This window comes from Azolla caroliniana, unplaced genomic scaffold, assembly GCF_043228905.1.
Source record: "Azolla caroliniana isolate FFs.n. ecotype wild unplaced genomic scaffold, voAzoCaro1.0.p SCAF_7, whole genome shotgun sequence".
Taxonomy (NCBI): Eukaryota; Viridiplantae; Streptophyta; class Polypodiopsida; order Salviniales; family Salviniaceae; genus Azolla; species Azolla caroliniana.
In genome coordinates, this window is record NW_028230442.1 from 9534663 (window position 1) to 9606751 (window position 72089).

General features: G+C 40.1%; 4 protein-coding genes across 6 annotated transcripts; 2 read left to right on the forward strand and 2 right to left on the reverse strand.

The window, feature by feature from the left end:
* Window positions 1-12522: 12522 nt before the first annotated feature.
* Window positions 12523-18354, forward strand: LOC147861892 (uncharacterized). Of its 2 annotated transcripts, none has more exons than XM_087322616.1 (7): window positions 12523-12539; window positions 14127-14215; window positions 14981-15115; window positions 15203-15322; window positions 15423-15770; window positions 15963-16127; window positions 17588-18354. In XM_087322616.1, exons 2-7 carry the CDS (start codon window positions 14171-14173, stop codon window positions 17903-17905), a joined length of 1131 nt encoding a protein of 376 aa, XP_087178742.1. In that variant the 5' UTR covers window positions 12523-12539; window positions 14127-14170; the 3' UTR covers window positions 17906-18354. The 2 variants fall into 2 exon arrangements, with proteins under 2 accessions (XP_087178742.1, XP_087178743.1); XM_087322617.1 differs by lacking the exon at window positions 12523-12539 and adding an exon at window positions 13250-13266.
* A 5358-nt stretch (window positions 18355-23712) lies between these two features.
* On the forward strand, window positions 23713-27379 carry LOC147861893 (microtubule-associated protein RP/EB family member 1A-like). Its single transcript, XM_087322618.1, has 8 exons — window positions 23713-24035; window positions 24305-24373; window positions 24933-25019; window positions 25158-25264; window positions 25613-25761; window positions 26429-26529; window positions 26750-26863; window positions 26959-27379. The coding sequence occupies exons 1-8, from the start codon at window positions 23925-23927 to the stop codon at window positions 27208-27210; spliced, it is 990 nt and encodes a 329-aa protein (XP_087178744.1). The 5' UTR covers window positions 23713-23924; the 3' UTR covers window positions 27211-27379.
* A 786-nt stretch (window positions 27380-28165) lies between these two features.
* Window positions 28166-34452, reverse strand: LOC147861894 (uncharacterized). 2 transcript variants are annotated; one of them, XM_087322614.1, is made up of 9 exons: window positions 32894-34452; window positions 31774-31965; window positions 31425-31506; window positions 30495-30686; window positions 30280-30393; window positions 30091-30184; window positions 29818-29975; window positions 28881-29315; window positions 28166-28530 (listed from the first exon to the last, which is right to left on the reverse strand). In XM_087322614.1, exons 1-9 carry the CDS (start codon window positions 34435-34437, stop codon window positions 28273-28275), a joined length of 3069 nt encoding a protein of 1022 aa, XP_087178740.1. In that variant the 5' UTR covers window positions 34438-34452; the 3' UTR covers window positions 28166-28272. The 2 variants fall into 2 exon arrangements, with proteins under 2 accessions (XP_087178740.1, XP_087178741.1); XM_087322615.1 differs by lacking the exon at window positions 28166-28530 and having other exon boundaries at window positions 29182-29320.
* Window positions 34453-36464: 2012 nt separating this feature from the next.
* On the reverse strand, window positions 36465-48523 carry LOC147861895 (uncharacterized). The gene is made up of 15 exons (XM_087322613.1): window positions 48440-48523; window positions 47419-48152; window positions 46918-47172; window positions 44935-45673; window positions 44757-44865; window positions 44397-44459; window positions 44016-44292; window positions 40015-40166; window positions 39804-39922; window positions 39160-39309; window positions 38857-39082; window positions 38614-38774; window positions 37816-37905; window positions 37597-37695; window positions 36465-36974 (listed from the first exon to the last, which is right to left on the reverse strand). Exons 2-15 carry the CDS (start codon window positions 48143-48145, stop codon window positions 36734-36736), a joined length of 3408 nt encoding a protein of 1135 aa, XP_087178739.1. The 5' UTR covers window positions 48146-48152; window positions 48440-48523; the 3' UTR covers window positions 36465-36733.
* Window positions 48524-72089: the final 23566 nt, after the last annotated feature.

A 72089-nucleotide genomic window follows, 5' to 3' on the forward strand; every position in this document is an offset into this window, starting at 1 on the left:
AGCATCCGAGCAACATTGTTGTTGTTCGCCTTGTCAACCGACTCCTTTGCTGCTTTGCGCATCACTTCCTGTATATCCCACTCTAATTGTTTAGCCACCAAGAAAGTTTCCTTCACATCCTCTTCTAGAAGAGTCCTGTCCAATTGTCACTGAAGGTTTTGAAACTGAATAATGAATTGTGGCATGGTTTCATGGGCTTCTTGGTAAGCTGCGTAAAACTAGCTCATTAATTCCCTCTTTGGAACTTGTCGACTCATGCTGGGAGTACCAATTCACCGACTGAGCGTTGAGCGATAATCCAAACTCTGCAATCTTTGATTTGTCAGCATCCGATTCCGACAATCTTTGCGATACATCATTCGCTTGCCATGTCATGAGAAAAGTGTGCACATGCGCTTTTGCGTCGGCTTCATCATTATACTAAGGGTAGGGATACGACATTGTATCCTCTTCACAAAATTGAACTACGTACCTTTGGTCGGACGACTCCTCGTCCAAACTACTGTCGGTAGTTAAATCTGGAAGTGCTCTCTGTTCCCCTTCAGCTGCCTATCGGACTTGTTCGGCAACCTCCGAACTATCGGAAATACCACCTTCTGCACGTCGGCTCTCCGGTCACATGCGTCGTCTTCTGCTTTCTGCAGGTTGATCTATATTCGGTCGACTAGAAGACATCCATTCTCCCTTGTTCTCCGCATATAGTAGATGTAATCGGGCATACCAAAATATTTTGTTGATCTATCGACATTTGACCGTTGTAACCGACATACACAATAGGTCGAACGTTAGACTCTAAACGTTCGGTCAAGATGATTGTGGTGGAGAGATGGATAGATTGACGCTAGTCTTACGCCCAGACCCGATATACAAAACTCTAAGTTACTATGATATACTTATGGTCAACTATTAGATGTAATATAGCTTGTGCAATAGAGACCATATTCGAACCTTTGACACAGAGATAGTTAGAAAACTTACGACACAATGTAGTCAACACAGTAGATACTCTAACTACTAAACTGATATTACTCAAAATAGACTAATACAATTATAGTGCTCTCGTTCCCTTTTTATAGGTGACCCGAGAGTCTCTCTACCAAGATTACACTTGCCTTATTCGGCAAGAGCTACAACAAAACTATCCTAACTAACTTACTATATTTTATACTTGACAAAATACATTATATTAATTTCCGTCCTTTTCATATTCTGATTCTATCTTTGTCCTTTCAACCTTCCGAGTACTATTCACATTGTCGACTCTAAGTATTGTCGACTCTGACTCCGACCATTCGACTCTAGGTAGCCAATCGGCTAACACTCTCGAGGGAGTTATATGAAACGATGCACGGTGCTCGCAAATGAACAGAAATTCTTCTTCACTTGTAGTCACGACGGAAGTGCCCTTCTCATCAGGTATCTTCCTGGGTTCGACATCACTCGAAGCACCTTTGTCTTTCTTAAGGTGTCAACAGTCATTCTGGAAGTGTTCAGGCTTTCCGCAATAAAAGCATGTGAGATTTCCTCTAGACTTGGACCTAGGATGAGACTTGCCTCTCCTCTGTGGACTTCTCTGCTTGCTTCTACCTCTACTGGGATTTTGAGCCATATTTGCCTCCGACTGGGACAGGACACCCTTGTCCTTCCTTCTTGTCTCCTCATTTAGGATACTTGTCTTTACCACTTGCAAAGACAAGTTTTCTTCTTGGCATGGGGTACTGAGAGACACCACCAGGTTCTCCCAACTGTCTCGCAGAGTGCATAGCAGTAACAAGGCCTGAATAACATCATCTAGTGGGAATTTTGTAGCTGCAAGTTGATTTACCAACCCCATGAACGTGTTAATGTGTACGACAATGCTTTCACCATCTTTGTACTTCAGTCTCACGATCTTTCTCATCAGAGAGGTTTTGTTGAGGGCACTCCCCCTCTCGTACAACCCTGACAGTTTGTGCCACATTTCATAGGTGTTTGTGTCATAAGCCACATGTTGCAGAACACTCGCGTCTACACATTGTGTGATGGTGGCCATTGCTTCTTGTTTAGGAGTTTCCATTCAGACTCCAATACCCCTGTGGGTATTTCACTTCTGTCTATGGGTTCGTACAGATCTTTGACTATCAAAAGATCCTCCATCTTGATCTTCCAATCATAGTAGTTTTCTGAGTTTAGGACTACCATACCTAGGAAACCGTTCACACCTCCTTCCATTCTTGCACCTCAAAGCTCTGAAACTAATTTGATAGGATGGGACCGTAAATATGTGAGAGCGATAGATTGAAATGTACACAATGCGGAAATAGACAACAGAGAAACAACAAAATAAACAAGATATGCACAGTACACAAGTTTTACGGGGATAAACAAGATATGCACGGGGGAAAACCATGGGGAACAGATATTCCACTATGTGAACAGGAGTACAGGGAGAAAATAACAGATTACAACTCTCTACTAACTCAGATAATACCCACTTAGGGTTCTTGGCAAGTTCCACTAAATTGTGCCGCCACACACACACTCTCTTCCACGCCCCTTCCTACTCTCTGTCACGCTCTCACTTCTGCACTCTACTACAGAACGCTAACTTGCATCCATATCATAATGGTTGCCCTAGGTGTATTTATACTTGTTGAGAGATCAAGCTCAACTTAGTTTAATTATTTAGTCACCCATATAACTTCGTAGTTACCTAGATAGAATCTAGTTAGGATTGTTTACTATAAACCCTTAAATAGGATTTTGTACTTGTACGTAAGTGGGGATACATTCAAGATCCTCCACTACCAAGTATATTGAATATAGGACTTAAATCCTTGTACCTATATTCTACTCACACATGTGCACCGTTGCACATGAGTTGTATATATACCTCATTGTGAGAATTTTTGTATTTGATGATGATAAGGCTAAGTTAATATAGAGTTAATCATCCCCCATCTTGTGTTGCTCATTAAAAAAGTTAAATAGGAAGTTAATAATAACATAGAGTTAGCTAAAACGGGTTGGGTAGATGTGGTTAAAAGAAACATTAAAAAAGAAATAAAAGATGAAAATATTGTTAATACCACCCTTGAAGAAGAGAAAATGCGTCAGGCCCGACGCTTAAATGTACGTGTCATTGGGCTCAAGGAAAGTGCATCCCCAAATGAGGATGCACAAACACTTGGGAAAATGTTAGGGTACACAGAGGCCCTACCTATCACCAAAGCATGGAGGGCCTGACGTCACACAACTAGGAAGAGAGCCTTAGTCCTTCAATTTAAAGACTTAGACTCTAGAATCACTTTCTTTAAGAAGAGACCAATCCTTCGAGGAATGGGTGGGGACCCCATCTATCTCGATGAAGACCTCACTAAGATGCAAATTGAGCATCGCAAGAGTTGTATGCCACGAGTTATGCAAGCTCGTAAAGAAGGCCATCGCGCCTTTTCCCGAGACGGGCGAGTGATCATAAATGATCGCACTACTAATTGATGGCATGTGGCCCATGTGACAAAAAATGCACTTAGGATGACCTTATGGAATTGTAACGGCGCACTCTGGGCACACCCCGGCCGCCTAGAGGAGATACTAAAGGTATCTAATATACTTTTCTTGGTGTCGTGGCTCTTGAGTAGGAAGCAGAGAGAGAGCGATGGCGATAGAGATAATGATAACGATAGAGATGGCGAGAGCGGTAGAGATAGCGATAGTGATAGAAAGAGAGTGAAAGAGGGAGAGAGTGCGAGAGAGAGAAAAGTATAAGTGAGAGATAAGAAATGGGAATGCGATTATATTATGAGAAAGAAGATTACAAGGAGTAGGCTAAGGGCTAAAGACTGGTGTTGAACCGAATGAGTTGTGATGAGTGTATGGACTCTTATTTATAGGCCCTTATGGAGTATTCTAGAATGTTCTAGAATATTTTAGATATTTATGAATAATAATAATAATAAATATAATCATGAAATATTCAAGAACATTCTAGAATAATCTAGAATGTTCTAAATATCTCGTAATAACTAAACATATAATTATTATGATTACATCTCACATATGTTATTACAATGGTTAAAGTACAATATGTAAACCAAGAGGTTATGGGTTCGATTCCTGGTTCGCTAAGATGAATGTCATGATAAGCCAAGATGTATGTCTTCATGACATTATCCCCCCTTTTCGATGACGAGTTGCACGAGTCGGAAGAAAAGAGTTCAGACTTGGTTTATGAGGATATTGGTTGTGAAATGCAACAACCATGTCGGAGGCATTGGCAAGATGTTCGGCAGGCTCCCATGTTCGATCATTAGGTGTATAGCCTAACCAATCAACCAAGTAGTATAGTTTGTTGCGAATGATCTTGGAGTCGAGGATAGCGGCAACCTCATATTCAGAGCCATTGGAAACGTCAATTGGAGGTGGGGGAGGTGTAACACGACCCGGAATAGAGCTCGTTGTGTAAGGCTCCAAAAGTGAAACATGGAAGACCGGGTGAAGACGCATATGAGGAGGAAGATCAAGACGAAATGTCACATCATTGATCTTACCACTTATGACATATGGGCCAAAACGTTGATAATCCAATTTGTAGCAAGGTCGGGTCGTTTTAATGCTACCTTGTAAGAGCCATACACGATCGCCTACTTGAAATGTAGTCGATGAATCACGCCGATGACGGTCAGCAATCTTCTTTTGAGTGTTTTGGGCTTCACATAAATGATGCAAAAGCATATCCTGAACTTCTTGGAGTCGAGTGAGCCGATCTTCAGCAGCTGGGTTTTTTGGGAGTTCAGGATGTTCAAGCATCGTCCAACGAGGATGGTACCCAATGTTTGCAAAAAATGGGGAATATCCAGTAGAAGAATGCTCGGAGTTGTTATAAGCAAATTCTGCCAAAGGTAGTAAATCCACCCAATCATCTTGTTGATAGTTGACAAAACAACGTAGATATTGCTCGACTGTTTGGTTGGTGCGCTCACTCTGCCCATTAGTCTCTGGATGGTAGCCGGAAGAGAGTTTACAAGAAGTATGTAAGAGTTTGAACATGTGCCGCCAAAATTTCGAGATGAATTGGGGACCCCGATCACTGATAATATCATCCGGAAGACCATGATGGTGAAACACCTCCCGCATGAGTAAATCAGCTGTCTCTTGACTAGTAATGGTCTTTGTGCATGGAAGGAAATGTGCCATCTTCGTAAAACGATCGACAACCGTGAGAATCGAATCAAATCCCTTGGAAGGTGGAAGATCCGTAATAAAGTCCAAGGAAATAGATTTCCATGGGCTCTCCGGAATAGGCATTGGCTGTAATAAGCCATATGGATGATGTCGAGGCTTTTTTGATCGGCAACATGTATCACAGCTACGAACATAATCCGTAACAAAATGGCGAAGCCGTGGCCACCAATATCGGCAAGAAATCAACTCAAAAGTCTTGTGGATGCCGAAGTGTCCCGCCATTGGTGTGTCATGACATTGTTGCATGACTTTGAGTCGAGAAGGACCGTCAGGCACATACAAGAGAGTTTGTCGAAAAAGTAACCCATCATGCCAACTAAACTGGGTGTAGTCTAGACGAGGATTTTGAGTTTGGGAGCTAGATGCACGATTTGGGATAATATGGCTCAAAACCTCTTGGGCGAATGCATCAGTCGCAATCTGCTCACGAATGGAATCAAGAAGCCTTGAATCTCCCGGTGTGTTGATGGTATGCATTGCCATTATTCGTAGACGATCAGGACCTAAGAGGATTTGATTTTGGCTTTCAAATGCGGCCTCTCCAGGTTGAAGTTCCATATACGAACGTCTAGATAAAGCATCTGCTTTTCCTTGTTGCATCCCAGGGCGATATAGAATTACAAAATCGAAACGAGTTAAGAACTGCGCCCAACGAGCTTGTCGTCGATTCAAGACTCGAGCACTTTGAAAGTATGTTAGATTTTTATGATCATTGTAGACAATAATCTGCTGAGAAGAACCCTCCAGAAAATGACGCCATTGTTGAAAAGAATCCACAATGGCAAGAAGCTCTTTGTCGTGAATCTCATAGTTGATTTCTGCGGCTTCAAATTTTCGTGAGTGAAAAGCCACCGGGTGCAGTTCACCATCATCACCAATTTGGGATAGTACACTTCCGAGTGCGAAATCCGATGCATCAGCTTCAAGTATAAAGCGCCTCATTGGATCGACATGGATTAAGATTGGTGCGGATGTAAATGCTTGCTTTAAACCCTCAAATGCAGAGTTCGCATCTATACTCCATACAAATGATCGATTCTTGTGCGTCAGTTGAGTGAGGGGCAACACAATTTTTGAATAATCTTTGATGAACTTGCGATAAAAGTTTGCGAACCCCAAAAAACATTGCACATCTCGCACGGACTGTGGTGTTTGCCAATCCAAAATTGTTTGAACCTTTGATGGATCCATAGAGATGCCATTTGAAGAGACTATGTACCCCAAAAACTCCACTTGACGTTGGTCGAAACTACACTTCTCCAATTTTGCATAGAGACCATACTCTCGTAGCCGTTGCAAAACTTGGCGAACATGTATATCATGTTCTTCTTGAGTTTTTGAGTAGATCAAGATATCATCCAGGTAAACAATGATGAAGATATCGAGGAAGTCTCGAAAAATATCATTCGCCATATGTTGGAAGACTGCTGGTGCATTCGTGAGGCCAAAAGGCATCACTGTGTACTCAAAATGACCATAGCGAGTGCGGAACGCCGTCTTCCATTCATCCCCAGGACGAATTCGAACAAGGTTGTAGGCACCTCGAAGATCTAACTTCGTGAAATACTTTGCTTCACTGAGGCGTTCTAGAAGGCTTGAGATCAATGGGAGAGTATATCGGTTTCTAACGGTCACTTTATTCAAGCCTCGATAATCCACGACCATACGAAGCGTACCATCTTTCTTCTTAACGAAAAAGATGGGTGCACTAGCAGGAGATTTCTTCTTAACAGTAGAGGCATAGGCGATGCGCCCGACGTCGTTGTTTCTCAGCATCTGATAAGGGCCCTCGACGTTGTGTCGACTCTATTTCCATCGGAGTGGGACCATCCCTCGTAACGGGTCTAGAACCTTGTGGCGGTGTGGCGACTATAGAAGCGTATGTCTGTTCCGGTTGGCGGCGTAACATTTGTTGACGTTCAGAACGTCGCTCAAATAGGCGATTATCACATCGCACAGCTCGGCTAATAGCTTCAGTAAGAGACTTTGGATCTTCATGGAAAGTAAGAAGAAGATCTTTGACATCGTTACGCAAACCCTGACGGAATTGATCCATTAAGGCTGCCTCATCCCAAGGGATGTCGCATGCCAAGAGACGGAAATCTGCGGCATAAGCTGAAGCGGGACGATCTCCTTGTCGGAGTCTTCGAATCTTGTTTATTGCAGTCCTAGTGCTATCCGTATCTCCAAAACTAGCTTGAAACTCCTTAACGAATGCCTCGAAATCCTCCAGTAATGGTGATTTCTTCTCAAGAAGTGGTGCAAACCATGCTAACGTTGTACCGCTTAGCAAGGTTCCTATTAATCCCACACGGGCAGCATCAGTTGGATACCGATTGGGATGTAACTGAATCACCAAACGAACTTGATTGAGGAAACCTCGAAAGAGAGATCTGGTACCATCAAACTTGGCAGGGAGGCTAATCTTTGGTTCCCTTGGGGAGTTTTGAACCCCCGCCGCTTGTTCTCGTAATGTTAATATAGTAGCCTCAAGTTGATGAACCCGTTGTGATAACTCCTCATATTGATGAGCTTTCTCAGTACTGACTTGTTGAAGATCCCCGAGTAGCCTTTGATTTTCTTGCTCTAATGCCACAAACTTAGTGGTGAGCATATCGAGCTCCGAAAGGACACGCATATACTCTTGCTTGCTGACCGACTCCATAACCGCGGGGGAAAAAGAAAGAAGGATAAAGAAGAAAGCTTGCTAGGGTTATTGGAGAAAGGGAAAAGAAATATTCGGTTCAAACTGTCGTGGCTCTTGAGTAGGAAGCAGAGAGAGAGCGATGGCGATAGAGATAATGATAACGATAGAGATGGCGAGAGCGGTAGAGATAGCGATAGTGATAGAAAGAGAGTGAAAGAGGGAGAGAGTGCGAGAGAGAGAAAAGTATAAGTGAGAGATAAGAAATGGGAATGCGATTATATTATGAGAAAGAAGATTACAAGGAGTAGGCTAAGGGCTAAAGACTGGTGTTGAACCGAATGAGTTGTGATGAGTGTATGGACTCTTATTTATAGGCCCTTATGGAGTATTCTAGAATGTTCTAGAATATTTTAGATATTTATGAATAATAATAATAATAAATATAATCATGAAATATTCAAGAACATTCTAGAATAATCTAGAATGTTCTAAATATCTCGTAATAACTAAACATATAATTATTATGATTACATCTCACATATGTTATTACAATGGTTAAAGTACAATATGTAAACCAAGAGGTTATGGGTTCGATTCCTGGTTCGCTAAGATGAATGTCATGATAAGCCAAGATGTATGTCTTCATGACACTTGGTAGAAACACATCAGAGCCCAAATAGAGGAATCCCACGGGTCGAAGGATTCCGTTGGGAGTCCGCTTTTAGACAAACCTCACGTCGACACACTACTAGGGGATCTAGAGGTGTCGCAATACTGTTTCATAGAGAGCTCCATAATAGGATAGAAATAATGAAGATAGACCCAGAAGCTCGTTTTATGTGGGTGAAAGTCTCCACAAGCAAAGACCAGGCAGTATTTTTTGCCATTTGTTACTTTCCCCCAAAAGGATCCCGTTATAATATTGGTGGCTTGGCGAGATTAGTCGATGAAGGAATGCCACATGGGCCTTCTCCATACAAACCCCTATCGGATGACATAATCCAATATTCTTCCCAAGGAGAAGTATTTCTTGTAGGAGACTTCAATGCGAGAACCCAATCCCGACAATGCACAGTATTTCAGATGAATAGAAACCTAGAAATGGTAAATGTCGATCCTTTAGACATAGGCACCACACGTAGATCAAAGGATCAAGGTGCGGACGCCACGAGCTTTGGCCATCATCTGCTCAAACTTGGCAGTCGGCACCGAATGGTCATATATAATGGTTTAGCTAAGTGGTCGGGCTCGGAAGAGCTCACATGTTTCCCACAGGGAGGAGGGGAAAGCACAGTTGATTATCTAATAGGACGCCCTGAAGCTACCCACATGATTAACTCCTTTCGAGTGGCCCCATGCCCTATTGGCGCAGACCATAGTTTCTTATACTTCGAGCTAAAATGTGATATCTCTAAGGTCACCAAGTCTAGTCAACCATGCCATCACACCACAATACATTTCACACATGAGCTCTCTGACATATACTCTCAACATGTTCAGGCCCATCTCCCCTCCCTTGATCCCTCCCTACCGTTAGAAAGCCTTAGTACGAAACTCACACACATCCTTCACTCCGCAACAGCTAGCAGTTTCCCATATACAAAACACTCAAATCAAGGTAGATCAGGATCAATGCCACAAAATAAATGGTATGATGAGGATTGTAGGGACTTACATAGACAACTTACAGTATCGCAACTCAATGGTAGTATTACCTCCATACAAGCTCGCAAAGAAATGCGCAAGATGACACGTCGTAAGAGACGAGCGTGGGAGGCATCCCAATATTGGGAACTCTACCATATGCTCATGAGTAACGATTGCGCCACGACATGGAAGAGACTACGGGAGCCAAGACCACAAACACCCATCGAAGATCCCGAAACTTGGCACACATATACAGAGAGACTTTACCAAATCCCAAACCAACCACCCATTCCAATGCCTTCCACACCCCGGCCTACCACGGGGACACTTTTCATGACCTCTAGGGTCGTGAAGGTCATAAAGAAATTACAACATAGGAAGTCCATGGACCACACAGGATTGCGAGCAGAACACATTATATATACGAGAGAGTGCCTAGCTCCCTTGCTAACTCTAATCTTCAATCGTGCCCTTGCGGAGGGTTTTCCACCACAGTGGACTACGAATACAGTGGCCCCCATACATAAAGGGGGGGACCCCATGGACCCAAATACATATAGGACCATTATATAGGCCATACCCTTGCTAAGTTATATGGTGCAGTAATGGAAGCAGAGCTTAGCGATTATATGGAGACCCTAAACCTTCGTGCACCTGAACAAGCTGGCTTTAGACGAGCCTTCTCCACTATTGATCATATCTTCACACTTAGATGCCTAATTGACCAAACTAAGGCTCGCAAGAAGAAATTATATTGTTGTTTTGTGGACTTCCGCAAAGCCTTTGACACAGTCCCTAGAGAGCGGTTGTTTGATAGACTTAAAATCTTGAGGATACCAGATGATATGGTATGGGCCATCTACGCACTATATGAACAAGTGTCCGGGTGTGTCCGATGCCCAGGTGGCCTATCTAACCGTTTCACTAGCACTATTGGTGTAAAACAAGGTTGCCCCCTATCACCGATGCTTTTTGAGATCTACATTGATGAGATCACAGATTTTATTGCTCGTGAGGGAGGCACCGGAGTGGTCCTTGGGGATAAGCAGGTTCGTATCTTGCTCTATGCGGATGACATAGTTTTGCTCTCTAAATCCGAACACGACCTACAAAGGCACCTTAATGCCTTAGATGACTTTTGTGTACAACGAGGATTGGTAGTGAATCTACGGAAAACGAAAGTCCTTATCTTCCACACATCGGCCCAAGTTAGAGCTAAGTGTCACCTAACTATTTCCCATAGCCCAGTCGAGGTGGTTGGATCATACGTCTATCTCAGAGTCACTTTTAGTGCCCGCTCAGGTAAATTTTCGATGACACAGGCATCGAAGGATAGACTCACGAGAGGACATGCATCCCTCTCACTCCTAGAGAGACAATGCCACCAAGCACACTTTCAAGAGCCACGGACTAAAGGGTGGCTCTTTGACTCATTAGTGACCCCCTCCCTCATGTATGCATCAACGATTTGGGCTCTAGGATTACCATCTTTCATGTGGATGCAATTAGAGAGACCATTAGCTATGATGCTATCACGCCAACTCCGAAGCAAATCGACTGTACCACATGACATTATTAAGGCTGAGTTCACGTTACCCCCAATATTAGTAGAGGCACTTTTTCAACTTGTAGTCTTCATTCACAGGATACATAGCCAACCACATGATAGAATATCTCATCAAGCCTTTAAGGCCTCTCGATCATTGTATGAGTCCGGCTATACTAGCTCATGGTATGACATGATGGTGACTTGGCTTCTTGCGAATGGTCTAGACATTAATAACCTACCTCCCCTTGGGTACAACCACACGAGTGATAACACTTTAATCTCTCATGAGGACCGCAATAAAGTAATACGCCAAGAAATATGGCAAATTTACACTCGGTGTAAATGGATCACCCCACTAGAGCCACTCCCATCTAAAATGTTTTACTATAAGAAACACTTCATGCACTTCTCTGAGTTAGGTTTTATCACGCGGCCAAAATATCTAGATGCCATTGGACAACTTAGAATATCATCTCACCAACTTGAGATTGAGAATGGGCGTACTAGTGGAGTCCCTAGGGAGGAAAGGATATGTAGGTTATGTCACATAGAGATAGAGGATGAGTACCACTTTACATGCAAGTGTCCAACCTATGCCGAGATAAGGGCAAAATACCAAGACATACTTGGTTCGTCTCCCACCCTCCCCAAACTATTAGATACTCTAGATATAAAGAAATTAGGCAAATACATTCTAGAGCTAAAACAACAGTCATACGCAATAGTCATACACAATATGGGCTATTTACAAATGTAGCCATTATTATTATATAATGTATATAATAATTAATCGGCCCAACTTGTCGGCCTTGTCTTCGACCATCCGGTTAGCCCGACTTGTCGACCTTGTCTTCACTTGGAGTATCCATCAATGTGGTCGACTCTCTATCTCCTCCAAGAACCATTGGTCAATCCGATCGACCATCCTGTGTTCAACTCATCAATTCAACTGTCGACTTCTTCCTAAACTTCAATTGTCGACTTCTCTTTAGACTTGGAATGTCCGACTTCTCCCATAAGACGGACAAATTCCTAATAATTCTTCACTCCTTCATTCATTCCCTCATTCTCCCCAAATCTACAACGATTACTCCGGACTCAGTCTATTACTACCACCACTACTACTATTACGAATGAAGAATGAAGAGGGGCCCATTCATTCGTATCCATTCTCCATTCGTATCCATTCTCCATTCTTCATGTGTGTGTGTGTGTGTGTTTCTTCTTCTTCCAAAAGACCCGAAATCCACGATTGCTTGATTGATGGATTGAGCTTGAGCTGCTCATCAAAACACAGACAGGCACAGGCACAGGCACAGGCACAGGCACAGGCACACAGAGTGCAACGCAGCAGCAGTTGGGAGGTGCAGAGATCGGCTCTTTTCTGATCGCCCATTTTGTTGTCTCCCTTAGTTTGCCTTCTTTCTTCCTTCTTCTTCTTCTCCTCACTCACATACCCGTCCACACACAGATGTAAGAAAGAGTAAGGCATTGTCTTCCTTCCATTTATTTCTTTGCGTTGTTATTCTTCTGGTTTCTCGATTGCACGCAGATGAAAAAATGACGATGAAAAAAGATGGTTTTGGTACATACTTCTGTTTTGATTCTGTGTGATTGCACAAAGAAGAATAAGTCTTCTGTCGGAGATTGATCTCTCACTTTTTTGAATCCATTTGATTTTTATATAGAGGAAGAGGAAGAAGAAGATTTCGATAGACAATTTCGACTTTATGTTTTCTGAATCTGTTAATTGTATACAGAGAAAGGGGAAGATTTTGGTAAATGGTTTCTGCTTTTTTGAAACGATGATTGTATCCAGAAGAAGAAGCAGCTTTTGTAAATTCTTTGCTTTTAAATCAGACCTTAGAAAGATCGAGATTGAATATCTCTATCTATGTCAATGTGTTCCGTCGCGCCAATAATATTATATAAACTTTAAGTTAGGGTTTGCATAAGTAAGAAACATTGAAATAAGAATACTATGTTATATTTTGTACGGAGAAGCAATATTGGGTTGTGTAATGAAACAAGACGGGGAGATTTTGAAGCATGTAGAATTATAACTTGTGTAGAGAAGCAAAATTTGGAGATCAAGTTAAGTTAGGATTTGTATGGAGAAGCTTCGGTAAAAGCTTTGTCTTTCTCTGCGTCCATGAGAACGAACAGATAAACTATGTTGACTTGTCTGGAATACCATCAGGTAATGATGCAGAGAGAGCATCAATTTGTTGGCCATGCTTTCACTAATTCCTGCATGACAGGCTTGAAAACCTTCCGAGTACAATAAGTTTCCTGTTGTAGCTTAGTTATAACTAGGTGGTGTTACTGTGTCCACTAGGTTCAACCATGGGGTTGATTAGGCTTATATAGAAAGCTATATAAGCAAAACTGAAATGCACTGCATTAACTATGCTAGAGTGATGGAATAGAGGGCTTCCTCCACAGATAGCATGTTCGGCTTCCTCTGTTTTATACTAGATTGTCGCACATAGAGGATCTGTATAGAGAATTTTTTTGTAAACCCTCATGTTGGCTTTGAGCTTTCTCTCGCATGATTTAATCGTATCAGATTATTACCCTTACATAGCAATGAGATCAAGTGTATTAACCGCCCCTGGATGAAGGAAAATACAACATTATCCAAAATGAGATCGTTGAAGCTCTCATAAGAGTGAAATCAAGTGCTCTCGGATGATAGAAAAATGGGCATTATTGAAAGTGAGATGGTTGAAGCTTTCAGAATGTAAAAATGATTCTAATGCTCATTCTATCTGATTCTGAGCTTTGTGGATGATTCCACCCATTTCATTGAATTGTTAAACTGAATGGAATGATGAGTTCCACAATTGTAAACAAAGGCCAATGTTTTACTTCACGTAGCTCACTTGGATCCTCAAGAGCAATTACCAAAGAGAAATTGGTTTAAATGGATCTGCCATGTCTAAAGATGCCGTGATATGAAAGCTTAAGACACTGACCTACCATATCGAAAGATGCTTTGAAACTTTGGCCTCATCATGTATGAGAGAGTCTTTGACAAAAGAACTTGTATGTTTGCAGATTCTGTTAAACTCAGTTCATGTTTACGGCTTGGAAATTGTGCCATGGACAGTGATGACTCTCCTACTTCATCCTACTCGTCAGATGAGGTTAGTCATTACTTCTGCTTATCGTGGTATTGTGACTCTGCTTATTGTTCTTCCAGCATGGAGAATGTCAAAAAATAGAAATCCTTTTACTGTTTTGATATTTTGTTTTGTTCTTTGAGTAGAGGAAATTTGCAACCTGCCTCTTGTGTGAAAAGAAAATAACTGATGGTTCCTGACTAGTATGCACAATGTTCTTTTCTGATAAATGTGCTGGTCTCATAATATTTCAACACAACGTAAGCGCATCCAGTTTTCTTGCATTTAAAGATCTATATTCAGATTAAAGGGTTAGGCCATGGTTCTACCAAGAATTAGATATTCTCGCATCCTGAATGATAATAACTGGTTATAAACTAATATAGTACAAACGCATGAATTTTTTTCAGTGCAGAATATATTCTGGTTCAAGGGCTAGAACATTGTGTTAAGAATGGAACTTTCTTGCATCTTGAATGACAATAACTAGGTGGAATGTAACATGACTATTAACTGCATGCCATTTGGTTACTGCAGCATATATATTGATTAAAGGGCTAGATTTTGAGTTGTAATAAGAGGGAAACGTTTTTGACATCATGAACGACAATAATAAGTGGATTCTAATATACTATTTAAATGCAAGAATATTTATCTTTGCAGAATATATATTAATTATAGTGCCAGACCATGGTTTTACCAAGAAGCTAACGTTCTGACATCCTGAATGATGATAATTTAGTAGAAGCTAGTAAAGTTGTATAAATACATGTTTTTTTGTCTTTGCAGAAATTGACAAATGTCTTTGATGAGAAATTCTGGAGCTACTCTGCAAGAAAGACATCTGTTTGTGAAGATTCTGCTTTTCAGTTTACCCTAAAGAATTCAAAGCAGTTGCAAAAAACTGATATCCTTGTTAAACAAGTATACCTTTAAACTTCATATTTTCATTTCTATACACTTTTTGGAGTTCTGGCACATTGCTAACTTGGGCAAATTCTTCTCAATCAGGGAAAAGGTAATAAATCATTCTCAGGAAAGCGACAAACCTCAGTTTCTGTACATAGAGGATTTGAAGCTCTTACATCCTCATTGTCTCTCATAAGTGATACTCTTGGAAATGTGATCGAGGTAGCCTTTTTAAATTTGCTATAAATACCCAAGCTTGCTAATCATAAATAACTGTCAAGTGCTGAAGTGATCATGTTGCTGGCTTTCCTATTGATGTTAGGAAGGGTTGAATATCGTGGAGACGAAGGCTACAAATTTCATATATGCAGAACCTCGGAGTAGGGTATTGAAAAAGACCTTGGATACCTCATCCTCAGGGAAATGCTTACCTAGTGCTCCCAAAGTTAAAACAAAAGTAGAAGAAAAGTCACAGTTCCTTGAAGATGTGCCACTTAAAGCATCCCCAGGTGTTGATCCCATCATGATAAAGCTTCACGAAGGCTCAGTTGAAAAAAAAGGCTCAGCCAAATATATCAAAGTATCGCAGGGAATTGAATCCCAGGGCCAAGAACACTCAATTGAGAAGTTGGGTGTAACCAAGGACACTCAATTAAAAGCATCAAGAGATGTAAGTGCATCACCAAACCTTAATTTTCATCCATGATACTGATTTCGACTGTTGAAATTTGGTAACTCTGTTATGGTATGGAATATATTTCACATGTTAGAATGAGTCATTCATGGGTTTAAAGTAATGCACTTCCTACTTGATGGTACACTTTTAAGGATGTAAGTTGGTATCCTTTCAAAATTTCTGTAGGTAGCAATGGCAATGGCCACGAAGGCAAAAATGCTTTCACGTGAACTGAAAGATGTGAAAACAGATATTGCAATCACACTGCAGCACTGTGCACAACTTGAAGAGGAGAACAGGAGACTAAAGGAGAACGATAACAAGGGTCTAAGACATGAAGATGATGATCTGGTATTTCTCCTAAACCCGATAGAGAAAAGCTTAAAGATGCTTGTTTATGAAGATGCATGTGTATAATATCCTTGGAATGTGGAGTGTATAGCACCTTGAAGTGATAGAAACTGTTATAATTTGTTGTAAATGAGGAAGTTATGTTTCTTTGTTAAATCTCCAAATTTTGGTGGTTCAGACATTGACAATATGCAAGCATATTATTGGAAGTCATGAGATGTTAGGTGTCCAACTCCATCCACTCGTGCATTTATGTAATTTAATCTCTTTTCATGTAGTGATTGAAGAAATTGACAATATATAGATTTATTATCACTGTTTTGGCTGTACTCTGTTGAGTCTAGGCTATGAACACATTTTGGGCATGACTATTTTTCAATAAAAAGGATTCAACCAAAACATTAGGCTAGATTTTGATGTAAGTAATCTGGAACAGCCTGTGGTAGTGTTATTACTACTGCTTATTGGAAGAATATCACAAATCAGTTGAAGACCTTAGGCAGGCCATGTTAACATGGCTGACTTTCCCATCAAGTCCAGACTCTGATAAAAATTCACTGTGCTGATTTGCTTCACGTGCTGCACCTATTATTTGGCACTAATTATGTGAAACTTGAAAGATACCAAATTTCCTAGTGCCTTTGGAAGATTATTCTTGATTGAGAAATCTTTGAGAGGCTCAAATACAACAAGATCTGTAAAACAAGTTAACAAATATTTGAGAGGCTCAAATATAAACTGTTGGAGGGTGGCAGCTCCAGACCTGCACTCTCTTTCATCTTTATTATCTCTGTACTACATTCTCTCTTCCCAGATTCTTCTTTCTCTAGAATCTGCAACTCTTTAAATGCCTTCTCTCTCTAGAATCTGCAATGCTTTAAATGCCTTTTGTCTCTTCCACTTTTTCCAAGATATTCCCTTTTTATTCCTAGTTTATTGTACCTGTTTGGTAGTACAAGAGTCTCTTAACTACCAAACAACTATTCCCAATTTTGTATAAATAGGCTTATACCAGCCTCTTTTGTAATAAGATTATTTTCTGCTGCTACTTAGAAACAAGCACAACTCTTTGGCTGTGTCTCTACTCTTTGCAACCATTTTTTCTACTGCTGTCTAACAGCCTTCTCACAGCTTGGCTGTGTCTATTTTGTTTTAACTCTTCCGCTGCTGCTATTAACAGCTTTTCTCACATAAACAAGATCTTGACTTGGACTGTTTTTTTGGATCCTGTTTAATTTTTTCGTGCTTACCTATAAAAGCTTTATATATCGTGTTGCTTCTTAGTCGTGCATTTCCCAGTTACTATCATATTCATCATACATTGTGATGGTATTTGCATTAGCAATTGTAACTGCATCTATTAGAATAGCCAACTCTGTTGCATTAACATGAAGATCTTGATGGTTGTCATATACACCTCCTTGATTTTAAGGGATCACGTCCATGGATCTTTTTACTAGGTAAGACTTCAACTCGAAGCCCTCCTTGCTGAGAAGGGCAGGTTAGCACAGGAGAACGCCTCATATGCACGGGAAAATCAGTTTCTACGAGAAGTAGTGCAATATCATCGGCTAAAGTTACGAGATGTATATCTTTCTGAGGAAAATTTAGCAATGGATGAAGAAAGTAGAGACGGTTCAACTGGAGATATGAGCTTCTTACCCCTGTATTCTATGGATATGAACTTCTTGCCTCTTTATCCTGAAGAGAAGGATATCATTGCTCTTGAAGAATCTGTGAAAGTGGCAACCCACAATCAATATCATGAAGATTGTTAAAATAAATCAATCCATCCTCTGTCCAAGGTTTGTGTGAACAATCTGCTGGCGACATAAGTGCCCTTAGAGACTGTGAAAATGACAAGGCACAATCAATATCTTGAGGATTGATAAAAATCAATCAATCTATCCGTCAATCAATCCTCTCCAAGGTTAGTGTAAACAATCAATCAATTGGCTATTGTTGTTACTGCAATGGCGATAAAAGAGCAATCTATCATGTAATGCTAGATTTGATTCTCTTTTCATTTGAGGTGCCAATGAGAGTTATAAATGGCATCTATTGTTAAATAGAAAAATGAATTTAAAGCATGTATTATATATATATATATATATATATATAGTTAAAAGAAAGTTACCACAAAAATGTATTTGGATTGATGTCAACAAACAGTTATTCGATTCTTTTCTTGTGTTTATTCAAGAAATTGAAATTATTTGATCCTTGTCACTTGTGTTTCATTTATTGGCACTTTGGGTCTCTTGGCTAAAATATTTTAAGTGTGTACAAGAATGATTTGATGTATAAATTGTTGAGCTCTTCGAATATTTCAAAATTGATTTGAGAAATTATTTGATCCTTCTTACCTATCACTCGCATGTCATTTATTGGCACTAGTGATTTCTTGCCTAGAGTTTCTTTAGAGTGTACAATAAATGATTTTGTATATAATTGCTTTGAGTAATATGTCTATGTCACAATGATTGCTTCCTACACCTTAAAGTGTGTTACAATGTGTTCCAACAATGGTGTGAAAAGCAAAGCTTTAACAAACAAAACAAGTTGCCATGTTTGGAATGAGCCCATAATGAGGGACACTCATATGCTTACTTAAAAGAGTACTTTGGATTTCCAAGTGACACATTTCGATGCGAAAATTTGGAATACACAAACATTGGTGTACAAGTCATCAGTTTTGCATAGATGGCTTGTCATGATGCCAAGGTGTTAAAATGGATGTGATTACCATACCAAGCAAGCACACAGAGACAATACTCATTTCAAACTTACTCTAGATGACTCTTCATAACCTCACACAAACTTTCTTTTTCATGTGTAATTATGTGCTTTGATCATAATATTAGTCATTTTATTTTCTCAAGCTTCCGACCAAGCATTGACACGTAATGTTGTAAAACAAACAATTAAGCATGTACATGTAATTTCCTTTCATGCATAAGCATATTCTATGTCATTTACGTTAATTAATATAATAAGCTTTCCATTATTAGGATGTATACAAAATAATAATAATATGATGTACATATCCTTACGTACACTTAATCAAATACTAACTTCATTTTTAGTTCCGAGAGAGTAATGGCCTATCTTGTCTAATGTACATTTGTGTAAGTATTGTGTTTAGAGTGTGTTAATTGCTTAATCAATCAATATCATTAGTGCTTATCTAGATTCTTATTAGGAAGGTCAATGATGCTAGGGGATAACTAGTTTATGTCCATTTTAAAGAAATATACCAAAACACACTTCTTTATCCATGGGATTCCAAGAACATTGATGTATCTCCCATATCGATAACTTGATCTCTGAATAACTGAAGAGATTGTCATTGTATGATTTCCCTTCTCTATATAAATTTGGAGAGAAAGATGTTGTAGAGAAGTCGAGAGATGACATGAACAAATGAAAAGAAGGAAAGAACTCATATACAACTTTGAGTGCATTTTGACCATAAAGTTGGTACACACAGTCAATACAATCCACCCCTTGAGGGCAACTGGAAAATTACACTAAGATTATAATTTTTTATGGAGAAAACGAGAGAGAGAGAGAGAGAGAGAGAGAGAGAGAGAGAGAGAGGTTTGTTGGAAATAGGAGATTAACTACGATCTCAAGAAATGATGTTTATCACAAGTTTATTGACAAACATAAGTGGATGGAAGAAAGGGTTATGAAGATATGGGGTTTTCGTAAGCCCATTACCTAATGGTTTCATGTGATCAAGGTAGTGTTGGGTTCGGAAGCACAAGACAATACTACTCTTCCACACGAAAGCTAACAAATCTTTTCCCCAATTATGTTGTAAAATAGAAGATAGTAATCAAAACCAAAACCAATCTTGACAGCAATTCAATAAGAAACTTCACACTTGAACACTAACAAGATCAAAGAGACACGAGATTTACGTGGAAAACCCCGATGTGGGGAAAAAACCACAAGACCGTTCACAACGGCACCAAAATTCTACTAATAAACAATAATACAGTGGGTACAACATGTTTTCATATCTAGTTCAAAACTAGAGGCTTGTATGGTTTAAAACAAGCACCTCGTCAATGGTATAAGAAATTTGGGTCATCCATGGTTGATCATGGTTTTCACAAAACACAACGGATCATTGTGTGTTTGTGAAGAATTACTCTGAGAGTGATTTCTTGATTCTTCTTCTATATGTGGATGATATGTTGATTGTTGGTTTTAACACCAAGAGGATTGTTAGTTGTGAAGAATTACTCTGAGAGTGATTTCTTGATTCTTCTTCTATATGTGGATGATATGTTGATTGTTGGTTTTAACACCAAGAGGATTGTTAGTTGTGAAGAATTACTCTGAGAGTGATTTCTTGATTCCTCTTCTAAATGTGGATGATATGTTGATTGTTGGTTTTAACACCAAGAGGATTGTTAGTTGTGAAGAATTACTCTGAGAGTGATTTCTTGATTCCTCTTCTATATGCGAATGATATGTTGATTGTTGGTTTTAACACCAAGAGGATTGTTAGTTGTTAAGAATTACTCTGAGAGTGATTTCTTGATTCCTCCTTTATATGTGGATGATATGTTGATTGTTGGTTTTAACACCAAGAGAGGATTGTTAGTTTGAAGAATGCTTTAAGCAAGTCCTTTGCCATGAAGGATCTTGGCCCTGCAAAGCAAATTTTGGGCATGAACATCTCCCGTGATAGAAAGAACAAGAAGCTATGGTTATCACAAGAGAAGTACATCGAAAAGGTGCTCCAAAAGTTCAACATGGACAAGGCTAAAGATGTGAGTTCTCCACTTGCAAGCCATATGAAATTGAGTTCTAGTCAGTGTCCTACAAGTAAAGAAGACAAAGAAGAGATGAAGATAGTGCCTTATGCCTCCATTGTTGGTAGTTTGATGTAAGCCATGGTGTGTACAAGGTCAGACATTGCACATGCAGTTGGAGTTGTTAGTCGATTCATGCCAAATCCAGGAAAGGAGCACTGGACAACCGTGAAATGGATTCTCCGGTATCTCAGGGGTACTTCTAGAGTTTGTTTATGTTTTGGACCTGGACAACCTATGTTAGATGGCTACACAGATGCAAATATGTTAGGTGATATTGATTCTAGCAAGTCTACTTCTGGGTATTTGATGACATTTGCAGGAGGAGTTGTATCTTGGCAATCTAAGCTACAAAAGTGTGTTGCGTTGTCAACAACAGAGACTGAATATATTGCAGCCACTAAAGCATGCAAGGAGTTGTTATGGATGATGAATTTTCTTGAAGAACTTGGTTTGAACCAAGAAAGGTATATACTTTATTGTGATAGTCAAAGTGCAATTCACCTTGCTAAGAATGTTGTCTACCATGCCCGAACCAAACATATTCAAAGAAGATATCATTGGATTCGCAAAGTGGTGGAAAAAAAATTAGTTGCACTTGAGAAAGTGCACACTGATCAAAATGGATCGGGCATGTTGACTAAAATCTTACTCTTACCTAAGAGTAAGATTGAAGCTTGCCGCTTGAAAGCAGGTTTGGTTGAACCCCCCATGTAGGAGTGAGGGGGAGATTTGCTGGGTTCTTCCCTCCTACATGGAGGAAGAGGTCCAAATAAATCATTGGGTTCTTCCCTCCTATCTTCATAGATTCTACTTTGATCGGATTTTATGAATCTGTGAAATTTGCCACTATATGTGATGATTTGTAGAGATTTGTTGATCCAAGGACTTACCTTGAAAATTGTAAAAACCTCTAGTTTTGAACTAGAGATGAAAACCTGTTGTACCCACTGGATTATTGTTTATTAGTAGAATTTTGGTGTCGTTGTGAACGGTCCTGTGGTTTTTTCCCCACATCGGGGTTTTCCACGTAAATCTCGTGTCTCTTTGATTTGTTAGTGTTCAAGTGTGGAGTTTCTTGCTGAATTGCTATCAAGATTGGTTTTGGTTTTGATTACTATCTTCTATTTTACAACACAAATGAGGAAAAGATTTGTTAGCTTTCGTGTGGAAGAGTAGTATTGTCTTGTGCATCATCAACAGGTAGGTTGGTTTTCTTGATTGATGCTACAAGCTAAGGTATTCATTTGGGGAGTTATGGTTGGGGCTTTACCATCAAGGGGATGCATTAAAAAAAAGAAACATTGCTAGAGGAACATGGTTTTTTTTATTTAGTGGAATTAGAACATAATAGGCATCAATTTCTTTCATACCCGATAGCTAGGATGGTTTGGAGGTGTATCAATTTAGTGTGGATGTCTCTAACTAGAGTAAGCATATCTTCCTTTAGTTGGGTTTTTGCACATATGGAGATCAATGAACTGATGCCTCATTTCCAAATTATTTTTGAGTTTGTGAGGTATTGGGGGCTATGCTTCAATGGGAATATGTGGAATGCCTTCACTTTTGATTCGCAAGTTGGGGTGAGAAAATATGTTGTAAAGTTAAAAGGATTTCTTTTGTGGCAATTGATAGTGCTAGAGAAGTCGCGGAATCTCAAGCATGAAGAGAGAGAACTCTGCAAGGTCACATATCATCATATTCGTCGCCATTTGAATTGATGCGTAGGGTGGCATTGAGTTTGGTGTTTTTTTCTTACTTAATGAAAGCCATTATTTATGAAGAGAGAGAGAGAGAGAGAGAGAGAGATTTTATTTGTTGTTCTCAAAGGTCAATTATATGGCATATGGAATCAAAGCTAAACATTTTCCTTATGATAGTTTCAAAGTGATTGAAATAACGATTATGTACGTTAGAATTTCAAAAAGTGTGCTTGCATGTTCCCATAGATTTTACCTACATACATACATACATATATATATGAATGATGAGAAAGAGAGAGACTCTCGAATCGGAATGATGCACTCTCTAATCACTAGCAAAACACATGTGGAGAAGTGTGGTAATGTTGAAACATGAGCTCTATTTCGCAGTTTTATATTCCTCCCTTGTGTCCGATTGTCGTCATGATTCCTCGACATCATTACGACACGCTCGCTTCTAGGTACACCACTACCATGGTACATTACGGTGGACCATGGGGGGCTCCACTTCTGCTATGGCTATGGCTATGGCTATGGCTATGACATGCATATACATACGTATGTCGGTAAGCTAGTAGCTGTTTCGAGAACACAATTACGCGGACAACCATAGTCAATTTCGGCATTAGCTCTCTCTCTCTCTCTCTCTCTCTCTCTCTCTCTCTCTCTTAACATACACACACCACACACCCCACCAAAAGCAAAAGCAAAAGCAAAAGCAAAAATGCTGAAAATCAGAAAAGCAAACATTCATTTAACCGTTACAAAGATATGTAGATAGATAGATCCCTAATACCTATCCCCCTCCTCCCTCCACCATTTCATTCATTCATTCATTCATTCATGTGAACAGAAGAAAGAAGAAGAAATCAATCCATTTGAACTGAACCCACCACCAATTTTACATACCAATCAATCCCTTTTTCTCTCCTTCTTCTTCTTCTTAAGACTCTTCCAGAAACCCTAAATAATCCAAAACATTGCAAACCGAGTTCCAAAACCCTAAATACACCCAACATTCTAACCCTACAAACCCTAGACGTAGAAACTCACAAACAACCCTATCAAAAATCCAAGACCCTAACCCTAGATACCCCAAAAAAACCCAGGCATAAGGGAATTTCCCAACCTTAACACCCCAAAACTGATGTTCTAAACCCTAAATTCAAAATCTCTAGCTTTAAAGCGCTACCATTGATAACTCCAATCCGAAACATCTACCCTAACCCCAACTCGGAAAATTAAATCCTACATCTTCATTTGCCATGGCCGCAAGCAGTATAGGAGTGATGGATGGAGCTTACTTTGTAGGTAGGAATGAAATCCTGCAGTGGGTGAACTCCACTCTCAATCTCTCCCTCACCAAAATTGAACAGGTAAGAAAAAGGAAGCATTTGTTTGCTCTTCTTTTGCTTCCAGGGTTTCTGATTTTGAAACCTTTTCTTCATTTTTCTTAGTTGCTTGGCAATTATGATTCTGTTCTGCTAGGGATTCTGATATTGTTTGAAACGGCTGTGATGGTTGTTCACGTTTGATTATTTTGTTATTATGTTGACATTTCTGTGGCTATCTTAGGGTTGTGTGATTGGTTAAAGGGTTTTCTTAGCTCATCACCAACAGATGCACATTTTTGTTGTTTTGTCAGGCTGCGTCTGGAGCTGTTTACTGCCAACTCATGGACTCAACTCACCCAGGAGCAGTTCCAATGCACAAGGTTTCCTCCACAAACTCTCTCTCTCTCTCTCTCTCTGCGCTAAATCTTTTGAAATCCTAAATTTTGTTCGCGGCGTCTGTGGGTTCACAGTAAGCTCTACATATTATTCTTACTGGGCATTCTCATCTCTCCAGATCCTCGTTAAGTTCAAGAATTTCTCTTTCTTGCCTCTTAACTTGTTTGGAAGTCCTAAATTCTAAGTTCTAGGTTTCTTCTGTCTCTGATATGTCCAAAACAACGAATTTTGGTTCCGTGCGCAGAGGTTTTAGATACAATTGTGCTTCTTTTATCTCTAAGCCCGGTTTTTGGGCACAACCGTGAATATGATATTTGGAAACCCTAAAACTTAGTAGAAACACTAATTTTACGTTTCAAGTTGCTTCTGAGCGTCTGGATTGATGGCAGAACCCTAGAACCTAAAGTTTGTACTAATACTCCAAACCTTAAATTCGATTGTGATTTCCTGGGAGGATGCAGAACACCCAAACGCAAAGTTCGATTTTGAATTTCTGGATGATACTGAAACTCTTTATGAAACCGGATTTAATTTCTGGAACAGGTAAACTTCGATGCTATGACCGAGTATGATATGATCCAGAACTACAAGGTACTTCAGGATGTCTTCAACAAACTGAAGATTCCCAAGGTTAGTTTCAAAGGCTGTACATAGCCTCAGTCTGAAAGAAAGAAACCTGAGAAACTATGTATTTTGTGAGATAAAATAGACCTTGAAAACTTAAAAGTCTTTCTTTCTTTTTTCTTCTTCTTATGTTAATTTTTTCAGCACATAGAAGTGAGTAAACTCCTGAGAAGGAGACCACTTGACAACTTGGAGTTCATGCAATGGATGAAAAGATACTGTGATTCCATCAATGGGGGCTTCAACCAGAAGTAAGTGATATGCTCCACATGATAAATCCGCCTTAGGTTATGCTTTGATTTCAGTCCATGGGCGTGTGAGAAGTCATATGCTTTTTTATGTTTAGGTTTTAGAACCAAGACTAGGATTTATGGTCATTATGGTGTAGATTTATTTATAGTTTAGGGTTATGGTATAGAGCCAAGATTAGAGTTTATGGTTATTTATGGTGTAGAAGCTAGATTAAGGTTTAGGATAATTTAGCTGTAGAGTTAAGGGTTCATTTCATAGTCTTTATGGTTTAGATTTGAGGTTTGAAATTATTAGGGTTCAAATTTGAGGAGTGGATCCTGAAGCTAAGCGGTGTGGTGTTTATGTAGCTATAATGCCTGTGAGAGAAGAGAATCCGCTAGAGGGGGCAAAGAAAATAAAAAAGCTCCAACTCCTCTTCAGTCTAATAATAATGCCACTACTCCAATTGTACACAAGGCATCTTCTCAAGCGAGGCGTGCTGATGCCTCTATAATTGGTAAAACATCTCGCTCTCTTTTTTATTGGAGCTCAGCTTTCTTGTATATATAGTATACAAGAAAACCGAGATTATTTGTCACAAATGCCTGTTTTTCACTGTAGTGTCGGAAAGATGTCACCATGAAGTGTGCTTTATTCTCCTTTGTCACATATTATCTTTATTTTTAAGTGCCCGTTGGAACTCTTGAAATTGGGCAAGATGAACTCTCTTCTCTAGTATGCTAAGCAAAGAATACTTTGGAAAAGAGCATATAAAACTGGCTGTATTTCTCGGATTTGGTGCTATAATTATTGTGTTGTCATCTTTTATTAATTATTAATAAAGAAATACTGAAAGGGATCCCAGCCATTAGGGGCAAGTATGATGTTGAATTCTTTGTTGAGCAGAAATGGAGCAATGTCGTCACAATACATACAAAATGTTAACTTGATCTTACTTTGTTTATGTAAGGTATCTCCGTTGGTGAAATTTAGCAGAAGTTGTGGCTCATTCACCAGAGAGAAAATGCTGTTATGTGTACATCTTAAAATATTTGAGAAAAATGAAAGAAATACTCAAAATCTGAGGAGAGGGAATTATAATCATCTTCTTTGTCTGCACACATGTTATAATGTTTTGTTACTCATAATGTGATATTGAATGTTGAGATATGGAAATTGAATAGGTACAAGAGCTCCGAGGCCATCATTGTCAACTGCCTCAAGGCCTTCATCTCCATCGATACCGATGGTGCCAGCCTCAGAAGTCAATGCACTAGTGGAGCAGGTGATCTTATTACTACATACTTCTGTGGTTTCGTTTTATTCGAGGTTGTTTGTTCCCTGTTATTGCTAATACATACTTTTACACAGGGTTTGTTGGATTTGAATTCTTGTTCTGGTTGTAAATAGGGGTCCACTTGTTAATGTCCAGTACCATACATTTCATTTCATTGCATTTTGCTGATCACTTTGGAGTGTTCTGATTTTGTTGTGTATTTGTCCAGGTCACTGAATTAAAGCTGTCAGTCGATAGCTTAGAAAAAGAGCGTGATTTCTACTTCACAAAACTGAGGGATATTGAGATACTTTGTCAGAACCCGGATTTGGATCGTATACCTGTGAGTAGTATACATAAATGTGGTGTGAGAGTGAGAAATCAAGTGTTTATCTACTTTGAAGAAAGAGGGAAAGAACATATACATTGTTTGTGTAGATTGTGACTGCGATTCAAAGGATTTTATATGCCGTGGATGATAATCCATGTGTAATTGAGGAGGCGCAGGCGATGGTGCAACAGGATTGTGATAGGAGAAGAGGATGTGGAGGAGATGTGGGCTGTGGCAGTAGTAGTTTCCGTAAATCTCTCGTCTCCTTGGATGAGGAGTTGGTTTCACAGCATGGAAGAAGAAGCTCATGTGGTGGTGACTTCTTATTCAAATCGTCACCTGTGCAACAAGTCCGTTGATGATATTTATTGTCATCATGGAAGGAAGAAATTCCTGCAGAATGCATCGTCGTCTTTCTTGTTCAAATCAATAGCATAATACACTACTAAATGCATAAATAGGTAGAGCTATAAAGAACAAAAGAAATTTCTCACTTGCTACTACTACTGTAACTCGAGAAAGAATTACAACTATCGTCAGATCGTCAGCTTGTTTGATTCTGGCATGGCGGTGTGCAATCATTTATTTTCCCTCTTTCTCCCATTCAATTCATTTAAATTTATTTTTTTATCTATCATTGCCAGTAAAAGCATCATATTTATATCTATCTATCACAAAATTGTTTCTTTGGCAATTGAAGTCTTGACATTGCAACTGGATCAGATAGAGGATGAGGTTTTGCTAGTTTGAGCAACTCACCATCATTCTATAATTGCACATATATCAATGAAAATATTCATAGATCATTCTATATATTTAACTACAAATATAGAACTATTCATTAAAAAGGGTTTCTGTAGTGCAAGGTATCATCATAGTATGGACCCTACCATGAATGTAGTCTCTGGAAAGCCATGTTTGGAGAATATACATTCTCCATTGCTGGATTTTCTCTTGAACTTTTTTCTCTATGATACTTTTATAAATGAAAGTTTATTCCCAGTATTTAGAGAGTATTTAAAACTTGATTATACATTTTGTTCACCTACTCCAGACCCACTTTTGCATCCATCTTTGTTGTATCATTAAACACGCCATCGTACAGAATTTATTTCTCTATTGACATTTTGTGCTAATGAAAATATAATTAGGGAAATTCTATCTAGATACATGGACAGAATTGTTCCATGGAAATTAACTTGATTCAAATTACAGCTGAGCATGATTTAAATGTACAACAAGGAGAAGCATAAAGCATTATCCTCAAAAGATCAATAAACTGCGTTCTGATTTCTCACAAACAATCTCATTTCTATTTATCTTATCACCTTGTCACCACATTCTATTTATCACTACCATGTCATGGTGATAATACAATACCCAACTACCGGCTTGTTTTAAGAAATTTATCACTACCCATTTCACGCTGATAATACAATACCCCAACTACCAGCTTGTTTTAAGAAATTGTCCCATACTTCCATACACACTTGTTTACGGACGGCCTCTATGGTAGATGCCACCTCATGCTCATTCTTTACCATATCATCTAAATATCCTGACACCTTCTGGAAGCATTGACTTTGTAAACAAGCAAGGATTTGAGCTTCATATAGACATTGATGAGGAACCTCGCCCGCTTTCTGGAGTCGGTGCATCATATCATCAACAAGATGGATCTGCAAACAAGAATTCATGTTAAGGTCATACCGGTCAGGAAACAATGCGAGTAAGGAACACTGGAATAGACAGTGTATTATGTCACAATGAACTTGAGTGTAAACTACATATACAGTTTTAAGGATTTGTAAATGCTGTAAACTACCACAAAAAACTGCCACTCACAAGCACAGGAGTGAACTGTCAAGACTACTTATGCACGAATATATTGTTATAGTGCAAATTATTGCATAACCTTGTGCATACCGGGATTTTCGAGTCCCAAAGAGTGCAATCTGTTGTGCCATATAAGACATCGATTCATTTGCGAAAAAAGAATGCAGCAATATTAAAAGCTATATAAGCATACCTGTTTTAGCTTTGCAACTTTAATCATCACCCACATGCTAGTCTTTCCACTCAGAAAAAGACCTTCTGAAGTCATATCCTTGTAGACGCAATGAAAATAAGCCCATTGTTCTGAGATGGCAGCTGCTTTAAGCATCAGCTCAAAAGTGAAGGAATCACAACGAAGTCTATTGGCCTTGTCAAAAAATATGCAAGCTTCTAAAAATCCTTTCTTGACGTTCTCATAAATCATTTTTGCCTCTTCAAACATGCGGCTTCGTCCATAAATTTTGATCATCTCATTACATGTACGAACATTCGGAGCACAAGTGTGTTGCATATGGTCAAACAAGAAAGTTGCATCTTCAATTCTTCCCACCTCTCCACAAGTTTGAATAAGTCCAGTGAAAGTTATCACATCTGGCTTCCTTGATGGGAAATTTTGCATTTTCTTTACCTGTTCTTCAGCGAAAATTAGGTTTACCGAGGTATGAAAAGCTGAAATATTTATCATAGAAGTCTAGCAAAGGAACAAGAAAAAGTCATAAGCTATAATAACTTCGTAGCCCTATCGCCAGCTCAAAACTGAGTTCATACAGATACATTTCTAGCTACTGTTGATATATAAAAAACCATGAGTCATGGAACATTTGTTGTGAGTTAGATTACACTGGGCAGTACATTTAGATAGCAAAGCATGATTAGACAATAAACACAACAGGCGATTAGAGTGTAAGATGACTATATTGCTAAAACATGCTTGCCACTAGAGATACCATGTATAGCTGGAGAATAGCTACATAACTAAATTGATAGTAGTAATGCACATGAGACCTCTTGTTGCAGTGCATACAAGCTTACATAAACTTATAGTCTCCAAGATAAACTAACTAATGCAGAAATGAATCTCCGTCACTACACTAACTCACAAAAAACACAAAGCAGACACAAATCCAAACCTGGAAAAGTGCTTCCTTCAATCTCCCTACAATACACAAGCTGCATGCCAACGTGAAGTAAACACCTGCTGTTCCAATAGTTCCAGATGTCTCCATTGCTTCCACGAGTGCAATAGCCTCATCAGGCTTTTTGGCTTTGCCGAATGCCTCAACCAAGCCTATACAATCCAGAATATTTAATTAGCAAATATTTAATTGGCCTTGTGTTTTTAAGAGGCCTTGTTAATTAAGGCCATCCAAATCTGTATTGTCAAGCTCATATGAGGAGCTTACATTTGTAGGTTTGTGCATTTGCTGGAAAACCAGCCCTCTCCATTCTCTTGTAATAGCGGATCGCCTGGTCAAAATTTCCTGCCTTAACCATTGCCTGTTGTAAAGGTACATTCATTCTTATATATGTTATCACTCCTTACTCAAAAATTTGGACAACTATCCCACTGAGAACACTTCAAATTACAGAACCTCTATTGTTAAGCCAAAAGTAGCACCATTTGGTTTTATCCTCTGCATCTCTATCTGATCCCATGTCCATGCTACACCGGTCCACTCTTTATTCGGTATACAAGCATTCAAAACCTTCACAATCATAAGCAAAATAAAAATTATGATATAGAAATAAAAAACTACAATTCTGAATATTTACTGATTCTATTGGTATTTCAAAATTGGATTCGTACAGCATTATAAACAACAATATCTGGCTGCAAATACGATTCCCAATTCAACACTGGGATAAATTTTATTGGCTTTGGAGGACCCATTTTGAGAGATTCGATCAATTTTAGCAACTCCTTTAAATATCCAGCTTGTCCCAATATAACTGCTATGGCACGATAAGCAGGCATATCTGGATATGAAGAATAATTTTCCTGAAAAACATTAAGCAAGCATGAAAATGAATATCGTTGAATGCACAATATCATATATCTCTAGTCTCTTAATGTTCAAAAATCGGTGTCTCTTTTATCTAAACCTCTCAAAGCAGAAATCTACACGAGAAAACAGTCCTTTCCGTTTCGTTCTTCTGAAAATCTTAAAAAAGGTGAGGAGACATGTCAACTATGGGTTTTATGGAGATCATAATGTCGTCTGCCCTTCAAAATTCAGAAACTTCAAGCAAGCCTCCAATAGGGCAATAATACACGCGTTTCAGATTCATTTACTTGTAGTTTCTCAAGTGGCTCACTAAGGATATCTTAGATTACAAGATTACGCGCCCACCTGACTGGCCTATTCAAGATATTGTGTAGCACATTTCTACAGAGTGGATACATATATTTGATTTTCAATTAAAAATTGAATTTCACAAAAGATTATATATCAACAAAATTCTATCTATTGATGTAAGGCAAATTTTGGAATATGTCCGCTTTCCAACAACATTAACCAGAAAAAAGTGTTGTGTAATGATCTAAATGCATGTTTATAACATAAAACAAATACGTCTATGTGTATTTGTCATCAGCAAACATTGAAAATCAATCCTTTCTGTTAAGTGACTGCATGTGTATTTATGTGTCTGTATGTGTGTATCTCACATTGAGGTCCATAATGTATTACTAAACAAAAAAGTATGCATCTGAATAGATAGAGGTAGAGAGAGTTACACGCATGACACTAAAAACATTAATAGCTTCCACAGGTCTTTGTGCCTTTCCAAGGACTGAAAGCAAGGTAGTGAGTACAAATCTGTAAAGAAGACAATATCAAACTATTCATAAAACACAGAAGCAACTTTTGGATGCTTACATAAAATTTCTAAGTCACACACATGCCTTAAGAAGATCGATTGAATTTTATATGACATTGCAAAGCGCATTCAAATATCAATATGGATGGACACAATCCATTACATAAGTAGAACCAATACTGTACATGTATGCATGTGAAGGATATACAAGAAAAAATAAATCATATTATATGAAGGAAGAAAATGTGGTGGAATATGAATATTACTTGCTTTTATGGAACTGATAATGTTGGCGTTTGTGCACCCACTGAACGACTTGCATAGCTCGACGCCAATTCCCGCATTCACCCAGAATTTCAACAATCCGTAGAACCCTATCCTCAGTTAGCTTCATTTTTCCGCTATGCATCACCTTTGAAAAATGCACTTTGGAAGTCCAATAGTTTATTTTATTCAACCTAGATAAAAACCAAACTGTTTATGCAACTCATATCCTGGTTTCCCTAAGAGATATAGCCAAGTAATTACAGATGATGGTCAAAAATAAGATTTCCATGAATGAAATGCCAGTGAAAATATCTCCATTAAAATTATTTAAATTTGCAAAAGTATCTGCAGGACTTTGGTAAAATGTCTGAAAATGGACAAAAGATTAAAATTGAGATATCTGATTCTGTCTAAATATAAGGAGACCATGTGAGAAATACAACAACTAATTGCCATGTATGAAAGGATAATAAATGTGTACCATTTTTCTTTTCATAGACTAAAATTTATTGTACTTGTGTCATTGTAAGAAACCAGTCATTGTATTAAATACTACTGTAGACCCAGAAACGCAAGATTAAACCTCGTTTTTTTTCAATGAAGATTGTGCTCTATTTGTTGTTTACATATTAGTTTCAAGCTTGGTGACATATGCCACGAATTTCAATGGAAATATTGCAGGGCTACATATATCAGTGCCAGCCTACTGTTGTCCACTCTCCTAATCCAAACACGTAGGAGATTACAACCTCAATAGGCAAAGCCATGTCACGAAACGGTAGATCACAAAGCCATGACATAGTAGACTGCCACTTAGGGTTTCTCAATTTAATTCCAAGTTAGCCCAATACCATCTTAGACCCCCTTAAAATAACACATATAATGAACAACTTCTACGAAGTTTGTGTTAATAGATCCTCACATACTAACGTAAGGAATCATTATGTTTCCCACAACAAAAATTTAGAGTAACCCAAGAATACATCAGTGTATTGATTGTATGGGCTGAACCCAAATGGTAAATTTATTTTAAGGTAATTTATCCATACTTAAAGACATTCTTTTAAGCAATATATTTAACTTCCTGAGATACTAATGATGGAGAATTATCAGTAATACCTTTCTGCTAACTTTTGTATTCTTTTATCTTCCAAAAGAGCTGCCCTCGCATTGAAATGAAACATCGAAGCATCCTCCGCATCCAATTCTTCTTTATCTTCTTCAGCAGATTCACAAAATATACTCCAATCACCCCTCCTACGGGCAATAATCCTTTCCTTTACTTCCTTTGAAAATGGTGGCTTCTTGAATTTAACTATTCCCACCCCTTTTTTCCACACTTCTGGCATCTTTGGCACTTGCGTGATTTCATCATCTAAAAACTTTTCTATATTGACCTCCTTTGAACCTTGAAACATGGAAGTTTCATTAGGGATCTTGATTGATCCTTTAGAGGATATCATTCTGGAGGGAGATAACATAACATTGATATCAACTGATGAGTCAGATGTAAGTGGGGAATAACTATCAGTGGAATTGCAATCATCTAAATGAGGGGGAGAATACACCATTGTATGATGACTAAACTCTTCTCTTGTGGATTGATGATCTCTTTTCATCTGATGCATGTGAATAGGAGTGTGTTCTACCTTTCTTGAGGTACTTATAATTGCTCCATGGCTATCCAGATTGAGATTGTAATCAACGTTTTCTTCACAATCAGCTCTTTTGTTGTCATGTATAAATAAACGATCGTGTTCCATATCTCCCAAACCAGTATTTCTTTGGTCACTAGAAAAATTTAATTCGACATTTTCTTTGCATTTCACTCTTTCACACTCATTTATGGATATAGGATTGTGTTCCACAATACTTGAGCTGGTAATCATTCCATCACTAGCCAGATTTGGAGCGAAATCAGATTCTATTAAGGTCTCAATATCTCTAAATTCATTTGCAACTCCATTATACCAATGATTCAGGTCGTGTTTCCTACCATTATCGCTGGAAAATGCATCTTGTAGCTCAGTTTTGATTCCAACCCTTTCTTTAACGTCCTTAGATTTCTTTAACTTAACGTCACTTTCCAGATCAAAATTATCACTTTCGTTGCTAGTCTCTATCTCCATAGAATCATATAAATCATTGCTGGCAAATGTTTGATCATTTCGATAACTACGATATTGCATCTCTACTTTGTCTGCTACAGTTTTTTCCTTTACATCCTTACATTTCTTAACCTTAAATGCTCTCTTCTTCATACATTCCCCCATAGCCACATCATCATCACAACCATTCAAAACAACTCGTTTCTCAGGTTTTTGTTCTCTGAGAAAGCAAAGGAACTCATCGAGACGATCCTCTTCTATTTGAATAGCAATCATCTTACCTTTCTCGTCCACTCCATCATTCTCGGACCATTCATACCAAACGGGATCGGTGACTCTCTCCATCTTCTCCTTCTCTTTCCTCTCTCTTCTCCGGGCTTTCCATACCTCCTTCTTCTTCAAACGGTAAAGGATTTTGGGCGTCGGCTCAATGCCTTGTTTCTTCAGACGTGAGGCTGCCCTGGAGACATCGACAGGGGGGGAGACGATATGCGCAGAGCAACGGGTATGGTGGAGTGGGTACTGCAGATGGAGATTCTGGATGAAGCTGGCCATGTGAAGAATTAGGGTTTCTAAGATGACATGAGGGGGGGAAGGATTAGGGTTTCTAACATGACATGAGCCAAGGAAGTGGAGGGAGGCTCTGTTCTTTCTCAATCAGTGGTGTCACTCAAAATCAGTGACATGGCCAGAGTTCAATCAAGGTCCGGATTCTCGGGTACCCGAAGTATGTATGTATGCGAGGGGCGTGCCCCCATGGACGGATTGACGGACACACAGACAGATAGACAGAAGCATTGGACATGGGGCGTGGCGTGTGTGTGTGTGTGGGGGGGGGGGGGGGGGGGGGGAGTTACCTTAGGGCTTTCCGTGAAGGTTCGACTTCTCAAATACCCAAACTATGTATGCGAGGGGCATGCCCCATGGACAGATGGATAGACAGACAGAAGCGTTGGACATGGGGTTGGGTGGGGGAGGGGGCTTTGGCTTAGGGTTCTATGATCAGCTTCCCTCATGTGCTTCTCAAGGATCAGATGTGGCTCGCTTGAGGAGGTCAAAAGAAGTATGCCTAGGCCCTACACTGAGATGCCTCAATTGGGTTTATGAGAGTTTCCACAATTACATTCAAGCTTGAATGTGGTTACTTTGGTAACCAAATATACTTATAGTTATACATATGTGCTTTCCACACTCTCTTTTTTTTCCCAAAAAACATCTTCTTCATTAGTAGAAACTTGTACATCCATGACAAAATGATTACAGCAACAACCTTATAAATGTTGTAGTCGTGGTAGACCAATAAAAACTACAAAGAGTCATAGTATAAAAGTACAAAGAATGGTGAACACCTACAGGAATGTTCTTTCTATCACCTGTAATCAAATGTGCTTTCCACACTTTTTTGAATGATTGGAGCTGGTTGCTCGAGGTGCTCGTGCAATACCTTGGAATAAAGACTTGTATGCGCCAAGTTTGAGAGTTATTCTTGGTCTTGCTACTCTATTGTGTGTCAACTTATTTGAGTCAAAGCTCTCTACCCTTGCATTTATATGACTCTTACCCTTCCCTTGCTTTTGCTTTCACAACCCCTCGCTTGGCTTGGATATCCACAATTGTGGCATGGATCAAATTTGCCACAATGACTTACATGCAATGATTGGGAGGGCATTTGATTGCATCGTCATCAGCAAAGCAACAATTAAAATACTATGGGATCAACTTCTGAAAATGTATGACCACAATTCTTTCTTAACAAATTTAACTTGTTGCATCAGATTGTAGATCTTTGTAGTAACCACATCCAATCCTATAGTAAGTGTGGAAATCCTCATAAACTCAATTAAGGCATCTAGGTGTATGCATTCTCTGTAACCTGAACAGCCACATCCAATCCTTCAAAACCCCACTTGCAAAAAAGCCATAAAACCCTATCCAACTCTCCCCTTTGTCCATACTTCAGGTATCAAGAATTTCTCGTAGAATTTTGCAATTCTACAAGCATGACTCTGTGTTAACAAATTCTAGTTGATGCATAGACTTGTAGATCTAAAAACGATATAAGATAGAAGTTTTCCAACATTTCAATGATTTTGATGTCATCTTTGGTTAATTTCAAACACAAGAATTAAAATTGAGCCTCAATATTGATGGCAAGGGTTTGGGCTGTTCTAGGAAACTCTTGAATGGAAATATTCAAGCATATGTGAGAAAAGGTGTGAACTCTAAATCAGTCTTCATCAGTCTCAATATATTACATGAAAATGTCAAATTGGATCATTGGATGGATTTCTCTTCTTTAAAGCAATAGAATCGCATCCCTAATCAATGAACATGTCCCACGTTGTAGGCCTGCTCAATGAACATAAGTACAAAGCCAAGCATATCACTCACCAATCTAATTTTAAAACATCATTTATATGGGACTTCCAAGTTAGTCATTTTCTCATAAATGCAAATCCAACCACATCTCATGTGATGCCAGAAGGAATGGATGGAATCAAATGGATTGATAATTAAATGGACCTCGGATGTATGTCCATCTGTTCCGGAATGCAGAATCATTTATTGATAAAAATTTCAAAGGTAAGCAAGAAACTTTTGCTATTAAATAATTTAATGCATTCCTGACCACTTAATTAAAGTGGTCAATAAAACTCTCATTCTTTTGTAGACCATATAGGACTTCGTATCTATTGTCTCTTACATTGATGGACATGTAACTATCAGATAATTTGCAAGTAGGTATATAAACAAAAATACACATCGTTTTCTTGCTTCCAAATCATTTAGTTAAAATATGAGGTAAAACCGATTGTAGGCGCAATTTTTGCATGCTATTAATGGTAAGATTTTATCCACATTTAGTTCCTGTCCAAAGCCATCCTTTGCAATTTCTGGCTCCACACAAGCACTTTATAGCGGTTGGATCCGTTGAGAAGTCTTCAGTTCTGGTCTCATAGGTTGTGTAACCATAATCATAACAAAGCTCCTCACCAATTTCTATATCTCGTGAAGCATAATGTCCAATACGACAAAACCGAAGGTCAGTTGTGTCGATGTAAACCCTGTACACACTCAAGTTCCCATCACAGCTGCAAAAGAAATAAGATCTATCAAAACTTAGAAGAAGCAGAAGATGGGCAAGGTAAATGCAATTCATTCCATAAAAGATGAACAGGTATTGGACCACTTTGGGCGGTATTACACGAAAAAACACAATACAGCAGTAAACGTTTTCCAAAAGCGGGTATTCAGGTTTTCTGATCTTATTATGACAGCAGGTAGGGGTCAATAATGTTTTCGTAGCTAAAATTCAAATGTAGTCGGACATTTGAATTTGCCTTATTTTGACCTACAAACACATATATAATAGCAGGAGCTAAAGCATTCATTTTGAACTCGGAAAAAAACTAACTATAAAAAATATACTTATTTTAATGTACTGTGAAGTAATATCCATGCTTTCCTCTGCTAACATATCCATGCTTTATAAAAACACATACACGGAATATTTTATCCTAAAAAATTAAACATTTTCATCACCAATAGACATTCAAAAAGACAAAATGTCACAATACTTTATAGCAGTAGTTGTTGGAGTAGAGTAGTAGTGGTAGTAGTAATAGTAATAGTAATAGTAGTAGTAGTAATAATAATAATAATAATAATAATAATAATAATAATAATAAAATAATGATGAGTTCAAAGAAAAACCTATGGTTAATGAAACGTGCTACATTCGACATATGGAATCCATCTATTACAAGAAGATCCTCTATCGGCACATCTGGATGATCAACATTGAATAGGAAACTGCAGAAAACCATTACGATTTACAAAGTATCAAATTATATATCATTCATATAAATAGACGACTTTCTCAATCCTGAACACATAACCCTACAGCCAAACAAATTTAAGAACATCACCAACCTCAAACTCGACCGATCATACGTCCATCCACGTTCTTCAGCTTCACAATGAGTTAAGATCTCACCAACATACTCCATGACAAATTTTCCTCTACAAATGTAACCACAAAGTTCATCATATGGCAATAATAATAGTTTTAGTCGTCATATTTACAAAAGATATTAGAAGAAAATAAAATGAATAGATTACAACAGCAATCATCTAGATCCATGAATAAAAATATTGTTGCTTCAATGATTTTTACACCACCATTGCAGTTATCATGTTAATTGATACCACCATGCTAGACATTTCAGCTGGATAACACACGAGATAAAAATGGTCTCCACAGTCCAGCCCAATGTCTTTTTTAAAAGGAAAACGTAAGAATGTTTATACGCATCACAATTGCACGAGAAATGGACAGGATGGAGACAGAAAAGTAGAGAACATGTTATAAACATAGACTCGGTTGAATAATAAAATCATAAAAAACATGGTTAGGTTATTGTCACCAGGCACATCTTGGATCAGAGTTTATTTATCAATCCCCATGGACTCTCCGGTGGATTAAACACATTAGGATAAATTTACGATAGAGTAATGGTAATACATTTAGATAATCTTTTTGTTTATCTCCTTAGCAAAACTTATTATTTGTGCGTAAAAATTTAGGATACATGTGTTTTGACCTCATAAAAACAGATTAATAGCTGCCTATATATTTGTGAGAATTGTTTCTACACACGTATTGATATTCTTGTGAAAACCTGGCATAAAATATTCGTTTAAGCTTCCTAAGAAAAAAGAAAAGTGAACCTGGGAATCTGTTCCATTGTCCGCACACCCCAGCCTCGATCTTTTGTCTTGAAAACTTCAAGTGGAGTTTGTATTCCTTTCTGAAGTTCCCTATTTAGACAATTGACACCACATGGGCATCTACTATTACACTCTATAATATCTTTGGTCACAGTTCCAAGCTGTCAATAAAACAAAATAAATTTTAATCAAAATGAAGAATTCGATGATATACATCCGCTGACACATATGTAAGAAATTCACCAAAAGCCGCCCAAAACGGTCATAAGGAAGGCGCCGAAACATTGGTTGGCCTTGCCAATCAAACCGACTATCAATCACTCTCTCAGAACCCTTTACGCCAGCATGTGCAGAAGGTTCTTTGTGAGGGTCATCTATTGAATCAAGATCACATCCTTCACAAGCGTTTGCCAGATTATTTTCATCTAGAAGCACAGATTCTAATATACACTTTGCTTTACCAGAATACCTAAACATTTGAAGATAAAAAAGAATAAGCATGTGCAGAAAATCGAGTATAATAGAGATGATTCTAGAAAAAAAAACCTGTTATTAGTGATGTATTGGATAATAGGAGCAGGATCAGCGTCAATGTCATTTGTGCAAGGAATGAGCACTGCTTCACGGCCACCTGATATGTCCTCACAGAGGACATTGGTTCCCATATGATATAGAGCTCCTCGTGACACACAATGGCTGCGGTATGACAACAAGAGAGATGAAGGATTGTATTCCCTAACAGGGGCATGCAATGATCTATGAAAATTCATTTCTATATAATGAGAAACAATAATGTAGTAATTTGGATCAATCTCTATCTAGAAATCACCATGTTCAGCAATTAAAACGGATTCTGATTTTAATGATGAATTCTTGTGGAAAGAAAACTCCAAAAATATTCACTGGTCAAACGCAATAGAACGAGGGTACAGCATGCATGGGCAGGCAGACACATGAGCAATATGAATCGTAAGGAGAGGTGAGAGACTGTAGAGAGGTTTAGACATGATCATGACATGTAAAAGAGTGGACTCGATACCCTTTTCTGGAAGGCCCTTTCTTTCGAAGGCATCATTCTATAGACCTTCATTGAGCCCCTTGTATGAGCATCAATCCTATGAAAGTTTCCATTTGGGAGCATTAACTTACAACTTTCAACGAAAATAAAAAATGCTTAAAAAAATACATACCTAGCTGTTTCTATTCTTTCTTGATGCAAGAAATCTTGTTTACTGTCTCTTTGGCCAACTTTCATAGAGATTTTTGAATTGTTTAAACTGTGAGGCATATTTGAATCTGAAATTTCCTTCTAGCAAAAATACAACAAGTAACAAATAATCAAACAAAGAGTCTCCGATTTTGAGCCTTGAGACAACCACTTCATTAATAAATTACACCTACTTTCTTTTCTGGTACCTTACACAAGTCTTCACTTCCACTGGAAATTTCAATCGTAATGCTACCAGCTTTCATGCTTTCTTTCTTGCCTTGTGCTGATTGTGAGTGATGTGTATGACACTCAATGACCTCAGATGCTATGTTGCACGATGAACCTAGAAAAACATGATTACCATCAATTCTAGATATAAATCCTCTAGGATTGATTCTTTAAATACTCACACTGTATCAATGGTTATAATTGTGATAAAACAATTAAATAAACTATAGCTATAACAAGAAATTATGACGGGAACAGAAACTGTGGCACAAACGTCATTCTAAATAAACGAAATTGAGAAATACCTCTCAGCATATACTACAAAGAAATTTTGAATCCAAAATAAAAGACATCCAAAGCCTGAGCACAAAGACACTCAGACAATATTTAATTTTACTTTTGCCTTTCAAGCCTGCAAATATTCATTTTGATTATTCTATATGCGATTTTGTTTTTTTGGTGTTACCTTATCAGCTCAAAACTGTTTCACCATTATATATATCATTGCTTACAACTTACGGTGCAAGTCTAGGTATAAGGGTTTGAGTACACAAAATGAAGCTTCTAGAGCTTGTTTAGGATCAAGGGGTTCAGAAGATGATCATTTATCAGGATTTCTGATCAAACTACAATATCCATATAACAGGTATATTTTTCTTCATTAAACAAATCGTCAGAGGTTATTCCCCTTGGTAGTGAGCAATGTAAATGTTTTAAAACAACCAGCTTTGTAGACTTGACAAGGTGAGTCTCTTGAATGAAAAGTTACCAGAACCATTTCAGGATGGTTTCTAGCATCCCAAGGATTGACTGGTTACTCTACTAGACAACTCCCACTCACTCAAGACAGTGTTGGTGAAGTGTCTTTGATAAACACTTTGTTAAACAATCTGCCAGGTTCTCGGTGGTTTCAATCTTTACCAATTCAATTTGCCCATCCTCTATCACCTCTCTAATGAAGTGATAGTGAATGTCAATATGTTTGGTCCTTGCGTGGTAAACAAGGTTCTTTGCCAAACATATGGCACTTTGGTTATCACAATGTAGGATTGGAATTTGCTTTGGGAGTCCAAGCTCACTACACAAGAGAGTTGACCAAATGGCCTCCTTTGAAGCCTCTATAGTTGATATATACCCAGCTTCTGTAGTAGAGAGTGCAACGATTTGTTGCAGCCTCAAACACCACGAAGTGGCCCAATGGCTTTGTCCAGGTTGACTCATAAATCTGCTTACTACCCCTACTACATATGCAAATATCAGATCATGTTGATACCATTGCATACATCAATGATCCATAAGCTGAAGCTACCCCTACTACATATGCAATATCAGATTGTGTTGATACCATTGCATACATCAATGATCCATAAGCTGAAATGGGATAATGTGCTTTTGAAAGCTTTTCTTGTGATTGAAGAGGCATTGAAGATGGCTTTGTATCAGTTATCTGAACGCTGTAAGCTCTCTCTTGATTCCATTTTCTGCACAAAAATCTGTAAATCGGCTGCTAATGTATTCTCCTCCATTGTCTGTCATCAGACATTTCAGTTTCAAGCCTATTTAAGTAGTGATAAAGGCATGAAAGTTTCTGAAAATAGTGAGCACTTCAGTCTTATCCACTAGAAAATATGCCCAACACTTTCTAGAGTAATCATCAATGAAAGTTACAAAATGTAAGGAGCTTTCTAAGGATATAGTAGGCATAGTACAAAAATCAGAATGTATGAGTTCAAGTGGTGTTGTTTTCCTTGAAGAACCAGTGCTATAAGAACTTTTTATTTGTTTTCCATAACGGTAATCATTGCAAAAATCAAGCTTATTACCTTCGGTCACCAGCTTTTGAGAAGAGAGTAGAATGTCCAAACCCTTTTGGCTTATATGACCTAACCTTTTGTGCCATAATTCGACTCCATTTTCTGCATCCGCAACAACAATAAATTGACTAGGAAGAGCTCAACCTGAGAGGTAATACAGTGTACCCCTCTTGATTCCTCGGGCAATTAGTCTTGTTCCACGAACAATCTTCTAGGCTCCACTTGTGAAGATTGTAGAATAGCCTTGTAAGTCAAGCTGTCCCACAGACAGCAAGCTCTTCTTAATCCCGGGAACATACCTAACTTGGTCTAGTGTTAGCTCTTGACCATTCTCCATGGCCACTCAAACAACACCCACCAAGTCCTTCAATGTTGCAGGTATGGTTATTGCCAAGGTAAACCTTCCCAAAGTTGCCTACAAAAAATGAGAGAAAGCACTCCTTAGGAGTGCAATGAAAAGAGGCACTAGAGTCAATTATCCAAGTTTGCATGACAGAATCTTGTATAGCTAACGATGCATTTACTATAGCTGTATTAGTAATTTTGATGTCTGCAGCACACAATGTCCTCTGTGTCAAGAATCTCCTCAATGATGATTCCAGAGGCTATATTCGCCTTCTCCCTCTCTTTTCCTTTGTTATTGTCCGCATCGTGTGTCTTTTCTGATGTATCTTTTTTATTCTTGTTTTTTCTTTCAAGCTCTTGTTTATAAAATCTACAATCAGGCTTTTTATGCCATTTACAGCCACACTAAAAGCCAGCAATTCCTTACCATGCTTTTGCTTCTGGATCTTTGCATTGCACATTCTTTATTACAGCTCTCCCTCTTATTATGTTGGCAGAACTAGAAGACTCCCCAGTTGCTTTTCGACGAATTTCTTCATTGAGGATTGCTCCTTTAATTCCATCAAATGTAAGGCTTGCACTATTTGAGAGTTAGATTACAAGCGCCTCCCATGTTTCAAGCGATGTCATGAGTAAATAGATAGTCTTCATTTTGTCATCAAAGATTTGCAATCCTACATCTTGAAGTTGATTGAGTAAACCATTAAATGTGGAAATGTGTTCAGCTGCAGACTTCGCATCTTCAAATCATGCAGCAATGAGCCTTCTCATCAGGTGAACTTGATTCACTGCAGTGGTTGACTCGTACATAGTCTTCAGTTTGCTCTATACCTCATGACCATTAGTCGGCCCCTTGATATTTCCTAAAACTTCATCTGATACTACCATATAAATGTGAGCAACTGCCTTACGATTGAGCAGTTTCCAAGTCGCATCATCCATACCAGCTGATTTGTTTTCCTCCAATGCTTCTGCACATCCTTGTAAGTAAAGTGTGCTTTCCATTGTAACCTTCGATAAGTCGAATCCAGTGCCATCAAATTTCTATAATTCTACCCCAACATTGGCTGATGTATTTGCCATGGTGAAAGAAGGATTACAGAACAGACACAAAAAACAAAACTCCCACTTATTCAAAGTAGAGACTAAGCAATGGAGATCCTGAGAGGATTCAACGCTTGCTCAGATACCAGTTGTAAGGAAGTAGAAGATAGAATGACAGTTTTCTGAAATATATAAAGGCAGAGATATAGAAACTAAAAACAATTATGGGGTTTAACACATAGGAAGGATTAAAGAAATAGAAGTAGTTCTGCAAAACAAAAGCCTACTACTTAAAAAAGAATACAAGGTAGACGTGCATGTATATATATATATATATATATATATACATAGAATATGCTCTTAGAAGAAGAGCCTTAAATACTAATGTAACAACTAAGTTATGGCCTCATAAATACCTATTTAATGCTGAGTGGAATCTTGTACAAGGATCCCATTCAACCTACAAACAATATTCTTTTGGAAGTTGTAGTACAGCTCTGAAAACGAGAGTGTACAACTTTAACAAGAATTAGAATATATTAAATAATATAAACTCGTTTTCTAGTTTAGTTAGAGAAACCTAAAGAGCCTTTAATCCCACATTTTACGACTCCTCTTAACACACAGTGTGTCTTGTCCCTCTTTAAACACTAACAATCTATATGCTATTTTTTGTGTGCACACACATACCCAGAGGTATTTGTTACGTGACACCCTATCATTACTACTGTGCGTATTATGTCTGAAATATACTCTCTTACTTTGATTTATTGGTTCAGCCATTATGCCTATGTTTTTCCGTGGTACAAGACCTCTGAATCTCCATTTCTTCAAGTCAGGTGCTTTCTCCTTTGCATTTGCACATGAATGTGACACATGACGATGCCCGCGACAAGTTATTGGAAATTGAACTCCATCCCACATGCGACAGCATAGTTTGCTTGCTAGTTCATCAGCACAAGGGTAATGAAAGCTACGACGACATGCCTTCACACGGCAACCCAAGGTAGCTCCAAATTCTCGACATGCAGAACATGTCTGTGCATAGGACCAGATAGAAACACATCTAATTGTTTACATAATCAAAAAGAAAATTGAAAAATAACATAAATATATGCATTATCTTTACTAGAATTCCTCACCAAAGTCTTCCCACGTTTTACTGCATTGCATAAACCTTGAAGCACTTCTCCTTCCTCATATACCTACACGTTAAGAAAAAGACATGTAGTCTGATTTTTCTGATAGATCGATGATCAGTTGACAAATAAGATGTACGTCCCAATTTCTACTGATGAACAAAAGTCAGACATAATTATACGAAAAACATAAAAATTCAACAAAAATGAAGATATGCATAGTGTCATTAAAAACAACAATGTCAGACATGTGGCAGTTTACAAATATACGATGCACTACATGCATGGATGAATGTGTATATATACATATATCCCTGATTAAATAGAGTTGTTTACAAAGAGGGTATAGCATTAGCTACTAACCTCAGATGACCATAGACCACACATTTTATGGACAACTCCACTCAAAGATATGGCATCATTCTTCTTGATCTTATTGCTCTTTTTTGAAGACATTCCTGACTTCAACTTTCTACAAAAACAAAAACTCAACCTTTCAGAACTCAAAAAAAAACAATAACAACAGACTATATTGACATACAGTTTGAGAGCCGAACTGCAGGTGCAATAATGTAGCCGTGATCCACAACACCATGAATACCATTCACCCATCAGTAATGATGGGCCTCTATGGCATAAGTCACATAACATGCCAATCTCCCACATATGCGGCTTCAATACAACCATTTTTGATAAAATCGCCTTTTCAGCCACAATAACAGGATCTTTACATTTCTCATTAAGAACCACAAAAGGCAATGTGTTCTTATCAATCATCCTCTTTTTCCTGCGTTGGGAGCCCATAGTTGTTGAATGGAATGTTACTCCTTCAAAATGTGGTTCGTTTTCCATTACGGTTGTTGAATTTTGAGTAAGGCTTTGGGTACTCTTGTTGCTTTGAGAGCAACCTGCATGAATTGTTTCCACTTTAACCTTAGGCAGGATAGCCTCATCTTTTAACAATATGTCATTCTCAGTAAAATTGTTGGTGCAGGTAGCTACACTTTCTTCCAGAGATGCTATTCTCGTAATCTTCTGCTCTTTATCCACAATCTCTTGATCTCTTCTCCATGCAGCAATATTTTTTTCGGGATTGATTTTCATATTCTCTTTCTTTTTCACTTCAGCTCCCTGACCTCTTAAACATACATCACTATTGAAATCATCTTTCTTTATGCACTCATCTTCACTATGATCTAAAATAATCACCCCCTTTTGTTTTGTGATGCCTTCAGCTCTGCCTGACCCATAACCCATCCATGTTTCTGAGGCTTGGGACGCTGGAATAAGAAAGAAAGGAAATCAAAAACCTTTGCGAAAAAATGCACAAACATTACCTTATCGTATCCAAGATTGAATTCTTGAGTAAAATATGAATCTAAAAAAGAACAGTTGATCATCAAACAAAGAGTGCCTGTACATATTTCATGGAATGCATGAGCTCAATTCTCATGGCAGCTCACATGTGTGACATAGAATCAAGTACTTTTGAAGGAATGACCATAAAAAAGATCTAGAGATTGTATAAAGAATGATAATAGTACTTCTAAATGTTACAATATTACGTATTATTACATCCAAATATTATGAACTCACTCTGCTGAAGAATGGGACCTTTCTAAGTATAAGATAGGTCTTAACCCTCTATCCTTCTTTTCCAAATTGTAAAAGGACTGGTGAACACTAACACAGTATAATTCTTTCACAGCACAAGGGTGAAACTGATACGGGAATTCTAGAGATACAACAAACAGATTATTGATTTCCATATGCCTACCTAAAGGACAGTATCCTAAAGAACATATGCATATCCTGTGTAAATTCTATGGTGCTAATAATTTACTTTGAGATTATTCCAAATCATTTTCCTCACTTGACATGGAGGGAGATTTTCCATTATGGCAATCAGAAGTGGCTTGGGAGGTGAACTCTTGAGATGCGCCTTACAGGGCAAAGGACCCAAAACACTAGGCAAAATCCCCAGTCCTTACTCTATAGCTTTTTGTTTTCCTCAATGGTGAGTAATGCAACCTCAGCAAATAATTAGTGAGTAATTCATGACAGACAGATATACAAACAAATATTCTCACTCTATCCTTTTTTTACATCTCTATATACCTAAGTGTTGGATTTATTTTTTTTAAATGCCAGTTTGCACCTGAAAGATTTTTTTTTTGTGAAAACAAGGACCATATATTATCTGTATGGAAATCTGCAATTGCATTCTGCCTGATTCTGAGAGAAGTACAAACGATTGTATATACAATGGCTGAGGCTGAAAACCTCATTCATGTTGTTGAGAGATACTATATAGAATGAAGCATTCTGGAGCCATCATATGAAGTTGGTGGAAGCACATTAGATATTGATCAACACATAATTTAAGTATAGGTTAACGTGAAGATTTACTTAATATGACCCAAGTGAAAGCATAATCAAAGTGGAAAAACCTGATGCATAATTTTCCCTGTATAAAAGCATAATGACCTTTCAATGTATATGAATAATTTCAAAGAAAGTTTACTTTTTTGGTTTAAATTGTGTTGAAGAATTGATTGCTGATGTAATGGAGATGTAAAGTTGCACGATACATCCAGTGTCTCACTTTTTGCTGCTCCAGCATTCAGATAATGTTCCTTTGCAACCCTAATGACTCCATGTAAAGAATCTCTAGGTAGGTCAAGCTTGACATCAATGAGTTTGTTACTTTCAATTGCTGACTTTGACTTCTTTGAAAGGTTTATTGTAGCTTGATCCTTATCTTCTTCTTTTTCAAAATCTGTAAGAATACATCTCAATACTGCACATTTAGAAAAATGCCTGATGACCACACTGCTAAAGGCATATGTAGTCTTCAATATTCAGATAACTACAATAACACATCCTTGTGCATAGGCATAAAGACTATAGATGTTCGTACACCTGTCATACATTTATCTAAGTTTATATACATAAATTGCTTTATGATTGCCAATATATGATCATGCAAACTAGGTATTGATGAAAAATGGAAAGGAAAACATACCTTGAATGAGACTACAATCTCCCATGACTCCCATATTATTGTCCCCCGTAGCTGTATTCATGGAGCACATATGCTTCGCAATTCCTCTCTTGTGACATCCACTTCTGTGCATCATTTTAGAATACTTTCTAGTTTCTTCATCAGCATGATCACTCGATTGACGAGAGCCGCAATGGCACTGATTCTTCTTTGAGGAGGAACTTGGTTTTCTTCTCTTCTTGTAATAAACCCTTGCTATCTCATCGACTCTATCATCTAATAGCCAGCTTTTGCAGCTATCATAACCACACCAACCACAAGAAGCAACACTTTTACGGAATCGTCTTGATAACTTTCTATGGACATGTGACCGTTTTTTGTTTCTACATTGTTCCCAATAACAAACTTTAACTAGGTCATTTTTGCTTTCTTTCTTGTCGGACACTTTACTTAAATCATGATAATCACTTTGTTTGCATTGATGTTTGCAGACATTTTTCCTCCCCCATTTGTATGCATGTTTAGGAATTGGTATTGGTGTTGATCGCTCTCGTGAATACTTTACATTCCCCTTAAAGAAGCATTGACAAGCCAAACCACTAATTCCTTTGAACCTTTTGTGGCGATGCAGTCCATGATCATCGCTACTAGTGCTTTCTTCACTGATGCTATTGCTGCCACTACTATCATTATAGTAGCTGCTGCTGCCATTGCTACTACTATCATTGTTGGTCGAAGAATTTGTCATTGTCAAACTAGGAAATCCTAAACATGATCAGTATTCAACATCAACGTAAATCATGCTATCGGAAGTAAGTTCAATGCTCTAGATATTTCCTATGAAGCATGCAAAAAAATTTGAAAACAGGACTTTAATAAATAGGTAGAAAGATTGATTGGATCTGGGTACGAAATAGAGCAAATATAAATACTTTATTTATGGCAAAGGGAAGGATACCTGCGTTTCTATAGCTCTTTGGCGTAAAACAAAAGGGGATTTTTGAAATCAAACAATGGAAGGTGATGGAGAGAGGAAGGTCACCTGCGCCTCGAGTTTTGCTCTTTTGACGGTGATCTCAGAGTGTGAGAGTGAAGAAGGAGGGGATCGCCATGGCCAAAGCTTGTGAGCTCTCTCGGACACACGCAGAGAAGATATACACAAATATAACATAACATAACATAACATTGTAAATTGTAATGGAAGAATGAATACATACATACATACATAAATACATACATACATACATACATACATACATACATAATAAATAAAGTCTGGAAACTCTTGTGTGGTGTGTTTTTTTGGGGGGGGCTGAAAACACACCAAATATATTAAAACAAAATAAGTGTGTGAAAAAACACTACTCTATCACCCGATCAATCCACCACCACCAGTTACAACATCCTTCTTCTCAGCCTTTTTATTGCTTCTTGTATCTTCTGCTTGCTTTTTTACTAATGCCATTCCTTTCATCGGTGATATGCTTCTTGAAAATGTTTGCAATGGGATTAGAGACCTTTCGTTATTTTACAAAAATAACCGATACATCCTTCACAGCTCCTCCACCTTGTCATCTCTCCGCAATGCATGGCATCCTGAATGTTCCTTTTCCCATAGTTGTTGCTCATATTGGGTAAGCAACTCATGTTGAACTTTCTCCAACAGTTTTGGTTCACTGCTTGCATGTAAATAATGCCCAACTCTTTCTTTTTCTCGCTTCATTACGCCAAATACCTGAAAACATTAGGTTTCTTAATGTCTCTCTCCAAGTATTCCCTTGCAATCAAGTCTTCAATCCTCTTCTTGATAATCTTGAAATCAGGCTTGAACATCCACCCAAGTTGTCGCACATTCTAGCATTAGTTGTTTATGTGGTACCACTTTTCTACTCTTCGTTATTCTTACAATAGATGCATCAATTGCATCAAAGTCAAATCAGTGACCATACCCTCCAATTTTGGAGGTAAAATGACTTCCACACTGTTGCTTCAGCTTTGTGAGAATACTCCATTCATGATCATCATTTGCACTCTTGTCAAATAGAAACCTCTGATCAAGCTTTTTCCTGTAGAATTCTACAAACAGATCCTTATCACTGATGTATGCAAGAATTACACCTTCATGCTGCAATTCAATAAAAAGATGAAATGCTTCCTCTTCTTCCCCTTCTTTGTTGCTGCTATATGCTTCACTTAAAGTATTCGAAGAGACTACAATCATCTCACACATATCTTCAAATGTCGATGGAGCTTCTTCCAAAGCACCACATTTGCCATACATATCGATGAGTAAAATATTGACCATGACATCTTTTTCAATCTCATCCCAAACCACATGTTCATGAATAATATACCCATCTCTCAATGACCCTCGAGAAAATATGCTTCAACCCCTACACCTTCTTCACTCATCCTTATAACAAAAAAGTATTCATTCAGTCCACATCAATCATCTCGCCGATTATGCCAAGTTCCTGTACAACTAAAAACGAAATAAACCTAGACTATTTCCTCCTCCCTCATGATCTACTTCGGCTCCGACACCGTCGTCACTAGTCCTCTCATCATATTACTATGCTTCAATCCCTATCGCCACACCATCAACACACATCATAATGAGAAACCTAAAATCTTCTTCATCCAGTCCACAACAACATCTTAATGAGCCAACCATCTTGGCATCTCGCCAATGGCCACGGTAGGGATCGACAACGGTTCGGTTTAGGCTTAGCCGGTTTGGCTTGGATCAGGCCAAACCGGCTAAGCCTAGACCGTTTACGAGATCTCAAACCTGAGCCAAGCCGGTTCACAAACCGGTTTAGAAACCTCCCTCTCTCTCTCTCTCTCTCTCTTGGATGATCCACTATATACTGGTAAACGGCTTGTAAACCGGTTTGGTAGTAAACGGCTTGTAAACCGGTTTAGAAACCTCCCGCATCCCTCTCACTCCTAGAGAGACAATGCCACCAAGCACACTTTCAAGAGCCACGGACTAAAGGGTGGCTCTTTGACTCATTAGTGACCCCCTCCCTCATGTATGCATCTGCGGTTTGGGCTCCAGGATTACCATCCTTCATGTGGACGCAATTAGAGAGACCATTGGTGATGATGCTATCACGCCAACTCCGAAGCAAATCGACTGTACCACATGACATTATTAGGGCCGAGTTCACGTTACCCCCAATGCTAGTAGAGGCACTTTTTCAACTTGTAGTCTTTATTGATAGGATACATAGCCAACCACATGATAGAATATCTCATCAAGCCTTTAAGGCCTCTCGATCATTGTATGAGTCCGGCTATACTAGCTCATGGTATGGCATGATGGTGACTTGGCTTCTTGCGAATGGTCTAGACATTAATAACCTACCTCCCCTTAGGTACAACCACACGAGTGATAACACCTTAATCTCTCATGAGAACCGCAATAAAGTAATACGCCAAGAAATATGGCAAATTCACACTCGGTGTAAATGGATCACCCCACTAGAGCCACTCCCATCTAAAATGTCGTACTATAAGAAACACTTCATGCACTTCTCTGAGTTAGGTTTTATCACACGGCCAAAATATCTAGATGTATTCTTACCACATGCACTAAGGGTTGCCATTGGACAACTTAGAATATCGTCTCACCAACTTGAGATTGAAAATGGCCGTACTAGTGGAGTCCCTAGGGAGGAAAGGATATGTAGGTTATGTCACATAGAGATAGAGGATGAGTACCACTTTACTTGCAAGTGTCCAACCTATGCCGAGATAAGGGCAAAATACCAAGACATACTTGGTCCGTCTCCCACCCTCCCCAAACTATTAGATACTCTAGATATAAAGAAATTAGGCAAATACATTTTAGAGCTAAAACAACACAGAGAGAATAAATTACAAAATGTTGACAATAATGTTGCTAATGATCACGAACATGTAACAAATGCAGTTTTTCAGGAACCTGAGGAGACAACGAATGCCGACACACTTGCACCACTCGGCCTTTCCATTGATGAGGCAGAAAACCAGAGAAGAACCAGACGTCCTCGGGTGCCGGGTTTCAAAACAACTCAACGTGATGTGGACGCAATATTGAAAATAAGGGAACGTGAGCTACACCGCCTAGAAGCCATGGCTAGGGCACTCTCTACATTGGAACCCACATCAAGACCCTTTGACCCCCCACTTCTTTTCGAGAGGCTTGGGTGGAAATAAAATTAGGCTTAGTGTATAGTCACTTTCGAGTATACTACATATTGTACACTACTAGAACTCTTTTAGCTTAAGTTCTATTTTTTTTTACTTAATTTTATTTTTAGTTATGATGACTGGATAAATACTCTATTGTTGTAAACCAATTGTCTCATGGGCCAAATTTGGCCTTAGAAGACGTTAATACATCTTTCTTTCTTTCTTTCTTTCTTTCTCTCAAATGATCCACTATATACTATAGTATACAATGTACATTCTACAAGCTCTTCCTCCCACTCTCTCTCACGTTTGTGGTCTCGACTCTCTCTCCCTCTCCCTCTCTCTCTCCCCTCTATGTAGTTCCTCTCTCTCTCTCTCCCCCCCCTCTGTGTAGTCTCTCTCTCTCTCCTTATATGTTGTCTCTCTCTCTCTCTCTCCTTATATGTTGTCTCCCTCCCTCTCTCTCTCTCCTCGTCTATGTAGTCTCTCTCTCTCTCTCCTTATATGTTGTCTCCCTCCCTCACTCTCTCTCTCTCCCATCGTCTGTTTAGTCTCCCTCACTCTATCTCTCTCTCTCTCTCTCTCTTTCCCCTTGTCTGTTGTCTCTCTCCCCCTCTCTCTAAAGTTTATAAACGGCTTAAACAGTTTAGCCGGTTTGGTGAGGCTCAAGCCAAGCCGAGCCGAGCTCAATCCGTTAAGGCAAGTTCAAGCCTAAACTGAGCCGAGCCGAGCCGCTAAGCCACTAAACCGTTTTCAAGCCGACTAAGCCAAACAGTTTAGGCTTAAGCCGAGTCGTTGCCGATCCCTTGTAGCCGGCTTCAACCCCCCCACCATCTTCACTCATCCTTATCACAGAAAAAAAAATATTCATTTAGTCCACATCACCATCTTGCCAATTACCACCCAATTCCTGTACAAATAACAACAAAATGAGTCTAGAATATTTCCTCCCCTCCTCATGATCTGCTTCAGCCTCCATACCATCATCACCCATCCTCTCATCATAGCAATATGCTTCAATCTCTACCGTCATCATTACTCATCCTAATGAACAACAATATATATATATATATAGAAATCTCCCAAACAATGTACCCATGTCAACAAAATAATATTATAGTAACCTCATCACCTCAAACAAACAATGCTTCGGCCCACACACCATCTGAACTCCTCCTTACGACAAAAAAATTCTTCATTCAGTCCACATCAACCATCTCGCCGAATATCGCCAAGTTCCTGTATAAATAACAACAAAATGAATGTAGACTATTTCCTCCTTCCCTCATGATTTGCTTCAGCCCCACACCATCATCACTCATCCTCTCGTCATGTTACCATATCATCATCGGTCATCGTAGTGAGAAACCTAAAACCTTCTTCATTCAGTCCACCTAACAAAGAAAAGAGAAAAAACAGTCTCCAAATCTGAAAATTAATAAACACATAAGCAATTCTCCCTTTCAGTTAAAGTGACACCACTCTCCTCTCTGCTCATTAAATAGGTTATTGCCCTCAACACTTCATCACTCATCCTTTTCCAAAATTAGAAGATGCTTCATTTTCCTCATCCAACATCTCACCCCTGTCACTCCACATGCCTGCCCCTATCACATCCGCCTCTCTATGTCCTTCCTCACAATTATCTTTGAAATAAGAAAGGACTAGGAGGAGGGAATAACCAACGTGGTGGAGCATAATTCCAACGATCTTCATGTGATTCATCCAGCCAGAGAGGTATTGACCACCATATTTTACAAAGTTTTCGCATTTTCTTATGCACCTTTTCCGGCATTCCTTTAATACTATCATACTCTCCCTTAACTGTGTGCACTAAGTTTTCCCAAAACATCTTAATCATATCGACAACATTGTACTCGATGCCTTCATATTTCTTGCTGCAACGACACTTCCACCACACCCATAAAGCATTAATTGAGACAATATTCGATCAGACCACCAACTTCATGAGGCAGAGGCAATGGCTTAAGCTCTAGCTCATGCAAATGCAGAGGCAAAGGCATAGGCATAGGCATAGGCAGTGTGGCACATGCATCCAATCAATAGGCAATATGCCAGATATTAGCAATGGGCACGGTTTCGGCTCAAACCGAACCGAAACGTTAAACCGTGGCTTAACGGTTTATCGGTTCAAAATTAAATAATGAGTTTGGTTTGGTTTAAAGAATGAAAGTTCGGTTTGGTTTCGGTTCGGTTCGGTTTAATATTTATCGGTTTATCGGTTTATCGGTTTTATCGGTTTAACGGTTTCTATTAATTTGGTTCGGTCTATAGGTTTATAGGTTCTTACCCTAGCCCTAAATTTTCAATTTTATAAATTATACCCTTCCTAAATTTTCTATTTTATAAATTATACCCTTCTTGTTTTTACTATGGACCTAATACTAGTTAGTAGTAGTAAGTACATACTACAAACTACAGTGTATCTACAGACAGACAGACACAACTATCGAACAGAAAGGATTCAGGAGGCGCACTACACATGCGGCATTGTGCAGGCTGAGGCGGCAACCACCAACCACCACTTCCAATCACCATTTCATTGCTCTTCAGACTCCAGACTCTCCATAACACAGGTATGATCCATAACACAGGCTAAGTTTTTCCTTTTAGTTAACATGAAAAAATTGCAGTCTTCTCTTTGACTGATGAGTTGAAGATCATTTTAGACATGTATGAGAAGTAAATCATGCTCTTGATGGTGGAATTTATTATCACATCGTTTTTAATAAATTGGATTGAAACCTTATCATTTCCGGGTTTCCTTTGCATTACATTTGTATAGTGCACCATAACATATAGTTCCATTGCGTTTAATCGGTTTCTCACAAATTGGGCCGAACCCTTATCATTGTTCCCAGTACTTTACTTTATATTTGTATTGTATTGTGTAGCCAGAACTTCAGTGCATGGGATGTTAGTTTCATTGTGATTTACTGCTCTATGGAATTATTTATATATACAAGATTCCTCTTGACATTATCTTTATGCTTATTAGACTCGGGATTTGGCTTATGGTGCTTCATAAAATAGGTCCAAAATTCTCTCTCAGATTTAATTATAACTAAATTTGATTAAATCACATAACTTAACATCTTCCCTCACCTGCTTTTGAAAGGCCATTGGCAAGGAAATTATAAGTGTTTATGTTGGGCACTTCTCCCTTTTCTTTCATCATCTTAAATAATGCAACATCTCCTGGTTTCTCTTCTTGCTAGAAGGAATAAACAAGAAGGTTACATATATACAAGTTTGTTAACAAAACATGCTGAAGCATCTTATCATACATCCCATAAGCTTACTTTGGAAACCCTGCTTTCACCAATGCATCAATCATTATGTTAAATGTATGGGAATTGGGAATACAGTCATATTTCTCCATCCTTTCAAAGGCTGTGACAAAAGCTTCAAGCATTCCAACATAAGCATAGACCCTGGCAATAGCTGTGAAAGCATTCGGTATCAAACTAACTTGATCCTTAACTATGTCTTCCATGAGAAATTCTATGGTCTTGAAATCCTTTGCCTCCCCAAGAATCTCAAAAAGCCACCAAGTTGAGCTAACTTAGCAATGTAACAATGTATCTTTCTATGTTAACATGTCTATCTTTCTATGTTTGCCATTAGACATAATGGTTGTTTTACTGTTCTTAGCTAACTTAGCAAACTTTCTACTTCATTTATTTTTCTCATTATAATGTATTTGAAATGTGCTAATTGAGTTAATTGAATTTTATAGGACACCATAAAATGGAATCATCATCTCAAATTGATGCTGCAATGAACTCATCTTCAATTGATGTTAGTCGTGGGTCAACAAGTAGCTCAAGAAAGGCTACGCACATCATGGACAGATGCTCACATCATATTTTATATGGATAATGGCACACCTCGACGACGATGCCATCATTGCCATGTTTGTTGGTCTTCTACAACATCCACAGGCACTATAGCCAAACATTTAGCAGAAAAGCATCGTTTATCAAGCGACCAAAATTCAGGTATATCACAGCACATTCAATCTTCAATTGAGTCAGCTAGAGTATCTCATGTTTTAGAGAAGAAAATTGATGCTGCCATCGTGAAGTATATTGTGAAGGGAACATTGCCCCATGCACATGTGGAATCACCTGAATTTAAGGAGTTCATGCAACAAATTGTACCTGGATATCAAGTAAAGTCAAGAGGCACAATTAAGCGTTCTATCCTAGAAATGTATGTGGTGTTGCGTCGTCAGGTGATAGATTTGCTATCGAAATGCCAATCAAGATTTTCCATAACATTTGATGGTTGGTCAAATAGTAGTTTGAAGGGCTTTTACTCAGTGACACTTCATTGGGTATGTCATGAAACAGCAAGGTCAAGGTCAATGTTATTGGATTTTGTGCATGTATTTCCAGGTGTTGGATCAGGGAAGCGTTGTGCACATGCCCTTTTTGCTCGACTTCGGTCCTTTGATATTTCTAGTCGACTCTTAGCTACAATTTTTGATGGAGCGAGTGATGCACAAGTAGCTGCAAAAGAGTTGAGCATGTTGTTACAAGATGAGCATGGTAAGGAAATTTTGGCTCCATCACATATGTTAAGATGTATGGTTCACACTTTTCAGTTGGGTATCAAGGCAGCATTAGAGGTTATCTCACCCTCAACAGAAAAGTTGAGAACAGTGCTCCATACTATTAGATCTAGCAAGGTTCGAAGGGAAGTGTTTAGGAAGTATGCTAGGATGGTTGAGCATCATGAAAGGGAACCCCCAAGGCTCGATGTTGTTACAAGATGGAATTCTACCTTGGAAATGTTTAGGCAATCTATCAAGGATAAAGATGTATTGAACTTTACAATTTCAGATTTAACAATATCAAGTGATTTCAATGGTAATGTCTTGACCAGAGAAGATTGGAGTCACATACATGCCATGGCGGAATGGCTAGATACACCGGCCGAGGTTTCTACTTTTCTGGGAGGCTCAAGATATCCTACATTATCACTAGCATCGCTAGCATATAATTGTTTACTAAATCATTGCAATCAATTTTTAGATTCTTCGCTTCCAGGATCATCTAGATTCACACAAGAGGTGCTTCAAAGAGCATCTGAGAACTGCTTGCAATATTTAATTAAGTATCAAGAATCGTTAAAGTCTATTCCATCTCGCATAGCAATGTTTCTTGATCCCAGGTAATGCTTACCTTTATATCGTACAATTATCATCATGATTTCTGATTTTTTATTTGAGTTTAAAACCGTTTTATTTGTTTGATAGATTGCCTCTTCCAAATAATCATACAGAAAGAGAGTTAGATATTAAGTTGGTTGAAAGCATGATTGAGTCCCACTATCACTCGTTCTCGAGTGATGTTGAACCACCTTCGGCTTCAACCACAATACATGAAAATGATAAGAATTCTAAAATTTGGACGTTAATGGGTGTAAATAATAAAAGTCTTATTTCCGATTCACAGTCAGAAATTCAGCACTTTATGAGACTTCCTTCGGCTAGCACGGACAAGGATCCTTTACAATGGTGGAATGATAATAAATCGGCAATGCCTTCACTATATAGGATGGCATGTGATTACCTCAGTATACCAGCATCATCAGTACCTGCTGAAGAGGCTAATTCGGCAGCAAAAATGTCCTTTGATAATAGGATAAAACTACATTCATGCACTTTCAAAGCTGAAATGTGCGTTCGATCATGGATGAATGTTTTAAAAGAATGTAATGTTCAAATGTTAGATAATTTTCACATCAGTTATGCGGAACTAACAATGAATTTGGATGATCTTGTTGCTGAAGATGAGGTAATAGATTACATATCGCATGATAGTCAAAGGAAAATTAAGGTATGCATACTTGTTACTTGGTTGTTTTTTATTTGAGTCTTTACTTAAAGTATTTTTATTAATAATTACTTACTTGTTTTTATGTATTTTATATGTACAGGAATCATGTTGATTTTTGACATGTTAACGACAATAGAGGTTGCAATTGGAGATCTTCAAAGTCATTGTAATTTTTATTACATGTTGTTTACTATTTTGTTTTTAGTCGATTCTTTAAATTTGTTATTATGAATTACTTAATTCTTTTGTATATTTTATACTTTCAGGAATCCCTTATTCAAATATTGGAAACAAAAAGCTGGATTAAGTTTACATATATGGTCCTATGGATTTGGAAAATTGGAACTCTATTATATGGATTGTTGTTCTTAATTGGAAATTTGGAACTCTATTGTATGGATTTTTGTTATCATTCCAAAAAACATTTATCTTTTTATGTAATATCTTATCATGTTTCACAAATTAACAATTTTCAGAAAATGTGTTGTGAATTTCTGTTATTTTATAGTGTTCTAGTCTTTGATTTGGTACAATTTATTGTTTCGTGTTGCTTGGATTATGTCAAAACCAATTTGGTTTGGTTTGGTTTTGATGTTTGATACACTGGTTTGGTTTTGATTTTTGGTAAACCGGTTCGGTTTGGTTCTACATTTTACATAAACGGTTTGGTTTTAAATGGTTTGGTTTCTCATACCTATTAAACGGTTTGGTTTAAATGGTTTGGCTTAAATAGTTTGGTTTAAATGGCTTCAAATTTTTTAAATGGTTTGGTTTGGTTTTTATTCTGAATAACCGGTTTGGTTTGGTTTGGTTTGGTTTCAAGGTCAAGAAACCGAACCGAACCGAAACCGAACCGCGCCCATTGCTACCAGATATCTACTCCACCTAGGAAAGAATTTCTTTCTCCTTGCTCCAATCAAGAAAACTGCCACATTAGTACTCCCTTCGACTTCCGTAGATATGCTTTCATTCCAGATTGATTGCCATCAAATACATACCCAATATCCCTACAATAAGAGAACGATCTCCATCTCTCTCTAATTTCGGGTTGACCTGTATGAATTGCACAAATGCCCATTGTCTTGGTATCAAATAATAACGTGATAAGAGTGAGAAATGTATCTCCAAATCCAACAAGAAAATTGGACATTCTATGAAACCATGAGTACTCTCTTCCATTTGAAGAATGATGCAAAAGAGGCGATTTCTTGTTGCTAGTTCACGTTGCTCTAGAGGTAATCCCAAAGGAAAACCCCCAATCAACAAACTTTTGCTAAAAGTGACAAATTTGAATACCAACTACGCTCCACGATCTACCACCGTCCACAATCAAAGTTACGTACCTTCCATTTTTGTTCAACCTCAGATGATAACTACCTCAATATAGAGAAGACATGAGTAACTCTTTTTGCAAAGAATTACAATTATCTCGACTAGATGATGGTGCCCATACAAATAAGGACAACGCTTCATGTCATAAGATAACCAAGTGTTGAACACGTGAAGAATAAGGAATTTTAAGTGGAATACTTTTCGTTCACTAATTACCACCATGATGCATTAATCGTTTTGCTCCTATGTATTATACCCTCATCCTCAAGGAAATAATGGACAATAGATACCCATAGTTGTGAGTACGAACACACGTCTTGCAATAAGGAAAAATTACAGCCATCATATGCATAGATAAGTTTAAATCTCCCCCCCCCCACCCCCCAAATGCTAAGGGTTTGCTAGATGGTTCCACACAATCGATGTGATACCTGTATTATCCCTCTTTCTCAACAAGAAAGATCAAAGAGGTTGCAAAACGGGATGCAAAGCCTTCTTTGTCCATGGTAGCAATGGCAGAAACATAATATCACGGGTTCCATAATATGTTCTACAACCATCAATAGTACATGAAATCACCAAGATAAATGTGACTTCCAATGCATGAACTTATCCCTTATCTTGTGTATTCAATCATTTGGCTATTCATAAGATTCACTCCCAATGGATACCCGAGTGTTGAAAAATTGAGCCTTTTTTAAGCACGAATCCTTGTCATCCTAGAGATTCCAAATCCCTCTTAGTACATGAGATGAGGCTAGCCTCACACTAATTAATATGCAATCTAGATGCCAATGCAAATTGGTTCCATATAAACATCCCCTTCTCAAGATTCTCAAATAATCATCTGCCAAAGATTGTGCTACCAATTTTCTCCAAATGGAAGGTGTCAACCCATGCATTTTCTTACTCCAGGGTTTTGTGTATGCAAAGATAACATCGTCGTTGTCTTGTGTAGGATCCATCCTACATTATACTTATACACGGATATGATCGACAACTTTGGAATTGTCTGTTAGAGATTGACGCTTTCCAAACCTTCACCACTCGGCCACAACCGAGGAAACACGAGTCAATGCAGCAGTAAATCGCAAACACGGAGAGAGACTCGAATGCACGGGGTTTAGTGTGGAAAACCCTAGACGGGAAAAACCACGGGAGTGCAAGACTCCAACTATCACTATACGCAGGGAATGTACAATAGCGAGCTCCAAGGCGACGACCTTGAGCTCGCTGTCCTCGCCACAGGCGGCGGTATTACACAGAGGCGTCGACCTCTTCCTTCCTCTCTCTCTCACTCTCTCTCGGCTGCTCTCACTTCACTCCCTCTCAGTGGAAAACAGAAAAATGAGCAACAACTACAAAACTGTTTGCCCTAAGTCATATTTATACACATATGATTTTCGGGCTATTTACAAATATATCCTAGAGGGCCCTTGGCAAACATATTCACAAATATGTCCCCGCATCCGGATCTCTCTCCGGGTACATTCGTCATCCGGCTCCGTAGCCGGGGTCTTCATCATCCGGCTCCGTAGCCGGGTACTCCTCATTCAGGTCTTCATTCCCGATTCCCGGACACCTGACCATCCCATCCGGAGGGACCGTAATCCCAACAAACTCCCCCTTCACTTCGGCATGGGATGTCTTTCCAGTCCGACCCTCTTCCGGCACGCTTCCAGCTTGTCTGGTGTGAGCACTTTGGTCAGCATATCTGACCCGTTCTCGTCCGTGTGGATCTTCGTCAGCACGAACTCCTGGTCTTCTATCCTTTCCCGGATCCAGTGATATCTTCGCTGGATGTGCTTCGTCCGGGAGTGATAGGCCGCATTCTTCGCAAGGTGGATGGCACTCTGACTGTCGCAGTAGAGTCGGTACTCCTCCTGCCGGATACCGAGCTCTCTAATGAAGTCCTTCATCCATATTATTTCCTTGCCGGCTTCAACAGCCGCCATGTACTCCGCCTCCGTGGTTGACAACGCAACCGTCTTCTGCAGCCTCGACTGCCACGAAACAGCTCCCCCTGCATACGTCATCACATACCCTGATGTGGACCGGCTGGTATCTGCATCAGCCGACATATCCGAATCGGTAAAGCCGTCGAGTTCGGGCTTACCGGAGCCGAATCGGAGGCACACGTTTGTCGTGCCCTTCAGGTATCAGAGTATCCACTTGGCCGCGTTCCAGTGCTCTTTGCCGGGATTGCTCATGTACCGGCTCACCACTCCGACTGCATATCCTATGTCCGGTCTTGTACACACCATTGCGTACATCAAGCTTCCGACGGCAGAGGCATATGGTACTTTCATCATGTCCTCCTTCTCAACCTTTGTCTTGGGGCTTTGCTTGCTGGACAACTTGCAGTTTGCCGGGAGGGTTGACCCGACCGGTCTTGCTTCTGACATGTTGAACCGGTGAAGCACCTTTGTCACGTACTTCTCCTGTGACAGCCACAACTGCTTCTTCTTCCGGTCCCGGATGATGTGCATCCCTAGTATTTGCCTCGCCGGACCCAGGTCCTTCATTGAGAAGGTTCGGTGAAGCGCTTTCTTCAGCATCCGTATCTTGCCCTGGTCCCGTCCGACGATCAACATGTCATCCACGTACAGGAGGAGTATTAGAAAGTCTCCTCCTTCGAACTTCTTCACAAACACGCAGTGATCGGACTGCGTTTTGTGGTACCCTTCGTCGGTCATGAAAGAGTCGAACTTCCGGTACCATTGTCGGGGAGCTTGCTTCAGTCCGTAAAGGCTCTTCTTCAACCGGCATACCAGGTGCTCCTTCCCTTTCTTCTCGAATCCTTCCGGTTGCTGCATGTAGATCTCTTCTTCGAGGTCACCGTGAAGGAATGTCGTCTTCACGTCCATCTGTTCTACCTCGAGGTCCATGCTTGCCGCTATGCTCAGCACCGTCCGGATGGAGGTCATCTTCACTACCGGGGCAAATATCTCGTCGAAGTCGACGCCCTTCTTCTGCTGGAACCCCTTCACCACGATCCTGGCTTTGTATCTCGGGGGGTTTCCGGCATCTCCCGGTTTCAGCTTGAACACCCACTTGTTTCGAAGTGCCCGCTTTCCTTTCGGCAACTCCACAAGTTCATATGTGTGGTTCTCATGCAGGGAATCCATCTCCTCCTGCATGGCACTTAACCACCTGCGGCTATGGGTGTCAAGCTTTGCTTCTTCAAAACTCTCCGGCTCCCCCTCGTCGGTTAGCAGCACGTGCTCTAGTTCCGGAAATCTCCGGGGGGCCCTTCTCTCTCTTAGAGGATATCTCCGTTCCGGAGCTTCGGTAACCGGCTCCTCCGTTTCCTCTTCATCCGAATCCATTTCGGGATCGGGACCGGTTCCGGTATCAGTTTCATCTTCCTCGGCCGGTTCTGTTTCTTCACCGTCTTCGGCCGGATCCTCGAGTGCTAACCGGTCCCTTGCCGGTCGGGACTGCTCCTCGTAGAGTTGATCCTCACCGGTCGACTTGGAGCTCTTCATCTTCTTCTCCGACTCCCAGTCGGCGAGTGTCTTGTCCTCCATGAAGATGATATCACGACTCCGGAATATCTTTTTGTCGACCGGGTCCCATACTCGGTAGCCGAACTCGTCATCGCCGTAACCGAGGAATATGCATGGCCGGGTCTTTGGATCTAGCTTTCCTCTCCGGTCCTTTGCCACATGCACATATGCGAGACACCCGAACACCTTCAGATGCCGGTAGGAGACTTCCCTACGGGTTCACACTCTCTGCGGCGTGTCTCCGTCCAAAGGTACTGAGGGTGATCTGTTTATCACGTATGTCGCCGTCGACATTGCCTCAGCCCAAAACCCCTTGGGTAATTTCGCATGCGCCAGCATACTCCGGACCCTCTCCATTATGGTCCGGTTCATCCTCTCGGCCAGCCCGTTCAGTTCCGGCGTCTTCGGCACAGTAAACTCGAGCCGGATTCCCTTCGAGCGACAGTACTCCTCGAACTGCCCCCGGTATTCCCCTCCGTTATCCGCTCGTATCGCTTTCAGCTTCTTGCCGGATTCCCTTTCCACTCTCGCGTGGAGTTCTTTGAAGACGCACAACACTTGGTCCTTTGTCTTCAACGGTGCCGTCCACAGCTTCCGGCTGTGGTCATCAATGAATGTCACGAAGTACTGGGCTCCGCCATGTGACTTCGTTTCTACTTGACACACGTCAGTGTGCACCAACTCCAATGGTGCGCTACGTCTCGTCGGTGGCCTTGAGTGGAAGGAGGTTCGGTTCTGCTTACCGGCCAGGCAATCGGTGCACTTCTCCAGGTGCACATGCTTCACTGGAATAAGGTTGTCTTCTGCAAGCCTCTTCATCCCCTTCTCACTCATGTGGCACAGTCTCTTGTGCCACAGCTCACCGGCAGTGTCGGCTGCCACGTTCAACTCCTCCGGACACAACCAGGCATTCATAAGGTACAGTGTGTTGACTTTCCGGGCCCGAGCCACTATCAGGCTCCCCTTGCTGAACTTCATTACGCAGTTCCGGATGCTACCTGTGTAGCCTTCATCGTCTAGCCTCCCGGCCGAAATCAGGTTCAATCGAACCTCCGGAACGTGTCGGACATCCTTCAGCAACATTTTGCATCCGGTCGAGGTTGTCAACCACACGTCTCCTATGCCGGCAATCCGGCACGTACCTTCATTTCCCATCCGAACACAGCCATGCTCACCGGCTGTGTAGGATGAGAAGTATCTTCTTTCCGGGGTCAGGTGGAACGACGCTCCGGAATCGACCACCCAGGTAGTCTCATCGCCGGCAATGTTTAGTTCACCTTCTTCGGTGATGAGCATGATCTCCTCTTCACTTGCCGCGAGTGCCGTCGTTCCTTTCCGGTCCTGCCCTCGCCGATCCGAACCATTCCGGTCCGTGGCTCCCCGGTAAGCACCGTTCCGTTCCGAAGACTTCTTCGAATCGGTGTCGTCGGCTCCGTTGTCTTTTCGGTAATGCCGACAATTCTTTCGGAAGTGCCCCGACTTCCCACAGTGGAAGCATGTGGGCCTTCCTCTTGACTGCGATCGGGTCCCCGACTTCTCCCGTCTTTGCGGGCTCCGGTTCCGTTGTCTTCCCCGATCCGATTCGGTAAGCAACATCTTCGGATCGGAGGCCGGTTCTTTATCTCTCCGACGCGCTTCTTCGTTCAAAATGCTTGTCTTTACCGTTTGTAGGGACAAGTTATCTTCGGTGCAGGAGGTGCTGAGAGTCACCACCAAGTTCTCCCAGCTTTCCGGCAATGTACACATCAGCATGATGGCTTGCATTGCATCCTCCAACGGGAACTTGATCGCCGCAAGCTGGTTCACGAATCCCATGAACGTGCTTACGTGTTCCACCATGCTCTCGCCGTCCCGGTACTTGAGGTTCACTATCTTCCTCATCAGGGAGGTCCGGTTCAACGCATTCTTCCTCTCGTAGAGGCCCGACAGCTTCTGCCACATCTCATATGCGTTGGTGTCGTTCGCCACATGTTGTAGAACGCTCACGTCGACGTATTGCCGAATGGTTGCAACGGCTTTCCGGTTCAGAAGCCTCCATTCCGTCTCAAGTACCCCCTTGGGTATTTCCGACCTGTCGATCGGTTCATACAGGTCCCGAACAATGAGCAGATCCTCCATCTTTATCTTCCAGTCAGCGTAGTTTTGCGCATTCAGCACCATCATCCCCGGCTGCCCGCTGCTGCCGCCTTCCAATTTCTGCACTACAGTCGCTCTGATACCAGATTGTTAGAGATTGACGCTTTCCAAACCTTCACCACTCGGCCACAACTGAGGAAACACGAGTCAATGCAGCAGTAAATCACAAACACGGAGAGAGACTCGAATGCACGGGGTTTAGCGTGGAAAACCCTAGACGGGAAAAACCACGGGAGTGCAAGACTCCAACTATCACTATACGCAGGGAATGTACAATAGCGAGCTGCAAGGTGACGACCTTGAGCTCGCTGTCCTCGCCACAGGCGGCGGTATTACACAGAGGCGTCGACCTCTTCCTTCCTCTCTCTCTCACTCTCTCTCGGCTGCTCTCACTTCGCTCCCTCTCAGTGGAAAACAGAAAAATGAGCAACTACTACAAAACTGTTTGCCCTAAGTCATATTTATACACATATGACTTTCGGGCTATTTACAAATATAGCCTAGAGGGCCCTTGGCAAACATATTCACAAATATGTCCCCGCATCCGGATCTCTCTCCGGGTACATTTGTCATCCGGCTCCGTAGCCGGGATCTTCATCATCCGGCTCCGTAGCCGGGGTCTTCATCATCCGGCTCCGTAGCCGGGTACTCCTCATTCGGGTCTTCATTCCCGATTCCCGGACACCTGACCATCCAATCCGGAGGGACCGTAATCCCAACATTGTCAAATGAGTTTATCAATATGATATTATAAAGGAAAGAAAGAGACAAGAGTGATGGCTTTTCTTTGATTGTGTTGTCTTTCCTTCTTGTGTATCCTCTCTCCAATATTAACCTCTTTATGTTTTTGGTGTTATGTTGTTAGCCTCTATCAATTCGGCGGGCAGAGAGTTCAGATAAGTACTCCCACGTGGATTGTTTGATTACAAAATATTCCTCATTGACTAAATTTCCACATCAACGCGTCAAAGCAATGACCTCGTTATCTTCAAATAGTTGGCATGACCATCTCACTTTAAGCTCTCTACATTACATTGTTGGGATGTTAGGTTTCTTCATCTCATTACCCGTCACAACTAGGATCTGTGTTGAAGTTGGAGCCTTTGATCAATATTCTAGTCCCAATTCCTTCTTGGTTTTTAAATCATAGGCTCATTACCTAGGATTTGTGTTGAAGTTGGAGCCTTTGATCAATATTATAGTCCCAATTCCTTCTTGATTTGTAAATCATAGGCTCATTGTCACGAAGTTGCGCACATGCATGTGAAGTTAGAGCGAGACCATAGGGGGTTTGAACCAAAGAAGATGAGTTGATTAAAGTCTTCTTGGTATAGTGTTTGAGTATGTTTATGTTCTTTAGGGATAGTGTGATATAAGTATTTAGGCATTCATGATAGTGTGGGCATGCATGTATAAGTATTTCAATGTTAGTGACATGTATATGAGGTTAGCTAGATGTTATTGCAAAATGTAGGGTTTGAACCCTCAACCTCCTGGTCTTCATTGGCAACCTTACCAACTGAGCTACATCCTTCTAGATGTGGCGGTTCAAATGAGGATGGTAATGTTATTGAGGTGTGACAATTAGACTTGCATGGCCATTGCGAAGAACCCTGTATTTCATGCACGTTGTCGTGAAGATCCGTCACTACGCGCGGATCATGAGGCGGAACCGCCAGGGTTCTGGACCGGAAGGATTCAAAGTCGGTACAAGCTTTGGCGCAAGCTTTAGCGAGAAAGTACTTAAGATAGATTGGGAAAGAGAGAAGTTGAGATTACACGATTGAGAGAGATTGATTGAACTTTTAACTTTAGATTTAAGAAACAAGTTACACGATCAATTTCATAACGAATTTCTTCCTCTTAATTTCATAAAAAAACCCGTGTTTTTTCTCCTTCCCCTTCCTTCTTTTATAGATGCTCTCATGCATATGATGCATGTGAGGGTACAAGACATGCATAAATTGCATGTTTGCCATTTGGCGCTTATGTATTACATGTGGTGCATGATAACCATGTCACTCATTTCAGCTCTCATGTATGAGAATTTACATGTAAAAGTACAATGATAGAAATATAATTTCAACTAAATAGCATGGCTTAATGGTAAGCCAATTGACTCATAACTCAGAGGTGCAAGGTTTGAATCCTTACTTCCCCTCCTTGTATATGTATATTTGTATATATATTTATATAGTCGCCGGATGCCGTCGGTTGCCATCGCCGGATGCCGTCTCCATCGTCGGTCCGGTTTTGGTTGGCCAAAACCCTTTACGAGTAGCTAGCCCACCTCCACTCTTAGTTCAAGCTACCTTGAACTCTCTATGCTCCACACATAGACACAAAGATAATATCTTTTGCTCCACCTTATATATGATGAGAGCCGTATTTGTCGTGCCTACGTGGGATATCTCACAATTTTCTCTTTTCTTTTCACAAACTTTATACCCTCATATCTTGACATTTAGTTGTCCATTTCTCGTGTAATAAAGTGCATTCGAAACCTCCATCATTTTGTACTTAGATATTAAAAATGTTATCTTCACAATTATTGTATTATGTGATTCTTACTCGATTTCGTACGTTTTATGGGATTTTCACACTATTGCCGAAAATCTTCACGACATCCACCCCCACCAAACCGCACGTCCTTCGGTACGTGCCAAGAAGAGAGAAAGTGAGATTTCGGCTACGATGATCAATTAGATTCCTCCATGTCTTCATTTTCATCCGGCCTATTATGTTCATCGTCGAGGTAATCGAGGTCAGGATCCTTGTCTTGTCTTTTCTTGAAAATCTTTACTCTTTTTCCCGCAATGGGTACGACCAACCTTGATCCGTCTAGTTCCGCAAGGTGATATGTGGCATTATCATTGGCACTTGTCACCACATACGGCCCGAACCATCTTCTTGCAAACTTCCTTGTTGTACTGTGTTGATTGTCAAGGGTGCTGTCGTAAACCAAAACCCAATCCCCTTCTTCAATCTTCTTGGGACGAAGTCGATGCGTGTTGTCGAACCGAACTTTGTTCTTTACTTGGGCTGCCTTCATCATCTTTCGCGCTTTTTCTAAATCTTCAGGTCTTCTTTCAAGTTGCCTTATCCGCGCCGCTAATAACTCTTCTCGGCTCATCTCGTTCTCCCACGGTATCGCTACCCATGAGGCGATCGTCCTTTCGATGGGCATAATCGGCTTTTGTCCATACATAAGCTCCGTCGGCATATACCCTGTCACCGAGCTATGTGTCGTTCTATCGGCCCATAAGGCATAGGGTAATAGTCGTGGCCAATTCCCGACTCGACCGTTGCATGCCCGTACGATGGCTTTAACGATAGGTCCATGCCCTCGCTCGATCTTCCCATTTGCTTCCGGATTGTAGGCAGTCGTGAGGGAGAACTTCACGCCTAGTCTTTCGAAGAGCTCCGTCGCTTCGTGCGCGTCCAACTCCCCTCGGTCGGCCACTATCTTCCCTACACATCCATATCGGCAAACAACATCTTCAAGTAGAAATTTGCAAACGGCTGAAGTCGTCTTATTTGTCAAGGCTCGTCCTTCCACTTGATTTGTCAAGTCTTCCCTTGCCAACGCTAAGTACTTCATTTGTCCCACTCCCATTGGCATCGAGACCAGATCCACCATCCATTTTAAGTGTATGGTGAGTGGGTATGTCGGCTTTAACTCATCACAATGACGTATATTTGAATATACTTGGCAAGTTTCGCATGTGGACACGAAATGGAGTACATCTTTGTACATGCTTGGCCACCAGTACTTCTCCTTCAACTTTTCGAACGTCGCCCATGTTCCTCTATGACCTGCCCAAGCACTCTCGTGGAATTCGGTCATCAGCGTCTCTTGCTCTTCTTTCTTTACCACCACTCGACGTGGTATTCCTGTCCTTCTTTTTGGATGTCACCAAAGGAATCCTCCCTTCAAGAAGTATCGGTAAGCTTTCTTTCGGATTCGTAGGGCCTCCTCCTTTGTCAACGAAGCATCTGTCGTCAATGTTCTTAGGAATCTACCGATGAGTAACCACTCTCCTTCGTACTCGTTCTCGTTGAAGGCGTGGAGGGTATGCGTGTCCTGGTCTTCCGCCGACAATCGAGCCATCTTGAAGAAGTCGAGGGCGACATCTTCATCTTCCGAAACCATATTACTTCCATTTGAAAATCTTGCCCTTGACAGCATATCAGCCATGGCGTTCCTCTTCCCTGCAATGTGACGGATCTCTGGGTTTAAAGACTTGATATAGGCGATCCACCTTAGCATAGCAAGATCTGGGGTCGCACATCCCGAGACCATTCCGAGAACTGGGAGACAATCTGTCTCTATTATCACTTCTGACCCGATCATGTAATCTTTGTCCGTCTTCACTGCGGACACAATACCCCAAAGTTCCCGCTTGACTTGGGCATATCTTTGTTGCCATTCACTGAGAACCTTTGCTCCGAACCGGACGGCATATCGCGCATTATCTTCACCTTCTTGATTGATGACCCACCCGATTCCGGTTGGGCTCGTATCTACGGTCACGTAAATTGGTTTCCCTTCGGCATAGTCGGCCTTCCTTAGTGCCGGAGCTTCAAGAAGCAGTTTCTTTAATCTTCGCATCGCCTTTGTGTGCTCGTCTTGCCATTCGAACTTTATTCTTTTCTTTAGTAGTCCATATTATGGTTCGGCAACATGAGCGTAATGAGGAATCCATATATGATAAAATGCGCACGCTCCAAGGAACCTTCGAACCTCCGTTTGGTTTTCGCATTCTTCTTTCATGTCTTGGATTGCATTCACTTTGGATGGCGAGGGCTTCCGGCCGTATGCTCCACACAAGTGACCTACCACCAAGATCTTTGGTTGCCCGAATGCGGATTTTTCTCCCGAAAATGTCAAATTCGCATCTTCGAGCCTTTGAAGCACCTTCTCGCAATCTTTCATATGATCCGCAACGAACTTTCTACAACCGTCCTTATCTTTCGATTCATCTTTCTCCTCATCCGAACATCCTTTTATTGGAATATCATCCAAGAATGGCATCGTGATATCCGGAATGCAATCCTTCAAGACTTTATTCATGGCATTCACCATATGAGCCACCGAGTTCGTTGCGCCTTGGGGTAAGGTACACATCTGCACAAGCCCGATCGGAGTCCTCATGGTTGTAATGTCACGATTGTCGATCACCAATTGGAATTGGTCATATCCGGAGTAGAGATCGCCAATGGAGTAGATGGACCGGCCCGCAAACGCTTCGGCAAATTCATCCACGCTCGGACCGATTCCGGCATTTCGAATTGTCACCTTGTTGACGGGTTGAAGATCTTGGATGAATCGCAATGATCCATTCTTCTTCGGCACCGTGAACCACCTATTGGAATAAGGAGCATTCGACGGTTCTAGAATTCTCATACTCACCTTCTCCTTTAAGAGCTCGATCAACTTCGGAAGGTGCGCTCTCGGAACCGGTATCGGTTTCAAATTCCAAGGCACATGAGGCACCGTGAAGATCACCATCGGCTCTACCTTTGGGTCGGCGCATCCGATTTCTCGTGGGAAGAATGCGAAAGCCTTCCCATGTCTCTCAAGCATATCGCGAAACATTTGCTCCTCTTCAGGGAGAAGGAAATCCTCCTTTCCAACTCGTAGCTTCCCCTTCGTCTCTTTGGTGAAGACATGACCTATCTTCTTCGGATCTCTTAAGCTTGGATCGTTAGCGACTTCCTTCATCTTTTGCCAGCTATCTTCCGGTAGCGGAACCGCAACTGGCTTGATCTTCTTATCCACCGCTTTATATTTTGTGTTGATGTCAGCTTCCTTCATCGAGATGCCACGACGGTATTCATCGATGATAGCGTACATGTTGACGGAGTTAACCGAAATCACGCGTTGATTGTGAAGATAGCTCAAGTCCACGACATCCTCGATTTCGCCGATGGTGTCGTTAAAAGAGGCTTCTTCCATAATATGAGTCACGAACTCTCCTTCTTCTATTATGTTTTCTTCTTTCAGCATCTTCTCGAATTCTTGTATCCGGCGCTTGTGCTTCTTGTCGGGTAGTACTAGTTTACATGCGCCACTAGGTGTGACACATGTTGCTTCTCCTTGCAATCCACACACTCTTCTTTCTTGTGGGGTCTTGTGATTGCTCGGACTATTTGTGCCCCATGCTTCAATAGTCCGCTCTAAAAATCCGAGGATTCGCCTCCGAGACTATCTCGATTCCTTTCATGATTGGCTCGCACCATTAGGAATTGGACCGATCTTTGGTTGTCAAGACTCTTTATTCGTGCGAAGGTTGCTCCATTATCGAACACTTTGGTCTCCATCCGAGATGATGTGATATAAGGTTGCCCTAGGATGACAGGATGCGACGCCGATTCTTGTACGAAGAAGTGTTGATCCATCTCCACATCCCCGATCGTGACTTTGACATTGGGACAAGCTCCGTACAAATCCTCCGTAGACTTTTTTGCCGCGCGAATCTTCCATCCGTGGTTTGTATTAATTGGCCATCTTCCTTTTTTGTAGAAGTCGGTTGACATGAGGTTGATCTCCGAGCCGTGGTCGATCAAGGCTACCACGGTCTCTTTCTTCTCCCCGATCTTCACCGGTGTCTCCGTTGTCACTCGTGCCCAATGAGGTCGAGTGTAGTGGCTGTCCACCATATCTTCATCGATTTCGTCTCTTGCCATCGTTATGGCATTCGTTTTTGCTTTTTGCGGCTTCTCTTCTTCCTCGTCCGATTGTTGTCTCTTTCTCTTTACAAGGTCCACGATCGTGTCATGGAACTCCTTCTTCGTAATGCCAAGCAATTCCCTCAAGGACAAAGTTACGTGGCTATCAAGAACTCGTTCTTCGAGAATCTTCTTTAGGTCCGTCGTCTGCTCTATGTCCGACCTTAGCTTATAGGTAGGTATGGTCCTTGTCCTCCGAGCGGGTTCTTCGAGACCAACCTTCACGAGCTGAACCGTTTCTTCAACTCGTATACTCGGCTCCCCTTTTCGGCTTGCTTCTCGTTCCTCCGTTTGTAAAGGTCGACTCGTCTCCGCATCGTCCTTCTTTTTCGCGTTCCTTGTTTCATGTCTTTTTGGTGGCCCTTGCTCTTCTATTCTCTTTCTCTTTTCTTTGACGAACACCTCGTGGTTGTCGCACATCACCTCTGCGAGTATGGTGTTGTCGTCCACCGGATCCGACCACCCGGTTATGCTTTGCACGCTTCGGTCTGCAAGCTCTACCTCGTTCGATGTGATTTTTCCCTTCTTCTCATATTCGAGAACGGAAGTCCAAAACTTTGCTCCCACTCTAGCAGCTTCAGTCTTGTCTTTCCCAACTCTTATTCCGGCTAACGCAGCATAGTGCATCGCATCCACATGAGTCACATCGGCATCCTCCATAGATCTCTTCATTCCTCCTCTTCCGAAATTCACCTGTAGGGGTCTTCTAGTCTCGCTTGAGGAGATCATGTTGTCCTCTATGTATACGATATTTTGTCGAATCGCCTCTCGAAGGCTCGCACAATCCCTTCTTATGTGGTCCATGCTATCGCACCACACGCATCTAAAGGGTTCTTTTCCTTTAGGGCCCCGACGATTTATGTTGGCTAGCGTGACCTTCTCAAACTTCTTCGCTAGCTCTTCAATGATGTCGTCATCAATCTTCTTTTCTTCCACG

What these genes read in the sequence shown, in the direction of transcription:
- LOC147861892 (XM_087322616.1), top strand. Translation starts at nt 14,171, where the DNA reads ATGGACAGTGATGACTCTCCTACTTCATCCTACTCGTCAGATGAG. An exon ending in CTCTTGGAAATGTGATCGAG is followed by an intron (nt 15,323 to 15,422) that starts GTAGCCTTTTTA and finishes TATTGATGTTAG; the next exon opens with GAAGGGTTGAATATCGTGGA. An exon ending in GACATGAAGATGATGATCTG is followed by an intron (nt 16,128 to 17,587) that starts GTATTTCTCCTA and finishes TCTTTTTACTAG; the next exon opens with GTAAGACTTCAACTCGAAGC.
- LOC147861893 (XM_087322618.1), top strand. Translation starts at nt 23,925, where the DNA reads ATGGCCGCAAGCAGTATAGGAGTGATGGATGGAGCTTACTTTGTAGGT. An exon ending in TCAATGCACTAGTGGAGCAG is followed by an intron (nt 26,530 to 26,749) that starts GTGATCTTATTA and finishes GTATTTGTCCAG; the next exon opens with GTCACTGAATTAAAGCTGTC. An exon ending in CGGATTTGGATCGTATACCT is followed by an intron (nt 26,864 to 26,958) that starts GTGAGTAGTATA and finishes TTGTTTGTGTAG; the next exon opens with ATTGTGACTGCGATTCAAAG.
- LOC147861894 (XM_087322614.1), bottom strand. Translation starts at nt 34,437, where the DNA reads ATGGCCAGCTTCATCCAGAATCTCCATCTGCAGTACCCACTCCACCAT. An exon ending in CTTTTGGCTTAACAATAGAG is followed by an intron (nt 30,185 to 30,279) that starts GTTCTGTAATTT and finishes CCTTTACAACAG; the next exon opens with GCAATGGTTAAGGCAGGAAA. An exon ending in TGAAGGAAGCACTTTTCCAG is followed by an intron (nt 29,316 to 29,817) that starts GTTTGGATTTGT and finishes GCTGAAGAACAG; the next exon opens with GTAAAGAAAATGCAAAATTT.
- LOC147861895 (XM_087322613.1), bottom strand. Translation starts at nt 48,145, where the DNA reads ATGACAAATTCTTCGACCAACAATGATAGTAGTAGCAATGGCAGCAGC. An exon ending in GGCTGAACCAATAAATCAAA is followed by an intron (nt 40,167 to 44,015) that starts GTAAGAGAGTAT and finishes ATGTTTTTCTAG; the next exon opens with GTTCATCGTGCAACATAGCA. An exon ending in ACCGTTTTGGGCGGCTTTTG is followed by an intron (nt 38,775 to 38,856) that starts GTGAATTTCTTA and finishes TTTTATTGACAG; the next exon opens with CTTGGAACTGTGACCAAAGA.